At 35.2% G+C, this 70,059-nt stretch overlaps 2 pseudogenes; both read right to left on the reverse strand.

Moving 5' to 3' along the window:
- Window positions 1-28,009: 28,009 nt before the first annotated feature.
- On the reverse strand, window positions 28,010-56,916 carry LOC144236859 (vacuolar-sorting protein SNF8 pseudogene; annotated as a pseudogene).
- A 1,663-nt stretch (window positions 56,917-58,579) lies between these two features.
- Window positions 58,580-59,914, reverse strand: LOC144236860 (actin-related protein 2/3 complex subunit 1A pseudogene; annotated as a pseudogene).
- Window positions 59,915-70,059: the final 10,145 nt, after the last annotated feature.

Raw genomic sequence — 70,059 nt, forward strand, 5'->3', positions numbered from 1 at the left:
AACTGGAAAACATAAGTAAATGTCATTTAAGAATGAAATTAAAATATTTTTATTTAAAACACCCATTAAGAAGAGAATCTATTCTGAACTTGCATAAACAAAATGACATAGAAGCATAAGTGAGGATTTTTTGTAGGACATGTGAAAATGCTGTGTGCATTGCCTTACAAATGTACTGAGTCCAGAGTAAAGGAACCAAATAAGTGCTGAAGACACAATGTGTCATTTTTTACACAAAACTACTTACAGCAAATTATCATAGCTTAAAGAAACCATTTGGTTGTTACTATTTTTAACTTGTACTTGCAACTACAAAATTTTTATCACAGAATTTATTTTATTTTTTAAACCAGGACCGTCAGAGAAGAGTATTCAGTAATTAGCTCATGGTAGTTTCAGAGGCTGGATTGATTCCCAGGTCTTAGTCTTCTCTCATGTGGGAAATTTTGATCATAAAATTCAAAGGCTGACCTTGGTTCTGATTTTATAAGGAATATTATATTCAGCTCGACCTTCACAATCTAGATTGAAAGAAGATGAAAGGATTAGTTGAAATTGAACACTGTACTTACAGTCCAAGAAGAAGGAAAAAAAAGTTAAACTTTCAGAGTCATAAATTATACATGAAAAGATATATGCTAATAGTACAATCTTAAGTCACCAGAATTCCTGCATTATCTGAAAGTATAGGTGTTTGGTTAGTTGAATGATAATAATGGCTTTAGAAAGACACTGATTCACCTGGACAGAAAAAGTACTTTCTTAATTTTATAATTTCACATTGTATAAAATACTTTAAAATTAATTAATTTGTATGTAAGTGATACTTATAAGGGCATTTTAAATTCCCTTTAAATATTTGTTAATATGTGCAAGTACTATAAACACTGTATTGTCTTTATAACAAATTTTATGATTGTTGCAAAAGTATTTGCATGCATCTGTGTATTAAAAAATCATTCTGAAAAAATATTTACCAATTCTATTTTTAAAATATCCTTAGTAGCACTTGACTGTCTTTTGACTCACTAAAAAAAGTTACTTTAGGGTCACATAGGTGGTTCAGTCTGTTAAGCATCCAACTCTTGATTTTGGTTCATGTCAAGATCTCACAGTTATGAGTTCAAGCCCCGCATCAGGCTCCATGCTGACAATGCAGAGCCTGCTTTAGATTTTCTCTCCCTCTGCCCACTCCTGCTCGTGCTCTCTCCCTGCTCCCCACAAAATAAATATTTTTTAAAGTTACTTTATTTAGATTAAAAGATTGCCAAATGGTCTCTCTTTCAGTTATTAAGAATTTAAACTGTAGATTTTTAAAATATGCTACACTGGAATTTTATAAGAAGGATGAGTCAGAAAATAAAAGCATGGTAGAGTATACCATGCAGTTTTTGTGCACACATCGTTCCAATTTAAAGAGACTAAGATAATTTCTTACACTCTGAAGGAACAGATTTTTCTGTCATCTTTGGGCTTCAAGTCTAAGGCTGCTGTTGTCTTTCCTATCCCTTTTACCATTCACCAATGGTTTCATACCTTACTGTAGTCATTGTCAAAACTGATTCTTTTGAGAAGGGATGTAAGTGGGATATCTGTGTACTACGTCTTATCTCTGTTGTAGTTCTAGCTCTGTCCCACATTATGGCTATGCAATGCCAGCAGTTGAAGCTGAAACATGAAAATCTGCTTTACTTCATTAATTGTTCCCGATTGCACTATTTTTAGTGTTTTACATTTAAAACACATATTATTTTGGGATCTGTGAGTAGACACAACTAGATCATGGGAACAGAGCAGTGTGACCAGAGGATGACAGTGAGGCAAGAGTTACATATCCATTCTCCAATATTTGGATGTCAGTGGAGCCAGATTCATGAAAGCCAAGTGTCGGGAGTCCAAAAAAACAATGTCAAAGGCAATTTTGCCATGAATGACACAAGGGCTTTGATTTATTTGATGACATGCTCTTCAGCTTTTGAAAATATTCATCGTTGTGACAGGACAATTTAGTAAAATAAGCTGTGTTCTGTTTACTGGCTCTAGGTATTTTTTCCTTACACATTCCAAGAAGATAAAGATGCACATGTGTTGTCTTGTCTCAGCACCTGTGTTAGCTCACACCTGAAAGGAGAAACTGAAGATAATTTCCCCCAATCCCCACCCAGATTCCTCTATTGAAAGCATATGACCATTTATGAAATCAACAGATTTTAATAACGTCTCCTAAGTTCCCAAATCGATTTGGGGTGTTCAACCTGATTTAGAGCAGTGAATAGAACACCAGACAAATAAGTTACAAGATAAATGAAAAAAATAAAAATTTAGGTTTAAGAGAAATATTAAGAGAAAGTTTTCACATGTCATATACATCTCTTTTATTTCATATTAAAATCTAAGTGACAAATGATTATAATTGTTGTTAGTATGTATTGTTTTAACTATGTGTGATGCCCTGGATTATATAATTTACACCTATCATCTGTACAATGTTCATAATCATGTTATAATCATTTTAATTTTGCAGCTAAAATCAAAATGAAATTCTATGGGGCACCTGGGTGGCTCAGTTGGTTCAACATCAGACTTCTGCTCAGGTCAGATCTCACAGTTCATTGGTGTGAGCCTTGCAACAGGCCTTGTGCTGACAGCACAGAGCCTGGAGCCTGCTTTGGATTCTGTGCCTCCCTCACTCTCTGCCACTCCCCAGCTCATGCTCTGTCTCTCTCTCAAAAATAAACATTAAATTTTTAAAAAAGTGAAATTCTGAGAAGTTTTTTAAAAATAAATATTGGAACAAAATTTCCATTCAAAATCTGCCTGATCTCAGAAATAGTTAAAAGTTATCATTGAACTATGATATATGTATGTAATATAATCAAATAAAGCAAAGGAAAAAAATCAATGTTAGTACAAAAATACAGAACTTCCTTGAATTTTAATGAGCTTTTAGCATGTGTAAAGAAAGCATAGGATACTCTCAGAAGAGTGAGGTAAGGGAGATAAGAACTTAAAGTCAGAGGTCCAGAAGTGGTTTTAGGTGAGGTCAGTGTTTAGAGATTTTCTCAAGACTGAGAATGTCCATATGAGAACAGAGTGTAATTCACTTTCTTGCAGTGTCCCAAGGACATAGAGAGAATCAGGTTTTGTTTAATTAAGGAGTCTAGAGCATAGATGTTTGACAAAGTTTCTTTTTGACTTACATATCCAAGTTTGACCCAAAAGAAGAAGATCCACCTGACATTAAGGAGACCTGAACATTTAGAAAATGGGTATACCAGAGGCATCTGGTATAGACCTGTGACACAAGGGCTCTCCAGATATGTACTGGACATCATGGGACTCCTGAGAATATCACCTCACCCTAACAGCTGGGGAGGAGGTCCTCTTAAAAATGGACATTGAATTTTTCACCAGCTTAATGGAGTGATTTAAAAATTTTTAAGGAAAATATTACAAAAGTAGTGTTTCTTTGTTCTGGCACAGTGGGAACTTATGTAAAAGGAAGGGATGGAACTCTAATGGTATGTCTTTGGAAAGTTACCTTCAAATTTGGGGGTGCATGTATGGCTCAGTCGGTTAAGCATCCAACTCTTGATTTCGGCTCAGGTCATGATCTCACAGTTGCGAGAGCGAGCTCCACGTCAGGCTCTATGCTGACAGTGTAGATCCTGCTTGGGATTCTCTCTCTCTCTCTCTCTCTCTCTCTCACTCTCTCTCCTTCTTGCATGTGCTCTCTGTCAAAAATAAATCAACATTTAAAAAGAAAAAGATTGGGGCAACTGGGTGGCTCAGTTGGTTAAGCATCTGACTTCAGCTCAAGTTATGATCTCTTAGTCCATGAGTTGAGCCTTATGTCAGGCTCTGTGGTGACAATTTGGAGCCTGGAGCCTGCTTCAGATTCTGTGTCTCCCTCTCTCTCTGCCCCTCTTCCACTCATGCTCTGTCTCTCAAAAATGAGTAAGCATTAGAAAAAGTTTAAAAAAAAAGATTGCTTTCAAATTTGTAATCTGAATACAAGTACTCAAAACAGAAAAGTATTCAGCAACAGTGGCTGAATATCTAATAACTGAAAGACAAATCTTTTAAAGCACAGCAAATCTGAATTTCCTAAAGTTTTATCGGAGCTGAAGAAAATATGATTATGTTTAATATATAAAGACTGCAGAGGACAGTGGACCTGGGAGTTTTAGATGCAGTAATATTAATTCTACATAGAATGTGTATGTCTTAGGGTAATACTGAGCACCGCAATGCTCTTCAACCTCCACCTTATTAGAAAAGTATCTTCTGCTTTTTCCAGTTGCTGAAGATGGTGAAGGGGAAAAAAAGTAACTTTCTGAGTAAGGAAAGTCATGGCAGCTTCAGAGGCACCAGAAAACAGTTCATAGAGGACTAGTCACAGAAGCTAGAGATTGAAGGCATGTATAACCCCTCAGAAGCCAACTGCTTAGTTGAATAGATCTTGGTACCTTAACAAATGACTGAGACTCAAAGGTTTGATGCAATGAAACTGATTTTGATGAGAAGCTCTGACCCATAGTAATGTGAACATCTCAGAGTCAGCAGTTTGAAGTTTAGGGAAGTTTATATGCCCCTTTTGCTCCTAACTTTAAGGAAAATAGAAACTTTCTGGTAACTCACATCCATCAAGAAAGCCTACATTTAAGAAAGGGATAAATGTGGTTGGCAGTAGTGTCAAGGAGACACATTATGTTTAAGAAATGGAGAAAGCTTACTCTTAAGGGGTTAAGCTCGGTCAGACAGGTTTCTGTTGATGCCCCTGAGAGCAAGGACTCAGGAGGCTGGGAGAAAAATTGTATACTTTCTGCTAATCAAAAGCTCAGGCTAAACCCTGTAAATAGTCACCATCATGCTTTCTGCTTCTTAGTTCTGAACTAGGCATGATCCATGTACTTTATGTAAAATTCTGGATGGGAAAAAGAACCTCCAAAGTGACTGCCACTGAATTTCTACCAGTGGTTAGGATGGGATCTCAGGACAGACTCTATTTCACTTAGAAAAGTAAAATTAATGTGATATTATTCCTACCTGTGGTAGGTGTCAAAATTCACATGAGCTTCACCACTTAAATTGATTTGTATACTTATTACGTGTTTGAGTTATTCCATAACTATCCAGTATATACATGGCAATGAAAGATTTGTGTTGATAACAGCAATGTTAATTTATAAATATTTATAAATTTCTTATAAAAATAGCATCTAAAACGAAGACAATAAATTCACAAATAAAAATAGGACTAGAAAATGTTAACAATGCAAATTATTTTTAACATCTGACATAAGTTACTATTTCTACAGGACACCTGGGTGGCTCAGTTGGTTAAGTGTCCGACTTCAGCTCAGGTCATGATCTCCAGGTCCCTGGGTTCCAACCCCATGTCAGGCTCTGTGCTGACAGCTCAGAGCCTGCAGCCTGCGTCAGATTCTGTGTCTCCCTCTCTCTCTCTGCCCCTCCCCCACTCACGCTCTGTCTGTCTCTCTCAAAAATAAGTAAACATTAAACATTTTTTTAATTTACTATTTTTACAATAAGAATTTATGCCGAATGAATTTTTGATAAATTGAATACTTTCATACAAAACTACTGGCAGCTTTTTTGGCTATTGGCCAATATTTAAAGAGCCTTAAATATTGAATTCAGTAGATTAATTTTGGATAATCATGGAGAAAATATCTAAAAATCCAGATGAAAACAATTTCTAACGGCAATCTTAGGGCAAATAGCTAAATGTCCATAATGGAATTATTAAGTAAATTATTACTATTTGTTACAATATTACAGATTCAGTAATGGTATTTATGAAGACTTTTTCATGGCGTAAGAAACTTTTCACTATATATTAAATTAACAACTATATAAATGACATATATTTTATTTTTCTAACAGCATAAAAGCCATTAAATAAAAAAAAGTGCGGGGTGCCTGGGTGGCTCGATTGATTGAGTATCCAACTCTTGGTTTCAGCTCAGGTCACAATCCCAGGGCTGTGGTCTCCACTCTGAGCATGGAGCCTGCTTGAGATTTTCTCTCTCTGCCCCTCTGCCCCTCTCCCCTACTCTCTCTCTCTAAAATAAAATAAAATAAATAAAATACTTCAAACTCTTAATTGCTGTTTGGTTTGGATAGTTTTAATATGAATGATTTTCATCACCTGCTGCATGTTTTCCTCTTCTTCAATATTTCTACCTGTAAATATTTATTTCTTTTATATTTGAAAGTATATTTATTTAAAAACATAACCATTAGTCATTTCAGAGCACATTTGAGACAATTTGTTTGGAGTAGGATTTTGAAAGTAATTCAAGAATGCAAAAGGGCTTCACGGCCTTCTGATTTAATACTAACACAACACCGATAGTTTTGGTCATTACAGAGGCACACGATACACTAGGATTTATGGTGATTTCTTAATATTATAAAATATTATTTTAGCCAACAAAACTAGAAGTATTGAATGATTTATGTGCTTATACTTTTACTGAGTTCCTCTAGGAGCTAAACATGAAAAGGACAATGACAAATGCAAAATCAAATATTCATTTATTGGTACCTAGTTGAGGATAATTTCCAAAGCAGAGGCTCAGTATTGGTCAGAGACTAAATTTTGGTCTCAAACCCTCGCAGTGATCCCTGCTGACCAGGAGTCACTATCTAGGCATGTGAATACAAAGGTGCTGCTACACACACAAGAGGAAGCTTTAAGAGGAGAATTGCTTATTAGTGCACATGAATGTACAGTAGGGGGGAGAGGGAGCTCCATTTAAGCTACTACACAGACTTTTAAAATAGCCTTAATCAATGCCATCTTTTGAAATTAACATTCTGATGGGACAGAATAGTTAGGGATTAGTCTTTCTTCCCTCTGCAGAAAAACAAACAAAAAACAGTAAGACAACCAGGAGTGAGATATTTTTAGGTAGTTAACATGTATTTGGAATTTTTCTAGATGTTCTCAGCAATGTATTTTTAAGAACAACTGATGTCTTAAGACTCTGTGAATGTGGACTTCAGTCCATAACTAACAATAAGTCCTAGAAAATGTTCACTATTGAGCCAGATAGCAATACAGCAAGAAACTGCAAGAGTATCAGTGTAAATCAATTATTATTTCAATACGATATCAGAAGTCATGTCTTAATGAAATGTAAGAAGTTGTTTTAAACATTGTATATTTTATAAATAAATAAATAAGCATCATATATTTGATATTAGAAGGTCTTTTGTTAGGGGGAGCTCTTTAGCTCATTGATCAGAAAGAGAAAAGAAGCATAAATGAAGTATAGCTGAGTGACTTAGTCAGAGGTCCCAGAATTGTGAATGGACAAGATGATATTTTTTGAACTCTTAATTCATAAACAGCTAATACCAGTTATATTTTCATAATACATCTGTGCTTAAGAGTATGTTATTTCATTTACCATTCATCCACTATTGCTGGAGTGAGTACTCTTTACCTGGAGTGAGTACTCTTTACCAACACTGTTTTACGAATGCAGATACGCTATTCAACAGGACAGACAGAGTCTCTGCCCATTTAAACATTATGTTTTAGGAGACATTTACCCACTCTACCAATAAAAATGAGCCATGATATAGTTACCATAGAGGAATGAGATAGAGAAGGGTCGGGGTAAAATTCTGATATGATCATCAAATGTGTCCTCTCTGAGAAGGTGACATGTACATGTTGGACAAGCAACAATGACAGAGAATTCTGTTTAATTATTTTCATAGATTTTCCTATTTATCATGAGAACAAGTTAGGCTTTATTATTCCTATTTTTAGAGAAATAAATTCAGTTTACTTTCTCAGGTAACATGGTCCAATGTAACACAGGAAAAATACAGGAGACTGGAGCAGAAAGTCGAACCAGAAAACTGGTGTTAAAATAAGTAGACAAATTAAGATAATTTTTGAGAAAATTGGATTTCATATAGGAATTTCATGACTTTAGCAGTTGGGTGGCCGATACTACTATATTTTACAATGAGAAAAACAAAGAAAATAAAAGATTTGGGAGCAATGCAAGCTTTGGTTGACATAATATTAAAAAAAAATACTTTCAAAACAATCCAGTGGAAATGTCTAAAAGTAGCTGGATAAAGAATGCTGCAACTCAGAAGAGAGTAACAAAGTAGAAATATAGTCTTGTGAAACATCAGTATGAGTGATGTTATTTAGGAAGGATGAGAGAAACACTACACATGGGAGCGGCATCCTCAGTGTTCTGAAACAGGTCAACTTTGATCTTTTACTAATAGGGATGGCTTTTTAGCTATGGTGGGCTTTCTCTGGGACTGCAGAATCCCCCATGTCACGCCTCTTGCAGGATTTTTTCAAAAGTCCTATAGCTTTTCTATCCATCTTGTTGTTTCCTTTATAATTTTTCTTTCTTCTTCTTCTTCTTTTTAATGGAAGAGGGTGGATAACTTGAACAAAAATCCCAGTACTAGAATATCTGCTAATTAAGACCCACCATGACTTTTTACATGTAACTGGTTGCATTTGCAAGGAATTTGAACTGAACAGAAATGTATATGTGACCAAGATTTGTAATCTATTCTTGTATATTGATCACTATGGTGGTTAATTAAGAAGTAGATGTTCATCATATTGCCACCTGCTCAGGGTCTGACAGTGATACTCTGCTGGTACAAACTGAAGAGCCCAATGAGAAACTGATCAATTTTCCTCTAGAAACAATATCAGATCATGCCCCTGCCAAGATATCTATGACCAGCTACACAATCATTTCAGGAAAAGTGTACCTTTGAAAAACTTAATCAGAATCACTTAAAATTATAACCAGGATGCATGCTTGCACACCAAAGCCAGAGGCATTTTCCTGGCTGCTTCATCTTTATATTTGTCCAAAAAATTCAGTTAAAAGTTTAGAGTGAGTCTTTGCATTTCCAATCTGACCTTTTCAAGGATAGTTATTACGCAGCTCTTCACCTGTGTTAGCACTGATATTGAGGGAATTATCAGTTACAAATCTAGTCCCCGACTCCCTTTTGAGAGTTCCTCTGTGGAACCCAGAACTGTACTACAAATTGCGTGCTGGGAAAACATTCTTAGTAGAGCTAGTAAACATGCTAACTAACAGGTAAAAATGACCCTGTGTCATATGTTTTAGAATGACTAATTGTAGATTGAAGAAAGCCAATATTTAATTTTTGTATTAATAAATACACAGTAAAATGTAGCATAGCTTGTCACTGTTTCATGATAAAACTAAAATCCTGAGATGAATTCTCAAGTCTCTTGTTTTTTAAATACATTTTACCCTTCTTTGTGGACTTTATCCTTCGCTAGACTTGCTCTTGCATGAGGAATGTTTTTCAGTCTCGAAAGCTGCTGCAAAAAGCTTATCCTAGAGTACAGGGTATCTATTTCAGCAGGATTCTCAATAAAAGAAGAATGACATCCACATGGATCCGGAGCTCAGCCTGTTCCATCAGACTGATAATACCCTCCTAGCTTCTCAGTCTGAAATATGTCCTCCTGCTGGTCCTCATTATTATCACCTTCAGTGATGTCTTTTCAAGCTCGTTGTCATACAGCGTGCAGTATCTCAGTGCTGTCAGAAGCATCATTACCATCTCTGTCAATGAGTACACAAGCATCTGACCCCAGAACCTCTCAAAGCTCACTCCTTGCTAGGGATTTTGAGAGGAGAAAAAAAGTATGTCTGCATCTCTGCAAACAATTTTTACTGTCTTAAACTATATTCTCCCTCTCTCAAAATACTCAGAGATAAATAGATATATATTAATGTGTGTATATATATATTGTATGGAATGATGCAGATAAATATAAAATTTTTATGTTATCACTAAGATAATTGGAAATAACATTCTGAAAAAAATGCATATTCCCCTGACTTATCCTTTTTTATTATTTTCTTGACACCATACAATTTACAAAAAAAGAATAAAATAAAAAAAACTATCTTTAGAAATAGACACTAGCTACATTTTTTTTAATCTTTTGAAGATTTTAAGTAATACATAAAAGGAGAGAAATAGTAAAATATTATGTCTTTAAAAGGTGTAAAATTGTAAGTCTTTATAGAAACATCTGTGTACCAGACAGGACAAATGATGATTGTGTGTAATTAAATTTATAGACACACAAGTAACTGAAAATTGAAAAAGCAGACTGACATTCCAGTGATTATGACAACATATTCTTTTTTTAAAAAAAATTTTTAATGCTTATTTATTTTTGAGAGAGAGAGAAAGACAGAGTGTGAGTGGGAGAGGGACTGAAAGAGAGGGAGAGAGACACAGAATCCAAAGCAGGCTCCAGGGTCTGAGCTATCAGCACAGAGCCCAACGCAAGACTCGAACTCAAGGACTTTGAGATCATGACCTGAGCTAAAATCGAACACTTAACTGAGTAAACTGCCCAGGCACCCCAACAACATATTCTTTATGAGTATGTTGAGCACCCAATTCAGAGAAACCTTGTTTTGGACCCTAGATTAGAATGTGAACTGAAAATGATAATACAATTTTTGAGGGGGAAAAAAAGCTTGTGAAATTTAAAACCTAGAGTCTATAATTGAGTAGATACAAGATTTGTTTTTATAATAATAAAACATAAAGTGTCTATGTATTTATTGATCTCTAATAAGGTAATATTTAAATAAGTCTATTATCAGGTGAAGTAATATTAAATAAATGTGATTACTACCTATGAAAATATCTTTGAAATGTGGAAACATTTGAAACTCAGGGGAATAAAATCTCTGGAAGAAATCTTCATTTTTAAAAAAATATTTTACTTTTTGTATTATTTTGTACATATGTAGATATAAATTTATAGATATATGTTATAATTATGTTGCAAAGCTTAGAATCATGAATTTGTCATTGCATATTTCTCCTTTACAAAAAGACACATTTCTTGCTCTCTCTTTAGGAAGTAGTAGTCTATCATATTCCTCATAATCTAGGTGTAAATAAATAGTTTCAGTAAATAATGTGATACATTGCTATATACAAGGAATTATAAAATAATATAGAAATCTATTATTTGTTAAAAATATGTGTGTTTATTTTGTGAATTCAATTTCATAATATATATTAAAAATATTCATTTGTATAGTGTTATGTTAGCAGGGTTACCAACATCAAGAATGAAAGTAACTAGCTGGTTATGGGAAATTTTGATACTGATTAAGAACCATCTGCTCTTTAATTATACTTATTGCACTTTCTAATCTTTCTGAGAAAACAGGTGGCATTTGGGCATGTTAAGTCTTCAGTTATATGTAAAGAGTTAAGATAAAAATTTAGAGTAAATCATTTACCATTTTCTTTAAAAATTGTTTCTTGAACTGGACTTGGTCTAGACTAATCAAGCAAATGTCTTAATTGTGCTAGCTGGCAAATTCCCAGCATATGAGATAAAACCATATACAACATACAAATTAAGGTTAAAAACATATCCATGCTCTTAGCCGAATTCTCAATTAAATTTAGTTGTTAAACAAAGAACTATTACAAATGTTAAAAATAAAGTGATATTATAAGAGAAAATATATAGATAAATCACATTCTGTAATAATGAGAGCATATTCCCACACATATAATATACAAACATCATGCATCTAATATTTATGTGATTTAATGTAATTGCTGTTTGTCAAAACAGATACCAAACCTTCCAGAATACTGGAACATGCAACCTGTCTCGGTCTGGCAGGTATGCCCTCGAGCTGTCTCTTTCCCCTAAGGCAACCATTCACATTGGCTTGTTTTTTATCTGTCATGTTTTTGATTCTGCTGTCCATGTTTGGGGGTGATGTGCAGATAAAGAAGATATGCCAAACAAAAAAAAATGACTTGTTTTTCATTTTTTAATAGTTTAGCTGAAAACATTTTTTCCACATATTATCTCCTAACTTCTAAGAATGTGAAATTAAAACAGAAAAACTTTAAGTTTACACATATTTCATAAGTTTCTGTTGGACTGTATAAACTGTATAAAATAAAATTAAACACTATGTAAAACTATAAGAAGGAAGACTACATGTCCTACCTTTTCACTGGAGATAAATGTATGTTAATGAAATAGATCTGCAGTAACAAGTAATTAAAACTTTGGTTACCTGAAGAATGAAAAATGGTAGCAATAGAAAAATGACATCTTAAGGGAAATACAAAGTTTAGAACACTCCTGGAAAGAGACCTGGTAAATTTCCTAAACCGTGCAAGCAGAATAAGGGTGTGCCCATTCCTTAACAGATGCTTCGTGGAAAAGATATGACATTTAAACTTCAGTCCTATTGGAATGAATTTAATCAGCTGAAAGACTTAGTCACAAGAGGCTCTGGGGAAAGTGGTCTTTATTTAGGTAGTCATAAATGTGCCTGGAAAAGACACAGAGGCTTTATTAGGAAGTAAAGAAAAGAGAATTGGAAATGATGAAAATCTCCAAAACATTTTTCTAAGTTTTTATTTTTGTTGTTGTTAGCATTCTTTGCATTTGCATATTTAATCCAGCAGAAATTTATTTTTTAAATTGTATTAATTCCTTTGACATAACTAATCACTTGTGTTAATACCACTTACTGAATGTATCATATATTTCTTCACTAAATTAAAATGTCACCTGTACTATACATAAAATTTCTATATTATTTATCTACCAGAATCTATTTATGGGGTCATTATTTCTGTTTTTTGAAGTGAGTTTTGCCTACTGTTTCCTTTTTAAAAATTTTTTAACATTTATTTATTATTGAGAAACAGAAAGAGACAAAGCATGAGCAGGGGAGGGGCAGAGAGAAGGGGAGACACAGAATCCGAAGCAGACTCCAGGCTCTGAGCTGTCAGCACAGAGCCTGATCAGGGGCTTGTACCCACTAGTGATGAGATCATGACCTGAGCTGAAGTCAGACGCTCAACCTACTGAGCCACCCAGGCACCTCTTATTTTCTATATAAACACAAAAGTTTCATTAAAATTGCCTCGTTTTATTAAAAAATTTTAAATTTATTTTATAAGTTAATATAGAGTATGGGGCACCTGAATGGCTCAGTCAGTTAAGCATATAGCTTTGGCTCAAGTCATGATTTTGTTGTGTCTGTGGGTCATGTGATCTCATGACTCTCAGATCCATGGGTTTAAGCCCTGTGTTGGACTCTGTGCTGACAGCTCAGAGCCTGGAGCCTGCTTCAGAGTCTGTGTCTCCATCTCTGTCCCTCACCTGTGTGTACTCTCTCTTAAAAATTAACATTATAAATTAATATAGAGTGAATCTAATTTTTTCTATGAGTTTTAAAATATGTGTAGATTTATGTAACTCCAACGACTAGGATACAGCACAGTTCATCACCCAAAGTATTCCCTCATCCTTTCTTTTTTATTTTATTTTTTATAGTTTTATTTATTTTTGAGACAGAGAGAGACAGAGCATTAACAGGGGAGGGGCAGAGAGAGAGGGAGACACAGAAGCTGAAACAGGTTCCAGGCTCTGAGCTCCAGCACAGAGCCCGACGCGGAGCTCGAACCCACAAACCGTGAGATCATGACCTGAGCGGAAGTCAGATGCTTAACCGACTGAGCCACCCAGGCGCCCTCATCCTTTCTATGCATGGTCACAACCTACCCCTATTCAAAGACTTGGCAGCCACTGATGTGTTTTCTAACGTTTTAGTTTTATTTTTGAGCATATTATATAAATAGAATCACCAAGCAAGTAAACTTTGATATATAGAGAGAACTTATGACATATATACAACCCTGTTGTTATTATTGTGAGTAGTCGTACTTGTCAGGGTTCTCCAGAGAAACATAATTAATAGGAAAATCATATCAAATCATATTATAATCCCTGAGGGATTAAATGATACCAACTCATATTGGGGAAAGCAATATGCTTTACTAAGTCCATGCTAATCTCTCATCTGAAAAGGCTTTTGCAGAGATACTCATAAATAATCTTTAGCCAAATATCTGAGTACCTCATAATGCAGTCAAACGGACACATAAAATTAACCATCTTAGCAATATTCCTTTGGATAATATACTACAATTTGTTTACTCACTCACTGAACCACATTTGGGTTGTTTCAAGATGGGGATAATTATGAACAGAGCTCTTGTGAACATTTTCCTCTAGATTTACTTATTATATTTTTAATAATAAAAAGGCAGATTTTAAAAATGAATATAAGTTTTCATTTCTTTAGGGTGAAAACTTAGAATTTTAATATCTAAGTCATGCAGTAAGTGTCCATTTAATTTATCTGATACCACCAAAATGTTTTCCCCACCAAAATGTTTTCCAGATGGACTGTAACATTTTGCATTCAGTCAGCAATATTTGAGAAGTCCAGATGCTTTGCTATTAATACCAAGGTATTATCAGTATTTTTATCTGTCATACTAGTTGTAGTTTTGGACTGATTTGTCTTCTCTCAAAATTCATATGTTGACCAATGTGACTGTATTTGGAGATGGGGCCTTTAAGGAAGGATTCGGTTAAATAAGGTCATATATGTTGGGTCCTTGTCCAGATAGAATTGGTGCCCTTATAAGAAAAGAAAAGGACATCCAAAATGTCTTTCTCCATGAGCACACAGAAGAAAGGTCATATGAGGGTGCAGTGAGAATGCAGCATCCACAAGCCAGGCAGGAGCCCTCACCAGCACCCAAATCAGCCAGCACCTTGATCTTGGGCTTCTAGGCTCTAGAACTGTGAGGATGTAAATGTTATTTTGTTTAAGCCACCTACTCTGTAGTGTAGTTGCATATAATAAGACCTCACCATAATTTTAACTTGATTTCCCTAATGGCTAATGATGTGAATGTTTACTCATGTGATTATTTGTTTTCTATACAACTTGTTTTGTGTAGTGACTGCTTGGATTGTTCCCAGTGATGACACACAATGAGTGATTTACTAAGCTCTCTTCACTTGCTATAGTAATACCTAAGTCAATTTGCTGATATGAAGATATGGAAAGACTGATGATTTTGATATCCTGAACCTCCATGATTCTAGACAAGTGAAAAATCAAAGCACACATTGCATGAACATGAAATAAATATGAGATGGGTTAAGTCATAGAGCTAGTGGCACTATTTGTTTTTTAACCCCAGGATAACTTACACAATCCTGACACAGATACTGTTAGTTATCTTGTCAAAAATCCTAATAAATGATTTTCAGCCCATCTCATGGTATATGCTCCCACATTTCTTTCTTCTCCTTTGAGGTACAATGTCTCCAAAATATTTCTCTTACTTGCAGTTTATATTTAACCTACCTCTAATTCTGTGAATTCAGAAAAAAAAAATAAGACCCAACTGTATGTTTTATAAAACATTATGAAAACCATTTTAAATATACAAAAATAGAGAAAAAGGAAAGTGATGGGGAAAGATGTATTATGCTTAATTTAATTGAAAATGAGCTTTAGTAACTATTATTTCATAGGACACTTCTTAATAAAAAATGTACTTGATATAAAAACACCTGAAACTAATGTAACATAAACCAACTCTACTTGAATTTTAAAAAATTAATTAAAATAATAAGTAAACAAATAGATAAAAGAGACATAGTGACAAAGGGGTCATTCTATAAGACATAACAATCCTAAGTATGTATGAACCTAACAATGATATCAAAATAGTTGAGGCAAAACTGATAGACTTGCAAGAAGGGTAAACAAATCCAATATTATAGTAGGAGACTTTAGCACCCTTCCTTCTGATAGTTCAAGCAAGAATAAAATCAATTAGGATATAGTTGACCATAATAGAACTATCAATCAACTTGATCTAATTGGTATTTATAGAATTCTCTATCCTACATCCTACAACAGTGGACACACATGCTTTACAAGCTCAGATAAAAAATTCACCAAGATACACTATATTGTGGATCGTAAAATATACCTTAACCAACCTAAACTTACAAAATTCAGACAAAACTTGAATTAAAGTTGAAAGAAAATACATCACATAAAAGAGATCTATATAGGTGTCTAAGATAAAATTTTTCATACTTTTGTAATGGATTTTAACCATGATATACATCTCAGTTGAGGAGTTCCAAATTATAGGAAATCTGCTAGAAGAAAAGTATTCCCAATATTTCCTATAGCTAAGCTTACATACTGGTAAATCAGGAAAGAAAAATTGGGGTAGGAGTAGGGAAGGGGGGGGAAACAGGGAGAACCATAGCAATAAGAAACCTTCTGCCATCACATGAAAAAATGAAAATCAAATGAAAATTTCCCCTCATTTTCATGGTAATTAATCCATTTGAGTTTTGAACAATGCAGGAGCTTTATGCCAGCCTCCTTGCAAAGTCAAAAATTTAAGTATTGCTTTGGACTCCCCCAAAACTTTACTAATTGCCTACTGTTGTCAGAACCCTATTGGTACCCAAAACAGTTGATTAATGAATATTTTGAATGCTAAACGGATTATATACTTCATTCTTGAATTAAAGTAAGCCAGAGAAAAGAAAATGTTATTTAGAAAATAAAGAGAAAATACATTTAGAGTGCCATATTGTATTCATCAAAAGAAAATTGCCTATTAAATAGACACATGGAGTTCAAACTCATTTTGTTCAAGGGTCAGCTGTATAGGTAGAGGGATAATTCAAGTGAAAGTTCTCATAAAAATACATTTTAATTGAAAAAAGAGAAATCAATAACAGAAAAATTACAGAAAATTTTCAGAAAATCACCAAATATCTTGAGATTATACAACACACTTCTAAACACATGGCTTAGTGAAGCAATTTTAAAAGAAATTTGAAAATATTTTAAAATAAAAATGGAAATACAACTGACCAAAATTTGTGGGGCAAAGCAAAAGTAGTGCTTCGATGGAAATTTAGAACATTAAATACCTATATTGGAATACAATAATGGACACCTGTGTGGCTCAGTGGGTTCAATGTCCAACTTTGGCTCAGGTCATAATCTTGCGGTTCATGAGTTTGAGCCCTCTGGCAGGCTCTGTGCTAACAGAAGCCTGGAGCCTGTTTCAGATTCTGTGTTTCCCTCTCTCTCTGTCCCTCCCACATTCTCTCCTTCTCTCTCAAAAATAAATATAAAAATTAAAAAAATAAATAAAACACTATAGAATACAGTAAAACCTTGTTTTGTGAGCAAAATTCATTCCAGAAACATGCTTATAATCCAAAACCCCTGTATATCAAAGCAAATTCCCCATAAGAAATAATAGAAACTGAGATGATTGTTTCCACAACCAAAAATATTCAAATAAAATTATTACAATGCTGCAATATAATAGAAAATAATTTTTAAAATACAAAATATAAAGAAAAATAAATTAACTTGTACTTACCTTCAAAAACCTTCATGGCTGGTGTGAGGAAAGTAAGAGAGAGGAGAGTTATTTTGTAGGACAACTTTCACTATCACTAAGGGATCACTGCTATCTATTGGCTCAATGTGATCTTTTTCTGTTCCTGCAGCTTTAATAAGAAACCTAACCAACCAAAGACACTTGATTTTGCCACCTTTTGAGGAATTTGCGGAAATGTGACATTGCATTGTCCTTAAACAGATTCATTGCTCACACTGCTACAGCCTGATTCAAGTGGTGCTTTTCTACAAAATTTTGCACTATTTCCCACGTTTTACACATCTCCCTAATCTCATTTGAAGTGAGGGATTCCTCACTCCTCTGCAGATACAGATATAGATTTCTTATAGAATCTTGAAATTTTGGCCACTCCCATACCTCGTTCATACTTCTCGATGATTTTCTTCTCAACTTACACTAGTGTCGGGGCAGCAAGGAGAAGCCCGGAACAATAGCGAGCAGGGTTTTTATGGGGTAAGGGACGGGGGTGTTACAGTGCACACGTTGTACATATTGCATCATCACATAAGCACCAATCAAAATTGTACAGTACCCATGGTAACATTTTTGACCATTCAGTATCTGTGAGGCGTCCCTTACTTTTGGCAGGACGCAATCATGACCTTTGAGAATTTTTGAAAATGACCAATCATGAAGTGAGCTCAAAGGGCCTCCGTGGGGTTTAGGCAAGCGGTGAGTGATTGGCTAGTTTGTACAGAGTAACTACCTGCAGTTCCCAGCCCTGACTCAGACCACAGGAATGTTACACATTTCTTTTGATTGGCTGATCCGAGGGTGGTCCTGAGGGTGGCTTCAGCTGAAGCTTTTCCTGGAACTGGGGCTACGTGCAGCCCGAGGTTGCTCTTAATGGAGGAGTCAATTTCAGGCTTTTCACTCTATGCCTTGTTAACCCATTGCTGCAAGCTCAGGGTATTCCTAAACTTATTCCCCACAATCATTACTGATCCCATGGATATCAAAAGGATAATAAAGAAATACCTTAAGGAAATCTATGACTTCAAGTTAAATAACTTAGATTAAATGGACTAATATTTTGGAAGATTTTGAACTACAAAATCTCACATAAGGAAAACTAATTTATTGAATAGGCCTATACGTAAATTAAAAAAGAATCAATAATTGATAATCTTCCAACAAAGAAAGTGCCAGACCCAGACATTTTCCCTGGTGATTTGGATCAAATTTATGCTCACACAAAAATTTGCATAAAAATGTTTACAGTAACTTTATTCGTAATTACCCCAAAACAGAAGGAACAAAATATTCTTAAATAGTTGAATGGATGAAGAAACTGATACATCCATACAATGGAATATTATTTGATGATTTTACTTTATTTTTAAATTTATTTTTGAGAGAGAAAGAGAGCATGAACAGGTGAAGGGCAGAAAGAGAGGGAGTGAGAAAATCGTAAGTAGGCCCCAGTCTGTCAGCAAAGAGCCTGACATGGGGCTTGATCTCATGAACTCTGAGATCATAATCTGAGCTGAAATCGAATTGGACATTTAACCAACTCAACCACTCAATCACACATACTTAGTGATTTTAAAAAATGAGCTATAAAGCCACAGAAAGATGTAGGGGAAACTTAAATTCATATTGCTAACAACAACAAAAAAAGTCAGTCTGAAAGTCTACGTACTATGTAATTCCAATTACATGATATCTGGAAAAGGCAAAATTATATAAACAGAGAAAATGCTGGTGATTGCTGAGTTCAGAGGAGAGGAGCAGGAAAAGTAAGTGCAGCACAGGGGATTTTTAAGTCGGTGATATTCATCATGATAATGATGAATACATGAAGTTATGCACTTGTCCAAACCAATAGAACTTTAGAAACCTATCGTGAACTTTAATGTATGCAAACTAAAAAACACTTTTTTAGATGAACAGGGCATCCCAAGATAAAATGCAGACTGTGGCAAAATAATCTAACTGTATTACAACATATGAAACCACCTAAGTAAGGGGTGGAAGACAGGTGTAGACCTATGTCACCATAGAAATGAGTCTGTTTGACTAAAGGAAAAAGGAACTGCACATAAATCTGAGAATCAGTCATAGCTAAAAAGAGTCAATGGAGACATGACAGCCAAATATAACATTATATCCTGAATGAGATCCTGAAACAGTAAAAGGACCTCAGACATATTGAGACAGAGTGCTGTTATGGATGGATTTCCCATCCATGAGTGCAGGGAGTTAGTACTAAAACTGGTACAGACCATGTGCTTGCTATTCCTGAACTAAAACCTTTGAAACCTGGCCAGTTCTTTGTAGGTAAATGGTGGCTCTCCTTTACAAGAGAAAGGAAGGTTATATAATTTCTGCTTCCGATATTTAAAATGAATTTTCCAGCTTCTAATTAAGTATTCACATGTCACACATTTAGGAAACTTCAAATTGATGAATACAGTTTTTAACCAGTAAGGGAGTGGAAATACATTAATTTAAAGTATCAGGGTTTAACTACATTCTGTAAAGATGGCTTAGTGGCAGGCAAACATGTGCTTTTGAGTGTATTGGCCAGAACATTAACTGTGTTTCATTCATCATTAGTAGTAATTCTATTTGATTGCATTGGCAAGGAAAATGACCAAAACACCAGATGGAATATTTTTTTCTTTTTTCTTTTTCTTTCTTCATTTATCATTTTTATTATAGAGAAATATTCTATTTACATTATCAACAAATCTGGTAGTGTTACCACAATTTATTTTTCCTTTAGATCTAGTGTATGTCTGAAGTTGAAACAAGAGATTTTTAGATTCATTGGCTTTTTACTTTTATTGAAAGTATCTTTCTTATTGCTCTTTAAGTTTAGAGACAGTCTGTTTTACACTATACATTAATTTGCTCTCATCACCTCAATATTTCCATTGAAAACCTCAACTGTGATAGTATGAAAGCATCCATTTTTAAAATATTAATATGTCAACAAGTTTATATATGCTCTTGTCTCCCTTATTCCAGCTTACTCATTAATTTCATTTTATAAAATGAAATTCAGCTAGTTTTAATGCATGCAGCATGCTTTATTTTTTTCTATCATCAAGAAATTAAACCCCAAGCAAATAGCTTTTAAAAACATGGTTGCTTTTTTTTTTAAAGTTCCAAGAAGAGCATAGAAGAACATAGGAGTAATTGGGTAGAAGCCTGACAGTAATTCTGTAAGCTGTTTTAAATAACAACATGATGCAAAGGTGCAAAAAATAATTTCATTCTGAAGATGACACAGGTTGTGTGGAATTTTAATAAGTGTTTCATTGTCAAAGACGTATTAATGAAACTTTCTTCCTTTGGAAGTTTCATTTTATTGGTGAAATTAAAATGAATTCATTTAACACAAAATAAATATTTAACACACATTTTGGAGATAAGTTGAAATTGATTTCAAACTACTTTTGAGTGTATTTCACAAAAGGAATTTATTATGCAATTTCTCCCAAAAGCATAAAACTTGAACATAAACTTGAACATAAACTTATTAGCTATTTTAGCCTTACATTTTTAATTGAGGATTCTATTTTATACTTAATAGATGGAAATTATTAATTATTACTATATTGTAAATTATTGTAAAACTTCAGACTACAACGATGATTTCAAAATAAGTACCATATTCTTCAAAGCAGTTATTTTGAAAGGACATACACTTAGTTCACCAGTTACATTATAATTACCAAAATATTTTTCTTTAAATTTACCTTTTGAACTATGAGACAAATTGCACATTTAGAATCAATAGTTATAGCTTTAAAAACAAGCCAGATGCTTCAAAAAAAAAAAAACCCAAAATACTTCTAAAGAATAATGCTTTTCTATGGTAAAGATAACTAAATTCTATTTAAAATTGAGCTTAAAAAATGAATCACTAAAACTTTTGGACAGTTTTAAAGGCATCCTTGAGTGAGCTGCCAAATTCTTAAAGTAAGTACTTAATTAACACATGTTTGATTTAAATGTCTAGTCACTTTCATTTTTAATCATGTTTTGAGTTTCCTTTTGTTCTGACAATGAATTTTGTTTCTTTCCAAAAGAAATGATTAATGGTTATAACATATTGTCAATAAAAGGAATGGAATGTGAAATGCTCTCTCTATAGTCTGTTAGACAAATATGCCATTTATACAAGAACTGACAATATAGCCTCTGCTGAATGTCATTGTTTATAGGAAAACTGCTCAAAAGATTCAATCTCACCGTGGGCAGTAGAAGCAATGATTTCTGTTATAAAATTACAGCCAGCAGAAATATGCTTTGGTACTAATAAAACTTTCCCCACATCTTGAGCTGTGCAAGTGAAAATGATTGAATATTCAGTATATTCCCATAAATTAGTGAAGACATTTTCACTTACAGTGAATTGTCTTTCCTTATAGCAAGCATTAAAGCTAAGCGTCTTTTGTACTAGTGTCCATTCTTAAGGAGTTTTTTAAATTATTGGTTGCCCCAAACTTTATAACCTATTCTTTCTTTTAAAAACATTGAGTCAGTAAACAAGATATTGACCATCACTACATAAAGTGTAATATTTAAGTAACACATCAGCTATGAGACACATAGCATATTTATTTAAAATAAAGATGTTTTTACAAATGGCAATGCCTATCTTTGGTTACTCTTTCCCACTAGAGCTAATAAACCATTTAATACATTTATTGTTCACTCTACTTCACCAGTCCCTTAACTGCTGGCTGCTAACAGATCTGGATTTGGATCCTGGGTTCTTTTTACTGGCTTTGTAATCTCATGGACTATAAAAATAATTTCGAATGTGTCTAATGTGCAAGGAAGACCAAAAATTAAAACTTGTGCATCATTAGCACAATATCGAGTGCATTGTGGCTCTCAATGAATATTTGTTGCTGTTGCTTTCTCAGGAGGTGCTGTTGTGTATTAATATATGAATATGAATAGATATTAATATATTCCTTTTCAGTAGACATAGTGCACCAAGAGGGGAATATGCAGTGAGGTAGAAGTTTAAAGAGGATCAAAACACAGACACAAATTGAAATGACAACTTTTATTATCAACTATCAGTTGAACTTATAACAAAACCATGGAATGTAGTCAATTGTATGAAATCAGTATTATTATCATTGTTAAAATCATGACTTTGAGTTTAAATAAAATTATTTAAACTTTGTAAGAATAAATCCACAATCCCAATGTACTAAGAGTACAAGATTTGTGGTTTTAATTCTAGGGGAAAAAAAAACCCCTTGTGATTTCATTTTATCAACTTTATTTCCTGTTTAAAAAAAAAAACTATGTATTTTGCCAACAGAATTAAGCTAAATTGTCAAAACAAAACATCAAAAAATAAAATTGCTGAGATAAAACCAGAAGGATCTTTCTTCTCTCTAAGGGATATGGATCACATAAATAATTAAAGTCTAGTATAATTATATCTCTCTGTTTTTTTTAAATGTTTATTTTATTTTAGGGATAGAGAGAGAGTGGAGAAGGACATAGAGAGAGGGAGACAGAGGATCCAAAGCAGGCTCCAAGCTCCCTGCTGACAGCAGAGAGCCTTACATGGGGCTCAAACCCATGAACCACCAGATCATGACTGGAGCTGAATTCAGATGCTTAACCTACTAAGCCACCTGGGCACTCCTCTGTTTTTCCTTTTTAATCCATGCATGCAAGCTCCAAAGATTCTTACTGAGAATCACAGTCCCTAGACCTCTGTCTTTAATCATACTTAGTAACCTACAAAACTATGGTGGTAGGTTACTGGTGGGAGATGTGTTTGTTTGTTCTAATGTCTCAGCTTTATGCTTGTGGCTCTACTTGGATTGAGTTTACCACCTGCTGCCATTATAACCTCTCTAGGTCTTACCTCTTATTTGGCCTACCCTGATTCTAGATCCTCAACCAGATGATGTTTTGTTTTGTTTTGTTTTGTTTTTTACATATTGATAATCTGTTGCACTGTATACCTAGGTACTAGGTCAGGCCCCAAATTACAACTATCCAATCAGAATCTACGATCACATCACACTTCAGATTTATAATATCATTTTAAAATTACAGTCCTCCTAAAACTGGATATCATGGACTGAGACACTCAAGACATTCTACTTCTCGCAGTCAAACTGAAATGACCCTCTTAGATCCCTCTAGCCTCCCAACAAAGTTGTTCTGTCCTTAGTTATTCCATCATCTCTCCATTTTCATTGTAATAGTCTTACACTAATAGAATTTCCATATTACTTCTGTTACATAAAATAATTTTTCAGGTCAGTTACTAGCTTAATAGTTGGTAGCTTGGAAATTACAATTAGCAGGTGTGTAACTGCTTTCAAATCATACTTGTGCAAAGATTACTGTGACATTGAAAAAGGGCTAAACCAAGCCACCCCTGGTCCCCTTAGGATTGTTTTAAATAGCATCAAGTCTTATCACTAAGATAATTTCTGAAGTGCTAGAAACCAAGTTAAATTCTGGGGAAGTTTATGGGACACCTGGATGGCTTAGGCAGGTAAACGACCTACTTTGGCTTAGGTCATGATCTCAGGGTTGGTGGGTTTGAGCCCTGAATCAGGCTCTGTGCTGACAGCTCAGAACTTGGAGCCTGCTTCAGATTCTGTTTTTCCTTCTCACTCTGTCCCTTCCCCACACACGCTCTGCTTCTCTCAAAAAAATGAATAAACATTTAAAACTTTAAAAAAATTTCTGGGGAAGTTTATGTTGCTAAAAGCCTACATTCAAAGTTAAACTGATCTGTGTTCAAGTAATAATTCTATCCCTTGTGTAATTCATTCACCTATATTTCTGTACCCTGCACTTAATTGCAATAAAAGTATTTATTGCAATAGTGCTATAATAATTAAATTAAATATTGCTATAATAGTTGAATTGGGTGATTCTTTCAATAATTTAATTAGGTGATTAGGTGGCTGGCACATGGTAGTACTCAATAAATAGTGGTTGTCATTACAAACTTATTCTTAGTTGTTCAAGGATTGTCAGGTTGAGGGATATTATCAGCACTATTCCAGAAATCCTGGTTCTTCAGCATTAAATAATATGGCTTTCTACGAGAATTGGTAAATAGTTTTATATCACTGAACAGAAAAAAAGTCTTTGATATCTAAGGGATAAAATCAAATAAGGATACAGAAATGCACCGTCACTTTAAAACATATAACAGATGAGAGGTTTTGGTCTCCTTACATCATAGTCAGAGTTAGCCACATTTTGATGGCATTGCTCTGAGACTGGCCTCTGAAACAGTCAAAATTTGAGCATAATTTGAACAGATAATAGCAGGATAATAAGTTTTATAAATAGATAAAGCTAAAGTAAAGAAGGCCATGGAACAAGATTCAAACTTGAAAAAAAAGGAAAGGAAAAAAAAAGAAAAGAAAGAAATGAGGCAGAATCAGAATCAGATATAAAGTGATATTATTCAATAGATAATAACAAACGATTTTTCTTTCATTACTTGGAATGGAAGAAGAGAAAGTGGATTAAACTGCATCATGGAAGGTATAAGCTATATATAATGAAGGATTCCCTCACAGTTAAAAATATTAAGCATAAATGTGGGCTACCCAGGGCAGAAAGTCCTTTACAAGGAAAGACATTTTTATCATCTAAGGTAGATCAAATGTGGTCTTGCTGAAGGTCAGAATATGGACTCAACAGCCTCTCAGGGTAGCCCTGTGATTCTCTGAATAAATATTTGAGTAAACATTATTATATTTTTATAGTGGAAAGGTTTTGTGCTTTTGGGAAGGATTGCCAGCCATATTTTAGCATCATCTTCACAAATTCACATTTATGGTACTCCCGTGAAGATATATTTGCATCCTCTTGTGAGTGAGTTTCCTATAGAGACTCTAAACGCAAACTCTGTTCTGTATTGCCTTGATCTGGATTTGATGCTGAGCTCAGTGGGCATTAGAGTTTTTAAATGAATACATTTTAGAAGCATTGAGAAATAAACTTTAAATGGCTTATATTGCTCATAAAGCCTCTAGCCATTAGAGTAAAAATACCAATGCATTCCAAAGAAATACTGTTTACTGTTCCGTAAACCCTAAAAGTAAAATAGAACGTTTGAAAGTAAGGTTTTTATCGTAAAAGGAGGGAAATACAAACACGGAATTCAAGAGGAAGGAAGGAAGAACTCTGTGGCAATGGATTGGAATTGCAGGTATCAATGTGAAATTATGAGCATCTATGCCTACCAATGTCAGTATATTTTTATGTATTTATATATGTTCACACATATATATCTGCATGTATATGAAATTCATTGCTCTACCAAAGGAAACAGCCTAAAAGTAATGAGACACCAGTATCAGTAAGCAAACAATGGTCCTTATAAATGTTAATAATTCTAGTACTAGGACAGGAAAATACAAGAACACATGAAACACCTGGTATCAGAAGGTGGGGATGTTCTCAAAAACTAGTAGGATTTGAGAACTGCTAAGGTAACCCAATCAAAGGTGTAGGGGAGAGAGGAGTCTCAAAGAAGTGAGAACCATCAAGAGAGGCAAGCTAGTATTTTACCCCTACTTTCTCAAGGAAGACAGTTACTGGCCCAGACACAGAGAGTATGGGCAAAGACCCGAGGTAGAATCTCTTACTAAAAAGAAATGAAATCTCCTGAACTTTGGCAGTCTTGTGGGTCTGCAGAGACAAAAATTAGAAACTTCCCAGTTTTGGGTGGAAAGAATGGGATGAGCAATAAACCTGAACAGGTGCTAATGCCCTCTCAGGACATTTGCCAAGTGCTGGAATAGTACATTGCAGTCAAGACAGGAGCAGAGCAGAGAGGCTTTGAAGAGCAGATTCACATTTTTGGCAGTCTCACAGATCTAGGAAGACTAAAATCGGATTTTAAGATTTGCCTGGGGAAGTAGCCTAGGAGAATATCTTACCTTCTGCCAGTTTACACCTAATTAAAATGACTGCCCATGCCATAGTAAAAGTAAGAATGAACTCTTAGAGGAAAATGAAAATAACATCATCTAGACACTATACATTTTTTTCAGTAAAAATACACAGCATTTAATTATAAATAATCAAGCATGCAAAGAGGAAGGTCAATGTAATAAACAACAAAGACCAATACATATACACACACACAACCACACAAATACACACTAGAAACAGACATATAGATGATCCACGTACTGAAGTTAATAGATAATGATTTTACTGTAAGTATAATTAATGTTTTCAAGAAAATAAAGGGACATAAGAAACACAAAGGAAGATGTAGAGTTCTTCCACAGAATTAGAATGGAAAGATACAATAATTAGAATTAAAATCTCAATAGATGAATCTATTGGAAGCTTACATGGTACAGAAAAGAAGATTAGTTGAACTAAAAGGTGGTTAAATAAGAAATATAAAAACTCCCATTCTCAGGGCACCTGGGTGGCTCAGTCAGTTAGGTGACTTTGGCTCAGGCCATGATCTCTCAGTGCTGTGCATGGGTTCGAGCCCCATGTTGGGCTCTGTGCTGGCAGCTCAGAGCCTGGAGCCTGTTTCAGATTGTGTGTGTGTGTGTGTGTGTGTGTGTGTGTCTGCCCCTTCCCTGCTTGCACTCTGTCTCTCTTTCAAAAATAAATAAATATTAAAAATAATTTTTAAAAAGACCTCCCACTCTCAGAGAAAAACAAAGTATTTTTAGGAGATAAAAAAGCATAAGGGTTATGAGACACAGAAGTTCTAGTACATAATTGTGTTCTCACATGGAGGGCAGAAGGCACATTTCTCCATCTACCAGGATGCAGCTATGTTCTGTCCAGACTCTTACTGGTAACAAGATGTGAAACAGAAAACTGATTTTTTCTTTGTTTCTACATATGAGTAATCCTTGACTCACTCACACAGAACTCATCAATCTTGACAACCAGGATTTCCACGAACAGCTTCAGGGCTTTGGTAGAAGCAGTAGGAACTCTTTGGCTGGGGTTTGTGATCAAATGGAAAACAGCCAGATTGATCCAGGCCCAAATGTCTGTGTACTCTTATCTAAGTCTCTTTAACTCTCTGGGCATTGTTTTGTTGTGTATGGTTTTTGTTTTTGTTTTTGTTTTGTTCTGTTTTTGTATTATAGCTATTATATTACCTATTCCACATAGTCATTATGAGAATTGAATGTACATGCAAATAAATTAGCACATACTATGTTTAATAAATAGATTTACTCCTCCAACTACCCTCAAAAAAAAAAAACAATGACAAAAAAACCTGATGATACCCTATCAAAAGTTACTTCCACTGGCACATTTGAAATTACTTTTAGCATCAATCAGTCATGACCCAGTGAATAAAAAGAAACTATACTGAAAATCAAAAACAAATGTAGGTTGAATTTAAAGAATAAAAATTTTTATAAAATATTTTATAATGCCATCTAATAAAATCAGAAAGGAGAGAATCAGAAAATCACTTTACTCCTCTCTCTGTAATAATTGATTCAGGCAAAAATCACCAACAAATACTAAAATCATTTGGTGGAAGTATTGGGGGGGACAAAATATTCAAACACCCAAAGCGTCACCTGAATGATTACTTTTTATTTTATTTTCATTTTTTAAAATCAAAGTTGTTCAGGTTTTATTCACCAACATCTCCTCCCTCCTGCCCCCTCCTGCTGTTGCGCCCACCTAGCCTCAGGGGAGCACATCTCTGGCCTCGGGCTGTAATCTTCTGGGAGCAGAGGTCAGTGAAGAGGGCTGGCAGCCAGTAGTGAGCTTCCCGGGGCCTGCAGCTGCAGCCAGGGTGTTCAACACTTGCTGCGCTCGCTCTGCTCCCATTTAAGACTGGCTTTGAAATCGCTGACAGTCACGTGGCCATTTCTCTCCGCCAGCTGCAGCATCACAGCATGATCCATATTGGGCTCAGCTGAAACTGACCGAATGAGGTAGGCACCACCCACAGGGATGATGCGGAACCCAGGACCTTCAGTCTCTTGATGGCCCTGGTGAGGACGCCTTGGCCAACATCCTGTGCGAACTTGCTCCTTCCTTTAAATACCTGCTAATGCAGTTCCTCCAGAGTTATCAGACTTCCATTCCGGTGCTGCAAGGCCGGGCACACATCGATAATCTGGAAATCTCTAGACACAATCTCTAGCATCTCTAGCCAAAATCCTTTTCCAGAGGCCAGAGGATCCACGCCAATGGTGTACATGTGTACTGGACCTGCGCCAGGAACTTAGGATTCTCCCAGATCTCCTGTTGTGCTTGCTGGCAAATTCCTCCAGATTGGTCTTGAACACGGCCAACTGCTTTGACATCTGGGCCAGCTGATCCTCAGCCAAGACAGTTCCTCATTCCTTAAACTTGACCTCGCCAAGCTCTGTCTTGGCTATCGCTCCGGCTCCCACCCCCACCCTGCTGCCAGGACCCAGGTTCTGGCATCGGAGGACCCAGACTGGTTCTGAATGATTACTTCTTGACTATAAAGGTAGAAAAACATCTTTACACTTGTTGAAGAGAAACATTACAAACTTGCCACAATACAGGCTCTTGACGGAAAGAAACATGACAGTTGCAAGCGAAAGGCCATGAAGAAGCAGGAAAGGAAAAGTATGCAAGTAAAGACAGCCAGTTTATCATCTTAACTGATTAAATTTAACAACATAAAAACTGCCACTGATATAATGGTTGGATGACTGACTGAGCAGTTTGTGGTCTTAAATATACAAAGGCTGAAAAGTTGACCCAACTTAATTGTTTATGCATTCAATTCAGTCAGCCCTATTCACATGTACCTCTGTGTACTTTCTTCTCATCTGGTGAAAGCATCTCAGAGGTTGAAAGTAATCTGAGCCTCTTCAATTCCTCAGTATAATAAGTAAAAATTAATAAATTCCAAACAGGCACAAAATTATTTATGTTTAAATGCATAGCATAATTTAATCATGTTATTACAGTGGTCTTCAAAGTGACTTCTATAAACTTCTGGGCATCCCTAAGACCATTTCAGGAGATCAACAAAATAAAAAATATTTTTTGTAAGAACAGAAAAGCATTTTTCTGAGGTGAAATCTGCACTGATGTTGCAAGAGTAATTTTCAACTAAAAGTATGGCACCTTGGCATGAATTAAAGCAGAGGCACAAAGCTGCACTAGTATCCATTATATTTTTACCGCCATGAATTTACAGTAAAGGAATAAAGGCTTCACTTAACAATGCCCTTGATGAAGCAGTACAAATTATTGATTTGATTAATTTTTGACCCTAGAGTACATGTTTTTCAGTATTCTGTGTGAGAAATTGAAAATTATCCATAAAGCACTTCTGCTGCCTGTCTAAGTATAATGGTTGTTGCTAAGGAAAGCACTTGTGTGATGGGGGAGAGGGCTATTGTTTCAGGTGCAAGCTGAATTAGGTTTTGTTTTGTTTTTATGGAATCCACTTCCTAGAAAGAACTTTTGGCAGATAAACTAATGTAATTCAGATTTGCATACTTTATAGGCATTGTCTTGAAAAGTAAAGAAAAGGACTTGTCTCTTCAAGAAAAACAAACAATACTATTTGTTGAGAATAATAAAATTTGATTTTAACCAAATATTAGAATTTTTAAAAAATAGGGGTGACTGGGTGGCTCAGTCGGTTAAGCATCTAGGTTTTGATTTGGGCTCTAGATCATGATCTCACAAGTGGCAAGTTTGAGCCCTGCATCAGGCTTTGTGCTGACAGTGCAGAGCCTGTTTGGGATTCCCTCTCTCCCTCTCTCTCTGCCCCTACCCAACTCATATCCTCTCACTCTCTCTCTCTCTCCCTCTTTGTCTCTCTCTCAAAATGAATAAATAAACTTTATAAACAAGAATTTTGAAAAACTTAAATCTTTCATTGAAAACTTCACAACTTGCTAATAGAGTCTTTGTTAATAAATCTGGTGGTAATATTAACAAATGTATTATTTGATATTATATGAAGACATATATCAGTATTTGGTATTTTTCATACCCTGATGAACCATTTCCCTAATGACTTTAATGTTGTAACAACAACAATGGATATAGATGCAGTCAAAGGGGAAGAGAGATCAATGGATTATAATGTAAGGAAGTACAAAAATTAGTTGATATTGTTTCAGATTCTATAGGCAAGTAATCGTAGAGAAACTACTATTTGTTAAAATTTGGTGTGGTATAAAATATGTATATCCACTTATTTCTTGCGAGGTTAGATTTTCTTCATTCACTTCAACCAAAACAACATACCACAACTGACTGAATGTAGAAATAGATACGAGAATTCAGTTATCTTGTAGTAGACAAGTCTTTGAAAGATTCGCAAAAATGTAAAACAATAGAATTCTTCTCTAATTGCTTTGATTTATGGATAACATATGATGAGTTTATTTTTATCTTGAAATTAATTAATGAATATTTTTAAATTCCCCATTTTAACTTCTAATGTGACAAATACAAATAGACATAATATGCATAAAGAATAATCTCTGGGAATGTCAATACTTTTTTAATAATAAGAAAGATCCTGGGGTGCCTGGGTGGCTCAGTCGGTTAAGTGTTCGACTTTGGCTCCGGTCATGATCTCACCACTCGTGTGTCCAAGCCCCACATAGGGCTCTGTGCTAAAAGCTCAGAGCCTGGAGCCTGCTTTGGATTCTGTGTCTCCCTCTCTCTCTGCCCCTCTCCCACTCACACTCTATCTCTCCCCCTCAAAAATGAAAAAAAGTTAAAAAAAAAAGTAAAAAAATAATAAGAAGAAAGATCCTAAGAACTAAGTTTGAGTACTTCTATCTGTCAAAAGAAAATTACAGGATATACAATGATAGTATGCATGAATATATTTGATACATTATCTATACACTATCTGTTGTAGAGTTCATTTGTGGAGCGAGATTTTAATATAGTAGGATAATGATCTTTGAGTCCCATCTTTGACTGTGAGTATAATCTAATTTAGTGAAAAAATTATAAGAGACCTAGCCAGAAATATAACACTTGCTCTCAGAAATGTCATTACTGGTGTCTCAACATTATAGAGAGTCCCTTCCTCTTGGTTCAGTGTACCTTAATCACTGCCTACATTTCTCAGGCTCAAGTGTCATCATCTTTGAAAGGCAGCATGGTCTCACCCTGGACTTTTACCATAGCTTTGTGATTATCAATCTGCTTTCACTCTTACATCTCCCAATCCGCAGGAGCCACAGACAACTTAGTAGGACAATTATTTCTCCACTTCCTTTCTTAAAGTTTTCTCAAAAAAGTGTTTTTGTTTTCGTTTTTTATATGTTTGCTAATCTCAGTGTATGCAAACTGATCTCCCTTACAACATGGTTTACTTACTCCCATCTTGTCTGGCCCTTTCCAACCTCTCTGCCCTCACCTCCCTGGTCCAAACTTGCTCACTCTGTTCCAGCTACTCTGACTTCTTTTTGTTTCATGTAAAAGCTGAGATAATTCCTCACTTGGATGCTTGCCCTGAAACTATAGTCACCCAGATATTCACATGGCTGAATTTATCTTGTTTTAGCATATGTGAACCACTGTGATGGGACTCATGTATCAGTACCCATTACCATATATGTACTGTACATTGTATGTATGTATTTATGTGTGTGTGAATACTTATATACACACATGTATATGCCCACACACACACATACCTTCTATCCTACAGCTCTGCCACCTCAGCCTATAACTTCCGCCCATGTGGAAGAAGAGAGAGGCTGAAACCAAGACATCTCTTCTGTTCAAATTCTTGGTGTCAGGCATGCAGCCTGATACTTCTTGTTTATATTAATGATTAGTCAAAATGTAAAGTACCAAAAACATACTATTGGCCAAACGCAAATATAAACTATTGCATCATAATAACATTTAAGTTGTATATTTTGTAAAAAAAAAAACAAGGAGAAAATTGATGTAACAATTGAAATCATATAGTGAAAGAAAACTGAGATAAACTAACCCCATTCTAATGAACTAAAGAATATTAAATATGAAAGAATATTATTATTTGCCCTGAATTGCCATTTTCCTAACCATTTCAATATTTTCTATTCAAATATTGTGAATATAAAAATGAAACCAAAAAGAATATTGTGGCCTTAAAATGAAAATGCTAATAAGGGTAATTTTAATGGTGGCTGGTTTTCTGAAATAAAGTATTTCAAACTTTTAGCCCTCAACTGTTAAAGGGAAAATGAGGAATGATTGCAATTGCATATTTGGTTTGAATGAGAATGATAGGAATTGATAAAGCACAATATGAAACTGCTCGAATCTTCAAGAAATTCAAGCAAGCAAAACATTTATCATTTGTAAAATCCTTGCTTTTTTTAAAAAATCAAGCTCTACTCTGTAGTTCAGAGAATGCCCCTAATCTGCTCCATTTTATACACACTAAGAAAGTCTTGCTTTTAGAAAGCTTGGGCCAGCAGTCTCCCCCTAATTTGTAAAGTTGCTTAAGCATCTATTGGTCTTCAGGTTGCTCTTAAATTTTTAGAAATCTGATTCTTCAATTTATAAATGATAATATTGAGAAAGAAAAACTATAATTATAAACACAATGGAATTGTGGTTATTGCATGGATTCAATTACATCGTTTTATAGAGCCATTGACTTATTTAAAATTTACAAGAGTCATGTCTGTACTCTCTGTTTATGAAGAACATGTAAAATTACAAGTCATGATTCTATTTAAAAAGCCAGCTGCCTCCTATAAATATATTACAATGTTTTACTGGTTACGATAGACATTATGATATTATTTTATATTTAGTTTGATAATATGGATGAAATGAGACAAAAAATGTCCAAATGTCAAATGAAAACTAAAATAAAATGTTTACTGTAGTAAAAATGCCACTCCACTGACAATAAAATGGGATCCAACTTTATTTTTAGAAAATGAAATGACTACCATTTTAATTAAGAGATGATGAGCTGGTTATTAGTGCTGCCTAGGAAGTCTACAGATATGCTGGGGTTATCACTGAAATAACCTTAATTATCATCTTTGGAATCTGTACAAATTATCTATGCTTTAGCTCCTCTGATGACCAAATGGAAACATTTTTGTAGTGCCAAGTTGCAAATTCAGTGCAAAAAAAAAAAAAGCTACAAATCAGACATTTTAAAGCAATTTAATGAACTTCCTAAATATTTTGAGATTGCTGATCATCATCCCTGTATAGTGTGGAAGTTTTATTACAGACCTACAGTATGGACAGATACAAAGTCTGAGACCACAGGAGCTGCTAGCTGCTGTTGACGTGCAACTTCATAAGGAGGAAAAGGGAGTATGTGAATGGGCTACTCTGGCGGAGAAATTTCATCCATTGGAAGACAAGCTCTAAGCTGGGGTTATGTGAAATTTTCACTGATTTAAAGTAAAGGATAATCATTTTGTGAAAGGTGTAAGAGTTTTGTTGTCATTGTTTGTTCTGCCTTGCATTTGTATCTTATTTATTTATTTTCTGAGGTATAATTGAAATAAAACGTTATATGAATTTCACATGTACAACATAATAATTCAATACTTGTATAGATTGTGACATAATTATGTACAATAATCTAGCTAACATCTGTTACCAAGCAAAGTTACAATTTTTTTTTCCTTGTGAGGAGAACTGTTAGGATTTACTCTCTGGCAGTTTTCAAGAATGCACTACTGATATTATTGACTACAGTCACCATGCTGTACATTATATCCTCATGACTTATTAATTTTACAATTGGAAGTTGGTATTTCTTGACCCCTCCACCTATTTCATTCACTCTACAACCCCGCTCCCTTCTAGCAAAGGTCTTTCTGGTCTCTGTGTCTGAGTTTTGTTTTGTTTCTTTGTTTTGTTTTTCTAGATTTCACATGCAAGTAAAATCAAATGGTGTTTGTCTTTCTCCATCTGACTTATCATTTACCATAATATCCTCTAGTGCCCAAGTTGATTGAGTCTGCATAAGAGTCTAATTTCACTTTCCCACAGACCTTTGGGCCTCTGCTGTTTTTCAAAGCTAGGTATTTTGCAAGCTTGTCTCTTTGTTGCAGGTCCCAAAAGTTGAGGTGCCTGATGTACAGCATGAGCCCTTCACTTCTCAGGGAGGAACTCCTGCTTTATGAGATCCTTCCCTGCTAATTGAGGGTTGCCATGCTGTTGGGGGGGGGGAGGGGGTTTTTGGCGAGACTGGGAGACTGCATTTCTGCCTCTCCTACCCATCTTGATGTGGGCCTTTTATCTTTTGTTGTGGAAAAGATGATCAGCTAGTTTTTAGGTCTTTTTCTGAGGGAGTTATTCCATAGGTAGCTGTATATTTGGTGTGTCTGTGGAAAGAGGTGAGTTCAGGATTTCCTATACCATCATTTTGGACCACACCACCCCAAGAAACTTTTAATTGGGTTATTCATGAATAAGAAAACTGAAAAGTCAAATTATCAGCTGGTAACTTTTGTTAAACTTTCTATTATTGTTCTATTTTTCTTTTTTTATAGGCTCTCTAGGATTTGCCAAGATTATTTTCAGGTTTACTTCTAAAGTACACATAACTTTCAAAATACATTTTTAAAGAGATTTTATTGTTTATTAATATTTTAAAAATATGTGTTGTTTTTACTGACCTACATGAAAAAAATACCAAATATCCCCAAATTAATAATACTCTTTAAAACATTTTAAGCTGGGGATAAATGTTCTTTTAACATCTCTCCTATATTTTGGGGGCCTGGGTGGCTCAGTCGGTTGAACTTCCGACTTCGGCTCAGGTCACGATCTCATGGTTTGTGGGTTCGAGTCCTGCGTTGGGCTCCATGCTGACAGCTAGTTCAGAGAGTCTGTCTTCAGATTCTGTGACTCCCTCTTTCTCTCTCACGCACCCCTGCTCGTGCTGTCTCTATCTCCCTCTCAAAAAATAAATAAAACATTAAAAAATAAAATTAAATCTCTCCTATATTTTATGTTAACACAACCTGAAAAATTACAAGTCATAATTACAAATTAACATTAATACATTAACTATTAATCACAAATTAACAGTAATACATACATGGTGGTAATTTTACTGGTTAGTCAGGTTTTCTCTTTTCCTCCACAAATTGGAAATTCCAGACCATCTGTAGCATTGCATTTTATTTTGAATCCTAATTCAGAAGACACATTTAAGACAAAGGAAATATTTACGGTTAGGTTATAAGTGGAGTCAGTAACACTACTTAATCTTATCAATTCTAAAGTTTTAAAATTATTTTGATCCAACTGTGTAAATTTTTTTCTTCCAAATTGTCACTGAAGTGTTGCCTAAATGATTCAGTAATATAGTATATTCTCTATGAGAGTGTGATACACTGCATTTCATATTAAACACATTCATTTAAATTTTTTCAATATTTATTTATTTTTGAGAGAGAGAGCATAAGCAGGGGAGGTGCAGAGAAAGACACACACACACAGAGACTTCAAAAGCAGGCTCTAGGCTCTGAGCTATCACCACAAAGCCCAATGCAGGGATTGAATCCATGGACCCCGATATCATGACCTGAGCCAAAGTCAGATGTTTAACTGACTGAGCCCCTAAACATGTTCATTTAAATGTGCTACTGTTGCTGGCACCTGAGAGGCTCAGTCACTTAAGCAGTTAGGTGTGTGACTCTCAGTTTCTGCTCAGGTCATAATCTCAAGGTTAGTAGGTTCCAGCCCCGTATTGGGCTCCACACTGACAGAGTGGAGCCTGCTTGGGATTCTCTCCCTCCTTCTCTGTTCCACCCCTTCTCTCTCTCTCTCTTTCTCTCTCTCTTTCTCAAAATAAACAAACATTAAAAAAATAAATTTACTAAAGTTGTTTGGGCTGCTAGATATGGGAGGCTTGAGGGATAGGCTGAGGAAACTGAGATACAGAAACTAATAACTGTACCTAAACAAGGGATGGATAAGAGAAAAGGCAAAAAATACATACATGTCCTAAGAGAGGTAGATATCATTTCGGTGAAGACATTAGGAGATTTTTTTGTGTGTGATATATGATTTGATATATAAGTGACAGTGATATTATACAAGAATTAGGATCCCTTCTCTCTTCTTCTGAAGAACTGAAAGGAAAGATTTCTTACCAGCAAAATTGGAATGCCATGGGATAAGATGAGATTTAGGCTTATAGAAACAGGTAAGGGAGGAAATGTCAGAGGGATAGTCTGAAGGAAAGCATAGTAACAGGAAAGCATCCCTGGAGAAGAAATTTTTAGAAAAGTCATAATTTTCTAAGTTTCTTTATTTAATTATTTTGAGAGAGACAGAGAGCAAGAGCATGGGAGAGGCAGAGATAGAGGAAGAGAGAGAACCCCAAGCCGACTCCATGCTGTCAGCAGTTTGGGCTCCGACTCACAAACTGTGAGATCATGACCTGAGCCAAAATGAAGAGTTGGCCACTTAACGGACTGAACTACCCAGGAACCACCTGAAAGTAATGATTTTTATAAAATCATGAAGGTCAGTGAGAAATATTGCATTATATTCTTCTCAAGATAATATTTTGACATGTTGTTGTTTTGGTTTTTAAGTTTAAATCGATGTATTATATTTTCCCTTGATATTTTTTGTTAGTGGTTTTATTTTTGTGGAGCGGTATGGTAAGAGAATAGTTAGCACATTTTCTGAAACAAGATTTCCTGAGTTTTTAATTCCATATCTGGGATACATTTCTTTTTTTAATGTTTTTATTTATTTTAGAGAGAAAAAGAGAGACAGAGCACGAATGGTGGAGGGGCAGAGGGAGGGAGATACAGAGTCCGAACAGGATCCAGGCTCTGAGCTGTCAGCAGAAAGCCCAATGCAGAGCTCGAACTCATGAACCCTGAGATCATGACCTGTGGTAAGGTTAGACACTTAGCCAACTGAGCCACCCAGGCACCCCTGGGATACATTTCTTAAACTCTCTGCATTATGTATAAAGTTGTGAATGATAAAATGTCTACCTGACAGAATTGTGAGGGAGATTAAAATGGATTGATATATTAAAAGATCTTAGAAAAGAACCCTGCATATTATTAGCATAATATAAGTATTTACTCTAAATATTAAAATCAGTATTTGGTTAGATTGTGTAATGTAAGCTATTATGAAAGTCCCAGTACAAAATTGTTAAATTCTTTGGTGGAAGAAGTTAAGGTTCTGCAGAGGAATAAGTTAAAAATTCATTACCACAAGGTCTTAAGGAAGAACACCTCCAAATACAAACACAATATATATTATCTGCAAAAATTTCTTTTGTGAAGTGTTTAGACTTTCTGATTTTGTATAAGAAATTATAATTTTTAAATATCTTAGTTTTCCAATAAAGCAGAATTACTTTATAATATTCTGTTAGCATTTTTGAACAGTCTGATCTAAAATTAGAAAGACAACAAAACAAAATAAATCAATAAGTATACAATTATCACGTTGTTTATGAAACAAGCTCATGAGACATAGTTGAACTTCTGCTATTGCCCTTAAATTCAACTGGCTAGCACATGTTTTTAAAATGTGTAAGATTGTTACTATAATTATTCTTAAAATAGATATTAATTAGTAACTTGGTAAATAATATTTCTTACATTTTTCTGAGCAGGAAAATCATGCAATTTACATAAAAACTCTGACTTCAAGTGCCTAGGTGGCTCTGCGGGTTAAGTGTCTGACTTGATTTTGGCTCAGGTCATTATCTCACAGTTCATGAGATTGAGCCCCACTGTGGGCTCCGTGCTGACAGCATGGAGACTGCTTGGGATTCTTTCTCTCCTGTCTTTCTTCCCCTCCCCCATTCGTGGTCTCTCTTTCTCTCTCTCTCTCTCTCAAAGTAAGCATTAAAAATCAATAATAAAAACTCTGAATTCTATAATTTTTAAACAATACTCTATATTATATGATACTTTTAGTGGTTTAAATGATTGGAAAGAATTATAAATTGTTGAAGTCTTCAGAAATATACTCAATATATCAGTGTTTAAAATTCAGGAATCTCTATCTCCCTATAAAGTCAGTTATAACTATCAGTTACAGTTCCATGTTTGGCTTGAATGAGATTATAGCGAAGAAGATATTTAAGAGGTTGTTAAAAGATGTATGTTTAGAAAATATTTTAGAAGTTACAGGTTGTCCCATTGTGAAAAGTGTTGTAAAGGTAAGGTGATTGAGAAACAAAACATCTAGCAGGTAAAGAACTATTTGTGTTCAGCAAAATATTATTTAGCAACTTGAGTCTTTCAATAATAATGAGCAAAGACATCATTTCTGTTTGTTCTTTCCTTTTTTGAAGTCTGGTAATCAGAAAAGGGAATTCTCAAGTGTAACAATAGCTGCATAAAATACTTAGATGTTTCTTAAGAAAAGTCCACTGTATTAACATTTCTCATCTGATAAGGATTTATATGAATAACTGACCTAATCCTCACAGAGGATCGTGACAAATTCAAGAAAAAACAATAATGAGAAATTTTCTATGACATATTGTAAATGATACAAATGGTGCTACCTTGCCATTTATACAATTTCAAAATGAGTAATAAATATTGTAGCAGCCCAGGGAACATATTTTTAGTTCTGGTATGCAGTGTATACTTGTAACCATAGAAATGAACTTGTTTTAAATGATAAATATTATAAGATGGATTATAAATAACCATAATATCACTATAAAAAAGCAATGTCTTAATAAAGAAACTATTCACTTTAGTAAAATTATATTATATACTTAGAACTACATTGAGTTGCAGAAAAGACACTGGTAGAAAGGGTATAACTCTTACATTTCAGAAGCCAATGTGTTAATGGAGGTGTGGATTTGTTTTCAGAGGCTATCTTAACAAATTACCACAAAGCTGGTGGCTTAAAGTAACAGAAATGTATTTTCTCAGAGTTCTGGAGACTACAAATCAGAAATTAAGGTGTGGGCCAGGTCACACTCACTCCAAGGACTCCAGGGGAAAGTCCATCCCTTGCCTCTCCCAGTTTTTGGCAGATTCCCTGGCATTCTTGGGCTTGAGGCCACATCGTTTCAGTGTCTGCCTCAGTTCTGATTATATTGGCCATGAAATATTTTAGTCTGGCTGAACATAGCTGGAGAAGAGATGGAGGGTATTGAGAAAATGAGCTAAAAAAGGAGACATTCTTTCAAAATAAGACCTGACTCAGCAATTTATTCAGACAGTATTTTTCTACAACTCTAGGATTACAGACTTTCAAATAACACCACAATAGTGCAAATTGTGAGTTTTTGTGTGCATGTGTTTCTGTGTATATATACATATATAAGACTGGTATTAGGTGCTAACAAGAGATTCTTTTTGGTTATTATTTACTTAATTGTTTTTTAATTTAAGTTTCACTAAGATAGAGACAAAAAGTTTATATGGAATATTTCATGTTTTTTACCTCAAATTATAGCAGATTGACCTATGAATATCTGCTTAGTAGATGCAAATTTAGTGTGCATAACTTTTACTATTTTTCAGAGAAAAATAGTATAATATCTACTGTGTGGTAATTTAATAAACATTTTAGTGGCAGAGATTAAATAATTTATCACATAAAAATAGAGTAGAATTTTAGAAAGTTTTCAATCAAGAAACAGACTCCAAAATCAATAAAAATAGGGTTTTTTAAAATTGCTAACCTAAGAACATCAGTCCTGAGAGTTTTTGTGAAAGATATTCCTATAGTAAGCCTAAGAGTAAAGTTTGTGTGTTCTTACAATTTAGCAATCTTCATTGTCAGTGCTTTACATTAATGTTCACAATAGATTGTCATAATATGCTTAGGTAGTATATATTCTTAACACCCCCCAATTTAAAAATGAAAAAAAGCACAGATTTTTTTAAAAAATCAACTTTCCCAGAAGCACACAGCTGAAAATTACAGAGATGATTCCAGTACTGTAACAAATTAACCCTCTTGCAGAAAACACTATACCAATTCTTAGGGAAATACAAAAAAAAATCCTATTTAAAAGTCTTGAAGAGTGAGGAAAGGCAGGCAGACAAAAGAGAGAATTTGACTCTCTTGAACTAAAAGATTAACACCAGGGTGAGATCTTTCCCCCTCCCTCCAATGGCACTTCCCAGTTCCTACAGGGCAGATCACAAACAGAAAAGTAAGGTCTTATTGGCCTGAGAAATATGGGACATTAAGAGAAACTGGGAAATGAAAGACAAATATGGATGTGAGAGATCCAAATGTATATGCCAGAAAGTATTCATATAAACTCCCTTATATCTTTGACTTTAGAATTGCAGACAAGATTCCAAGGAGCAGAGTGAGAAAATCTGAGCAGTGATTTCAGCTGCTACCCAATGCAGTCTAGAGTTTTGCCATGACAATATAGAGTCTTGACAATTTCTCAAATACCTAGAACTTTCCATTGGTTTTCCAGGAGAGCTATACCCTCTGACTAAGATATTAGCCTTAGGACAAAGCAAAAAATCTAAATAGATTCACACTACAAAGTATCAAATCAAGTAGCCACAAATTCAAGATAATCTGGTTATTTCACTGCCCACTATCACAAAACTCAACTCTCTTCAGAGGTAGATTACAAAATCCAGGCTACCATATTATAAAATATCATCCTGCATACAATTTACAAGGCACCTGAATGGCTCAGTCAGTTTAACATCTGACTCTTGATTTTGGCTCAGGTCATGATCTCGGGGTACATGAGATTGAGCCCTCCACAGGGCTCTGTGCTGACAGCTTTGAGCCTGCTTAGGATTTTCTCTCTCGGTCTTTGCCTGCCCTTCCCCAGCTTGTGTGCACTGTCTTTCTTGCTCAAAATAAATAAATGAACATTAAAAAAATAAAAAATAAAAATTAGTAGAGATAAGAACAAAAAGAAAATGTAATCAAGAATCGAAAGACAAGATCAGCCCAAGAAAACATACCCAAAATTGAACACGTGTTGACAAATACTATAAACTAAGTTTAATAGTCTACAGGAAAAGCAGGAAATAATGGAAGAAGAAATGGCAAATTTCATGTAAAATTAGAAAAGTATAAAAGGTAATCAAATGGAAATCTTAGAACTGAAAATTAAAATGTCTGGGAAAAAATTCACTGGATGAGATTAAAAGCACATTGGACATCCCATAAGAAAGTATTAGAAAACTGCAAGTCAGGTTAATTAAATAATCGAAGCTGAGGGGGCACCTGGGTGTCTCAGTCAGTTAAGCATCCACCTTCAGCTCAGGTCATGATCTCGCAGTCTGTGGGTTCAAAGTCCCACGTCAGGTTCTGTGCTGACATCTCAGAGCCTGGAGCTTGCTTCCTATTCTGTGCCTCCTCTCTCTCTGCTCCTCCATTGTTCATGCTCTCTCTCTCTCTCAAAAAAAAATTTTTTTTAAATGATTTTAGAAAAAGAAATAAAGCTGAGTCACAGAGAGGAAAAAAGAAAGTCAAAGAGTTTTAATGATGAGTGGGGCAGTCTGACACACATATAATTTTATTCTCAAAAACAGAAAAGTGAGAAAATGGGATAAAAGAAATATTTGAAGAAATATGGCTGAGAAATTTCCAAATCTAATCAAAAAGAGCAACATACAGAAGTAATAATACCAATATATTTTAAAAGTAGTTGTTGAGTCTTCTGCAATTTTGTTTGCATTATAAACAGAAGTACTGCCTACCTTCATTCCATACTATTTCTTCAAAGATGTTTGCATATTGAACAGCCTTGGAAAAGAGGCAGAAGTGACTTTCTCCAGAGCAAAGGGCAGGTGTTGTTGTTGTTGTTTTTTCTTTTGTTTTTTTTTTCTTTTTTCATTGCCTACTATAATAAAGCTAATATCCTCCTGCAATACAAAGAACAGGCAGGTTTATTGCCTGTTATAAAAGATTCAGATTCCCTAAGCTCAGGCTTTCTCTTCTGGACTGGAACCCGCTGTGCATACAAGCATCTCCCATCCTCTGCAGGAGCTGGGATTCTGGAAACTGGTGCAAATGTTGGGACTCTGGCTATGGTGTTTTGCTCCGAGTCATAAAGTCCTTGTTTCTGATTGTGGCAGGCTACTGAGTTCGGTGTGAGTACAACAGAATCTTAAACACTTCACTGTTCTTTATAGAAGTCATAATTCCAGAATCTGTAATCAGTCAGAGAGAGAGAGAGAGAGACAGAGACAGAGAGAGAGAATGGGGAAGGAAGGAGGCAGGGAATAAAAACAAGGATGAAAAATCACAACAGGTAACATTAATGTTGAACCCAGGAAAAGCTCTGCATCACTTATCCAAGAAGCACTAGTTAGGTATCAGATACCTTGACTGAGATTAAGACAATGTTTATGAATTGCAAGTCAGAATACTTTGTTCAGGTGTTTTGATTTAGGGAAGGTATGAAAACCTGGTGGTACTTAAATGATGTAGCACATTAAAAGTGCTTCAGGGGTGTCTGGGTTGCTCAGTCGGTCAGGCTTCCCACTTTGACTCAGGTAACGATTTCACGGTTCATGTGTTTAAGCCCCTTGTTGGGCTCTCTGCTGACAGCTCAGAGCCTGGAGCTTGCTTCTAATTCTGTGTCTTCCTCTCTCTCTGTCCGTCCCCTGCTCATATTCTGTCTCTCTCTGTCTATCAAAAATGAATAAATGTTTAAAAAAAATTTTAATGCTTGAAAGCCTGGATGTGTGTATTTTGGAGAAAAGAAGAATGAGAAGAGATATAGGAAAGGTCTATAAATATTCAAGGATCATCCTGCAAATAGGAATGGTAATAGAACATATTCTGTCCCCCTAGATAAGAGTGGGATAAATAAGCTGAAACTAAAGACCTACTTGAGTTTACCATAGACCGTTTTGATGACTAGACTGCTCATTGATGGAATAAATGAGCATAAATGTCCTGGAACATTACAAGTCGCTTTACCAGCAGGATGGCCATTTATCAGTTCGAATTATACCTTGAAGTCTGAGGCTATGCTCATGAATGAATGGTTATACATATTATCACCAGGCCAGCATCTATAAACCAAATAAGTTTAAGAAAGTGATCTCTGATTCACTAGCATCTCCAAATCATTCTATGGATTTCTAGACACATAGAGAAACAAAGGTGATAATTAAAAATGGACAGGATGTCAATTTGCTGGGACAGTAAAATTAGAATGCAGACACTAGGCTTATATGTCAAACATAGGAATGGTGTCAAAAAGATGTTATCTTCTTTCTTTTTTTAATATGTTTATTAAACTGGTTTCACTCTTTTAAAATAGATAAAATAATTATTAACCCCTATGGTTTTCCATAATTTCTAACACTTTGAAGGTATTTTATGGTATAGCAATTATCTGAACTATGTTTCGGAAAGTAGTATGCAGGAATTCAGACATGACCATGGATGAAGGGGGGATGTGAACCAGATTAGACTGCTAAGTTTGCTTTCCACCGAAAGAATGATGGCATCAGAATATTAATTGTGACATGAGGCATTCCAGTGAATGGATTTCTGAATGAAGAGTTGGAAAGAAAATTGACCTTTCATCTTCTATTCCTCTAATCTCATGAAAGAAAACAGAATTAATGTGAAGCTGATTCATTGGCTTGATTTGTGTCATAGCTCTGCTGATGCAATATTCTATCACGAAAACCCTCTCACTGCAGCCAAGGAAGTATCTGTGCATTATGAGACAGAAGAGTAAAACATGATTATTCTAACCCTCCTTTGCATAATAATCTTAAAATATGAACTGCTAAAATAATGTTACTTGTATCGCACGAGACTTGACCATTGAAAAATGTTAATTCAGACAGTTTGGAGAGTTTTCTTATTATTTGACTTCATGACTTCTATTATTGTTATTTTAAATCTAACTTGCCATGTTAATTATATTCAGAGGAAGGCATTTGAATATTCTCAGCATGAGCTTATATTACTAAAAATAAATATCACTTTAAATTACAATGTTTGACATTCTATACCCATCAGCAGAATAAAGAGCAGAAAAAATGTCTCATAAACCCTCAGTTTTGTTACAAAGTTAAATGTACCCTGAATTTAAGAGCCTTAGAAATGGAAAATTAGAATTTTTTAAGCCAACAAAAATGTGACCTCGCTAATAGATAAATTGAGCAATAATGGATCCTTGTAAATAATTTCCTACAAAATGAACTATTACATTCTATCTCAAATGCTGGGGCATAGCCATCTGTGGCATTAGCCACACACACACACACACACACACACACAGATGTAAATGATATTTATTCATTAAAGACACTTCTGGGTTGCCTGGGTGGCTCAGTCAGTTGAGCATCAGACTTCGGCTCAGGTTATGATCTCGCGGTTTGTGGGTTCGAGCCTGGAGTCACGCTCTGTGCTGACAGCTCAGAGCCTGGAGCCTGCTTCAGATTCTGTGTCTCCCTCTCTCTCTCTGCCCCTCCCCCACTGACACTGCCCCTGTCTCTCTCAAAATAAATAAATAAACTTTAAAAAAGGGCACTTCTAAAATCCATAAATATAAAAGTTCAATAACTTTAAAAATAAGAAAGGAAAGCAAATAAAAGGAAGCCAAACAATCGGCAAAAATTAAATTGAAAGTTTATTAAACTTGTGAAATGTCAGCACATGTTGTCAAAGCTGGCTGTTTTAAGTAAAACTGGAGAGATTGTGCTATGAGATGGCAATGTGATACTTCTTCAGCTAGAGGATCAGAGCAAACAGCATATAATCCTAATAAATGGATTATTTCAACCATGGAAGAATCCTAAAACGATGACAGTCTGGCATATAGTCTTTTAACAAAAAAAAAGAATTATTAAATGCCTACCATATGCCAAGACTGTTCTCAATGTTGGGCATAAAATAAGGAACAAACAGACAAATTCTCTGATTTTACGTATCCTACATTCTAATGAGTTGGTCAAAAGCAAAAGCAAAACAAATAAATAAATAAGCATATTTACATAACAAAACATCACCTAGGTAAGTGCTATAAAGATGCTTTAAGCAAGATAAGAAGATAGAGCATGATATGGGACTCAAGGAATGCCTGTCTGAGAAAGTAACTTCTGAGCAGAGATCCAAAAGGAGTGAATGAGCAATCACATAGATACATATGGGAGGAGTGTTCCAGGCAATGAGAATGGTGGATGTAGAAAGATCATGGGATGGTAGGGGAGAGAGCACCCAGAGTTCCATGACCATGGGGAATGCGTTGGAAGATGAAATTGAAGAGAAAGCTATGAATAGTGGACAAAGCAGGACCTTGTATTCTCTGGTAAGCATTGGGAATGCTATTCTAAATGACTGGGAAACGACTGGAAGCTTAAGTGACTCTCTGTGAGGGGAAGGACCTGAATTAATTTACATTTCAAAATGAGCAGCATAATAAAGGGCAAGAAAAGATTCATTAAGAGGCTGTGGCACCAATTCACTTGAGGTATGGTGGAGGGTTGGTCTAAAATGGAAGTAATAAAAGTAGTCCAATTCTAGAATTAATTTTGAAATAGCTGACAGGGTTTGAAGGTATTTTATATATGGAGTGTGAAAGAAAAGAGTCCAGGATGGCTCCCAGTTTTTTAGACCGGAAGAAAGTGGTCATGGCAATGCTAATTATTAACACTAGAAGAAGCAAATTTGGATGAGGAACCCAGGATTTTGGTTTTGAACATATTAGGTGTGAGATAACTATAAGACATTCTAGAGGAGATAGAAAATAGTAACTTTGAAATATGAGGATGAATATAAGGGAAATGACATGGCTGAAGATATACACTTGAGAGTCTTCAGAATAGATATGGTATTTAAGGTAATTTAGCTGATTGAAATCTGCTACAGAGTGAATTAAAATAAGAAAGAGAAGAGATCAGAGAGCACTGATCCCTGGGCCATCTAGTGTTTGGGTGGTAAAGAAAATAAGAACAGTCTAGCAAAGGTCACTCAAAAGAAATGCCAGGTAAAGTAGGAAGAAAACCAGGGGATTATGATTTCGCCAGAAGCAAAAGTAGATAAGTCCTTGCAAAAGGGAAGGTGACTGAGCGGAATGATTCTGAAAGAATGAGGAGAAAATATTTAACCTGACAACAAAAACTCATTTGTGATACTCGTATGCATTGGTTTAGGAAAATCATAAGTGTGGAGGGTGGAAAGTGTGGAAATAGATAGGAATAGAAAGATAGGAAGAAGCCTACACTCTTCCTAAGAGAGCCCATTCTCATATCAACTCAAAATAGCCAGTGAATCATTGAAGCAGCCTCTGCTCAAATGACTATAGTCATTCTTCCTGAACTCTGTCCCATGCTAAATATTCTGATGTGCTCATATTCCTAGGTTCATTCAGCAGATATTCAGACTCAAATCATATCAAATGTTAAACACTTTTCCAGATGCGTTGTAAGGCCAATTCAGAAATACTGACTGGATAGAATAGAAATAGAATCACATGAAAAGCTCGAAGATTGCAGGTCTGCAGACTCCACCGACAGAGATTCGGCCTCACCTGGCCTGCAAAAAGATGAATGAATACACTTAGAGTGACACTTGTGAATCAAGAGTAAGAACAAAAACGTGAGGAAGGGATGAGAATGAGACTGATTAAATGCTGTGTGTCTGGCCTTGTGCTAGATGCTTTATATATTAATATTCAACTCGACAGATGAGAAAACCCAGGACATTTTTGAGAGTTTAAGCAACACCTCTCAAAACTGAGGGCCTCCGAAGCCCATAAAACTTCAAAATACCTGATGCTATAAACTCTACCTTGCATTTTAACCTTGGTTCACATCTTAACTTTCATTATTTCTGTTTGTACTAAACTTCACAGCAGTCTTCCTCCTCTTTTTCTTTTGGCCTGAAGCACAGATAAATCCTCTAGTCCATATGCCAGATACACATGTGGTGAAGGCTTTATGAGGAATATTGTACTAAATTAAAATAAACAAACAAAAAATACGACATTATATTTGTACCAAGCTGCTCTGACGTTGCTGCTGGCAGATTTTTTTTTTATGCCCAACTTGTAACATAAAAACAACTATTTGAAACCAACTATTCAATTAAACTCCTTTTCTTGAGAAATTTCAACACATTGTCTTTTAAAGCTCAGCTGGTTATGAACAAAAGATGGTTAAAATTAGACTAAAATCTTCTGCATTTTCTCTTCTCTCTGATTTTCACATCTTTGACTATAAGGCTGCTCATGCAATTCACAGCACACTGTTTAAGACTATTTGCAAAATATGTATTTCTATAATGAATAAATATTTTTAGGTGGAGTCATGGGGAGAAGGAAGCAAGGTGAAACAAGGAGACTATTGGAACATTAAATAGGTGCTATTAATTTCAATACGCTTGCTTGAAGAGTGTAACATGTTTAGCTCTAAGCTTTTCAGCAGCCAATGCAAATGGTAGAATGTGATCATGTTGTTTATTTATAGTGCACTTAACATAAAAGCAAGCCAGATGTTCCGTAGAACAATCATATACCTAGTCCTATGATGGGAGAGAAATTTGTCCCAAGGACTCTGGTAGCGAACACCCTGTAATATAGTAAACCATTTGAACTGAAAAGTTAAAGTAAGTTCAAAAATGCATTTATAGATTTATCTCTGGTAAAGTAGACTGATGGCAACAAGGAGAAGAAATTCAGTAAAATTGATTCTTAGGGCGACTAAAACAATAGAGAAAATAATCTATTTTTTTCTTAACTGAATTCCAAATATACTCCTCATATTATAGTAGTGTGAATGTCAGAATAACCATGATTAAATGCCATCTGTGCCTCAATTAAAACATGGAATTCCGAGGCTAGACTTCTAAATATGCACTCTGTGAACCAGTGAGAATAATTTCAGGAGTGCTGTTAAAAATAACTCAGACTATGTGTAATTGTATTTGGTTTTCAGAATCACTTCATTATTCCAACTAGCAAGGGAGAAAATATCCCTTGCCTGTCTGGGATAGTTCTTAGCTAGGGTCCTGTAACAAAGGACAGACAGATACAAGAGGAAGGCATTCAAGTTCACTTTACATTAAGTTTTACATGACATAGTAGCCCTCATAAGGAAATGAAGAAGGGGCTGAACCAAATTTATGCTACTCTGATGAAGAGTGGGAAGTCATTGAAAAATGTAAGACTGAAATATTTAGTATGCCAAGGTACCATATTTTGAGATAATATGTTCTGAGCCACATCACATGTATTAAATGTTTCAGTCCATTTAATTAAGATTGATTTTCCATATATGGCATAGTCATTTCATCTTTGTAACATTACTGCAGGTTTGTTTTTGTTTTCTTTTTGAACGGAAGCACTGAAGTCATTAGTTTAAAAGTTAAATCTTTAAATGTTTTCAAAGATATTAAAATCTCACAAACTTCCAAATGTTAGTTTATATATATATATACACATACATATATATGTATATATATGTTTTGTATAACATTTTCTATTGTGTGCTACATAGTAGGAAATTAATAGACAGAAAAAAGGTATAAAATAATAAGATAACCAAAATATATAATATAAAATATGCATTTTAAATTCTTTTAGAATTTCATAAATATTTTAAATGTTTATAATTTCACATATCTGTTATTCTATATTTTCTTTAGATTACTTTATGGGCTCCATGATACACCTGTGAGGTCTGATATATGAGGGTATCAGAGATATCATTCATAAATTGAAATTAAATACTCTGTTTTATTATTTACTCAATGTTATTTGGCTGAAATCTACATTATAAGAAATAAGTACTTGCACAAGATTTACAATATGAAAATAAAGTTATGAAATTCTCACCCAGAACAATTGTACAGTTGTTTGTATTATTTTGTCCTTTATTATACATTTCATGTGACAAAATCCCACTTCAAGTTACCAGTTATAGAATGCAGTTACTTTGAAGAGGAAGAAGCCAGAATGGACAGCTTGTCAATATCTTTCTCTAATATCTTACTTTCCTAAATTTTAAAATATGTAATAGTGGCGGGTTATGTTAGAAATACATTTAAGGGAGTGCTGGGTAGCTCAGTCAGTTAAGCATCTGGCTTTGGCTCAGGTCATGATCTCACAGTTTGTGGGTTCGAGCCCCATGTTGGTCTCTGTGCTGAAGCTCTGAGCCTGGAGCCTGCTTCAGATTCTGTCTCCTCTCTCTGCCCCTCCCCAGCTTGCACCCTCTCTCTCTGTCTCTCTCTCTCAAAAATAAACATTAAAAAATTTTTAAATGCATTTAAGCTGTTTACCACTTTTATTTTTCCTCAGGTAAGTTTTTAAATTAGAAAAGTTTTCCAAGTCCTTAATTGTGATTTAATAAAAGCAGCTTTAAACATTGTACATTTAGCCATATAGACTCTTTAAATATTCAATGACATTTATATTCAGATTTTCCTTATGTGCAAACATATTTTAAAAATAATAATAGTGACATCCAGTTGGCTTAGTGTGTTAAGCATCGGATTCTTCATTTTGGCTCAGGTCTGATTTCATGGTTTGTGAGTTCAAGCCCCACATCGGGCTCTGTGGTGACAGTGTGGAGCTTGCTTGGTTTTCTCTCTCTCCCTTTCTCTGTCCCTCCCCCACTTATGCTTGTTCTCTCTCTCTTACTCTCTCAAAAAAAATAAATAAGCTTTAAAAAATAAAAGAAAAATGTGTAAGTATAATGGATAGATTACAAGTCGTTTGAAAACTATGGACACAGGCTTAAATATAAGAACATATTTAGAAAGTAGCAAAGGTTTTAGGCAAATTACATTTACTTACTATCTATGTACTTATTAAACGAAAAAATTCAATAATAAATAATACAGAATAAAATTTAAAATTGATGATTTTGTGCCTTAAATTAAGGATTTCAAACACTGGAAAATTTATAGAGCACATTGGTAAAATATCTACATATATTTTATAAGATTTATACATAATTACATAAGATTTATCAAATGGGTAGAAAACTAAAAGCATAAATTATCTGGGCCATTTTCCCAGGATTTTCTAAATCTGAATTCTATGTGATTTATTTAATATCTTGTGATATCTGATATATAATTTCATTTGAATTTTATGTTAACTGAGAAGTAGGATTATAGGCATTGTCATTTAACAGAATAAGGAAAAAGAGTAGTGACATGAAATAGCCATGGTCATTAACATAGAAAGTGATTAATGCATTACTGGAAATGTCATATGGACCCAAACAGTAAGGAGTCACATAGATGTAGATAAAATCTTTTGGGCAAGTAATTTTTGAAGTCTTCCCAGATGAACACATGTTACTTCCAACAGCAGAGTGCCCTAAGGTCCTAGCTTCTCAGTATCTGAAACACTGTAGCTGAAAAAATGTCTTGTTGCTGATTATATGCCAAGCAGTCAGTCATTCTATAGCACCTGCCTTGTAGTAGAAATGACCTGCACTCTCAGGGAAATTGTCACTGAGATTAAATAAACTTCTCTGTAGCATGTGAAGTCATCTATTGGCAAATAATCTACTTTTTTTCCAACTTTCAATTTCCTAAATGATAATTGTCAAGTAGTCACTGGAAATACAGTTTATACTTTAAGGTAAGTTGGACCTTTACATTCAACTGTTTTTCTAAAAATAAGATTTAATTAATGTTTCACATTTAACATAATTATGTACACTGCCCTATGGTATAAAATGTTCTAACTAAAAAAGGAGCAGAAAATAGAACATTGTAATTGCAAATTTATTTTACCATGTATTTGCTGGTTTATCTAACAAAAAATTATTGCTGTGACTTGCATATCCTGAGAAATTATGCCTTGGACAAAATCTTTCTGCAAAGAAAATGTCAACCCAAACATTTCATACTTGGAAGATATAGTTAATAAGTTATCCCTGAGCAATCAAATTAGGAGTTTCATAATTTTACCAAGATCCACAAAATCCTCACCTTAGTAGCAAGAGGTGATACATGTTGAGGTGAGGAAAAGTGGAGGGATTAGTGTTTTTTCTTAATACTTATCTTCATATTAGGTTATTTATATAATCACCTAAAAAATTAACTTAAGTAGGGAGTGCATTCATTGTGATGAGCACTGGGTGTTGCATGGAAGCCGTGAATCACTATATTGTACACCTGAAGCTACTATTACACTGTATGTTAACTAACTGGAATTTAAATAAAAACTTTAAATAAAGTCACTTAAATAAAAAATAAATATGTATTAGAACTATAAATTAATTATCGTAAGTATGGTAGTTCACAGTGAGAAAAATAATGTGTTTTGTAATATATCAGTTTCTAATGGCAGTAGAATTATTGTTTATAAAACATAGTACATTCTGAAAACTCAATGTTACCATTTAAAAGCTAAGTAAATCTAAATTTTAGAATAATGAGTGAACCTAAAGGCTCTCTCTACTGGGCAATATCTTGTGTGTCATCTATATCAGAGTGAATATATTCTATTAAGAAAATAGGAGGAAATACTCATTATTACTATTATTGTTATTACTATTACTATTATTTTCAAGGGAATTGTTTCCTGATTTCCACATTCTTCTTCCTTCAGTATCCTACTTTGTCTCCTGATTTTTTCAATAACCACAAGCTAATCCACTTAATTGGAAACTGAAATTTCAAACACAGTGCTGAGTATGAAATCTGTGATTACAAACATGTTTGTAACAAATGTAAATAAGTGTTTAATCTAAATATTTTTGAAAAAATTTAAATTGTTTTAATTTTTAAAATTAATTTGTTTTTCAATTTTTGTTTTTGATTTGGGTGAATCATGTGTCAGTGAAGTCACTACCAAACACCATAAATAACAAGAGTTATAGTTTTTGGTTTTTTATAAGTATAGAGTCACTTTTTGATTTGACTCTGAGTCCCAGTTTCTTCTCTTTCTTTTTTTTTTTTTTAATTTATTTCTAGGAGAGAGAGAGAGACAGCGGGAGCAGGGGAGAGTCAGAGAGAGAGGGAGACACAGACTCCGAAATAGGCTCCAGGCTCTGAGCTGGCAGTCAGCACAGAGCCCGACGTGGGGCTCGAACCCACGAACCACGAGATCATGACCCAAGTGAAAGTCGGAAGCTTAACCGACTAAGCCACCCAGGCGCCCCAGAGTCCCAGCTTCATAACTGGAGTCATGAACTGTTCATGTAAATAAGTCCCAGTTCTAAGAGGTAGTGGTTCCATTATCTCAGTTTGACAACAGCAGAAAGTTGTCTTTGTTAGAAATTATTTCATTGAACTCCACCCTAGAGGGGAGGATTTTGCTGCTACTGCCAGTTATTTTTGATTCCAATTGCCTACTAACTTTTATAATAATGAGTAGTTCTAGAGTCTTTCTCTACTGCTGTGTCATCATTGGCTGAATTAATTTGGACCTACTTGTCTGTATTTTATTTTAACCCTAATGTATCTTTTCTAGATCTCTTCTAAACACACAATATCAGAATTTCTACCATAAACCTCAAATTTGAAAAGAATTTATATCTCCAGGTCCCCAAAACTCCCTTTGCAATCACTGAAGTAATGATAATGTCAAAATCAGCTATTTAAAAATTTAATAAAGGGGTGCCTGGGTGGCTCAGTCAGTTAAGTGTCTGACCTCAGCTCAGGTCATGATCTTGCTATTCGTGTACTCCAGCCCTGTGTCGGGCTCTGTGTTGACAGCTAGCTCAGAGCCTCGAGCCTGTTTCAGATTCTGTATCTCCCTCTCTCTCTGACCCTCCCCTGCTAGCTCTCTCTCTCTCTCTCAGAAATAAATAAAAACATTAAAAAAATTAATAAAGCTTTATTCATAAATTTTTATACATTAAATTATTCTGTTGCTATTTACACATCATTTTCAAAATGCATTTCTTAAAACTCTAGATATATTATGCCTATTTCTACATTACAGGGAGCATGCAAGATATAGAAGACACTTCAAGATATTTGTTTTAGAAACAGACTTATGAGGCAAAAAGATGAGACATTCAAGCCTCAAATTAGTAATGAATAATTTCACAGTGCTGGACACTCTTTAAGGTTTAAGATATTTCTTGAAGTTGCCAGAAGCTAATATATTTTAGCATGTTTTTTATAATTTAGAAGTTGTATGCTAGAGTAGCATAAAATGAGAAAATAATCTAATACACATACACAAGTATATTTACATAAAAATCAGGAAAAGATATCCATAACTTTTACATCATTATTTCTGCAATTTGTAACATGGTTGTAGCTAGTATTTATAACTTCCTTCTTCAATTACCTATTTCATATTCCATTTTTCTTTAGAAAGTAACTTGGCTAATCTTTGTTCTTTGCTTAGTAGGCTTACCCAAGTGTATTCCCCTAAAGTATCTGGTATCTTGCAGCCTTTCTTGTATTGAGGAGTATATGATTTTTATCACACAGCCTTGGTGTATAAAGCATTGCTCCATGGAATTTCTTGCATTCTTTATACCCTTCTCTTTAGTCCTATCATAAAGCAGCAATCAGAATCAATCAGCATAACTAGCACAGAAACCCTATTATTTGCCTAATGATTTGCTGGCTTGAAGATTTGTAAGTAGCCAGGTGACAGGCTCGACTTCTAGTTTAATGGAAAGATATCAATATCCTCTGTTGAACACACTCCTTTCTGGAGAGTTGAAGCCTCTAGACTGGAAAGCCTAAAATTGTGGTTATGGAAAGCATCAATATCAACAACAAAAAACTCATTCAGATTTCCAGGGGTAATATTAAGCAGAATCATTCCCATTTCTACCCTTAGATTCCCAGACCCATTAATTGAGACTTGCAAGAAATTGTATTTTCTATTCTTTTATTTTGGAGTCAAAACTTGGAAGGTATTACAGTAGTCTAGGAAGGTGTTGCCATCCTGCTGGTGCTAAAATTCAATCTTCCAAAGGCCGTTGCACTGTCATATCAGGCCATCTTCTGTAGTATGATAGTATGATGGTTAATTATATGTGTTGACTTGACTGGGCCATGGGGTACTCAGATATTTGGTTAAGTATTATTCAAGATCTGTCTGTGAAGGTTTTATGAATGAGAATAGCATTTGATTCTGTATGAGTAAAGCAGATTGCCCTCCACAGTGCGTTTGGGCTTCCTCCAATCTGTTGAAGGCCTAGGGAGAATAAACAGGCTGAGTAAGGAAGAATTCACTTTCTCTGCCTGTCTTCAAGTGGAACATCAGTCTTCTCATATCTTCATACACAGTTGAGGCCATGGACTCAGAATGGATCTTACACCACCTTGAATTCCCAAAGGATGAGCACTCTTCCATGTTTTATTTGTTCCAATGTGAATTACTTCTTCAGAAGTAAGCATAATGGCAAATAAGACATTCTGTACATCTGCAATGTTTGTTTCTGTAGAAGCATTGTAGTCAGGAAAGGAAAACCAATATATGGGCTAAGTAACCACTTCAATGACAGGTATTTTGAACTCCATCAAGTACTGTCATTGTCATTCCCCTGATGGAAATTATCTACCTGGTGCCCAATGTCTGACTGATTTGTGTAAAGAATGGTGTCATATACAGCAATAGTATTGATTTCTGCTGACTCAACAAGGGTTGTAGCCAGAGGGCTTTTGTGAATGAGTTTATTTAGCCCATGGATAACCTCCATCCTAACCACTATAACCACTTCATTTATAAATCCTGGACAAAGATGAGGTGGCTGGGGAAAGAAGCTAAGTAATAATCAAAGAATAGACATCTTTCCCTATCTTTTCTACCTGGTTATTAAATGTACTCTTTAATTAATAGATATTGTTGATAATCTCTTACTGCACCTAATATATAAATTTTACCATAGGTATGTACATATGAGAAAACACATAGTACACATAGGGTTGGTACTATTGCTGTGTCAGGAATCTACTGGAAATCTTGGAAAGGACCCTCCAACAGATAAAGGAGGCCTACTCTATATTACTTCCATTTGATGATGAAGCACTGCTGTGCATAACTGTCTTTACGATTTGGTGTGTCAGGTAACACATAGTCCATTTTTAGTAGTTCTAATTAAATAATAGCTTACCAGTCCATGGTCAATAATTCAGTCTTTACTGAGGCTCAGTGGCAAGCCAGAATCTGTTTCATAAAAGGAGAACATTTTTCTACAGAGAAGGTTATGCCTCCAGAATTCCGTAGGGACAGCTCTATGTTTCACCTATAGGGACAAAGAGAGGAAAAGTTTAATGCAATGTGATTTAGCAATCTGGCATTACCTGAAATTGTATATGATGGTAATGCTAAATTATGTACAGTGTAGTCAGTGTCCTATTGTGCAAGCAACAGAATACTTAGAAAGCAAAGTAATAGATACAAATCAGTGTTTTATTATTTCACTAAAGAGGTCAAGAGAATTGTGCTGCTAACTGCAACCTGAGTATATTTTAAAACATTAATTAATAAAAATGGACATATTTGTAAAAGCTAGAGATTCCTTTGGGATAAATAAAAAGACTGGTATTATTTGAACAACCTTTGTGATGTAAGTTTATGTTATGCAAACCTCAATAGTAATCCATCTAGTAAGTTATCATTAAGATTACAGAATAATATTTGCAGGTTAAAATAAGAAATGATACAATTTTAATGCATAAATTTCATTTTGGTACTGTAGGCAAAAGCAAAGTCGCCTGAAGGGTCTGTCATTCCCAAATGCTAATATTTGAGATACTCTAATAAATGCAAATATACCCTAATGTGGGTATTTTTGTGAATACACACTCCGTATATTTCTAGAACAGCACAGTATTCTTGGTTTCACATTATATTCTGATTTCTTGAAAACTTAACATTGCAGCTGAGAAAATGCATATGATGAAACATGTTTATTTTTTCTTTTTAAAATTTTTTAAAAAGATGGAGAGCAAGCATGAGATTGGGAGAAGGGTGGAGCAGGGAGGGAGAGAGATAGAGAGAGACAGACAGACAGACAGAGAGATTGAGAATCTTACGCAGGCCCCATGCTCAGAGCAGAGGCCAATGTGGGGCTCAATCCCACAACCATGGGATCATGACCTGAGCTGAAATCAACAATCAGATGCTCAACCAGCTGAACCACATGTTTAGATACAATTAAGCATTATCTTTCCTGGAAGAATTAAAGAGACACTTTAAAATGTATCTTTTTTGAAGTAAAGGAACTAGAAAGCCAACGACCATACACAACAACCATACAGGCCTATTCTATTGCAACTTAACCTGAAACGTGTGTCATGTAATGTGTGTGTGTGTGTGTGTGTGTGTGTGTACACATTTTTTAGATAAAAAGCGTTTTTTAAAAAAATTTATCAAATTGGTCTGTACAAAAGTTAGCGTTGCTTGGTCAGAAAGCAGCGGAACACAGAAGGTGACAGCGGAAGCCCAAACTCCACGCGCAACAACTGATTTTTCATAAAAGTGAGTTCGCTGTAGTTCCCTGCCCCCACCCCCAGAAAAAAATACGAAAAAAAATTTCTTTTTTCTTCTAGAAAAAGGTAGGAAAAAGTAGAAAATGTAAAAAGAAGCAACTTCTCAGATGTCTTTAAATGTATAAAGTTTTAAAGGCACACGTTTCCATGAAGTAGGCAGTTACCGTTGCTGGGCACACAGCAGAAGCGGCACGCGTACATCGGGTGTTATTCTTCTACAGCTAAGACTCGAAACACTTAGTGGAGAAGGTTTTAGTTTCACAGCTTGTAGGTGGCATCTGGGTCCTAAGAGCTGAGATTAACGGGCTTCTCCAGCCACCCCCTCCCGGGAAATCCCAGTAAGCCCCATTCACATTAAAATAAAGTGGTTATTGCAGATTATTTTTTCAATTTTTGCATCTAAAACTATTGCATTCAGAAGACAAATAATCAGACTTCTAAGCACACTGGAGGAAGATATTATTTAAAATAATATGTGTGCCTATCACATTTAACAAAGGTCTTAAATTACTGTATTTTAAAATTAGGATAAAGTTATCCTTTTTTGTCTAGGTCTTTTACTAAATTGTGTGTGTGTGTATGTGTACACATGCACATACCAAGCAAGAAATAATTATACTTATTAAGAAGCTTAATTTAATTCTAAAAGTAAAATATCCAGTTGTCATTGCCAGACAAGTATATTTGATATTTGATATTCCATTATATGTAATGATAATCTTTTCTTATTCTTTTTTATTTTTAGTACTCATACCATACTCCCATGTAACTAATATATGTTAATTAAAATTTGCCTTAGAGCAATCTTTTTTTTTAATGTTTTTTTTTTTTATTTATTTCTAGGAGAGAGAGAGACAGCGTGAGCAGGGGAGGGTCAGAGAGAGAGGGAGTCACAGACTGAAACAGGCTCCAGGCTCTGAGCTGGCTGTCAGCACAGAGACCGACGCGGGGCTCGAACCCACGAACCGCGAGATCATGACCTAAGCGAAAGTCGGACGCTTAACCGACTAAGCCACCCAGGCGCCCCGCCTTAAAGCAATCTTGTTTCCAGTCAGTAAAAGTTTTTGGAAGCCCATGTTAATATTCCTTTGGTGAAATATGCGTGGCTTCTACTGTTCTGGTTTTACACTTTAAGTTAGTGATGGAAATCACACATTGTTTTTGTGAATAATCCTGAGATCCAGGGGCAAAATTTGAGAATTATTCTTTCAGTTCTAAAAATTAGACCCCTGTCTTTTTGCCATGAGGAATAGTTTAACATTTTATGATCACTAAAAGTCAAATTACCTTAATCATTGGTATATAGAATGAACTGTATTTCTTTTTTTGTCACATTCAGTATGTTTGTTTAATTGCTTTGCAGAAAATTTACATATCTCTCCACCCTTTCCTTTAAGGTACTGTGACAATTTTCCATAATAACTACTTAAAGAGAAGTTTGGTCATTAAAGGTATGAAGTAGCAGAAACAAAACAAGAACAAAGAAACAAATCACTACTGCTTTAAAAAATCAATATTTTGGGGGCATTTGAATGGTTAAGCAGGGGACTCTTGATTTTGGCTCAGGTCATGAACTCAAGGTTCGTAAGATCCAGCCTTTTGTGGGGCTCTGTGGCTGAGAGGGAGGAGTCTGCTTTGGATTCTCTCTCTCCCTTTCTCTCTGCCCCTCTCCTATTCGCACTCTCTCTCAAAAACAAATAAATAAACAATAGGAATTTTAAAAAACAACACTTTCACCAATTATATTCAAACAAAAACACACAAACAGTATTTGCACAATATGTATCTTCAGTGTTTACTGGGGGCTGGCTCTCCCGCCCACCATGCAGATGGCTCTGCTACATCAGCACAGTTTGTCAGTTTGTTATGCTGGATCTGGGATGCTCACCCAGCTACACATTACCGAGAAGCCTGGGATGGAAGACTCTAAGGTCTTGAAATCTCAAATTATTATGGCTTCATGATGCAGGCAGTGCAAAATTTGTGACAATCATGCTTGTCCACCGCATAAATAGACACTTCGTGATGCTATTCTGCACACTGTTGTTTGGTCCTGAGTCGTGGCCCCCTTGTCCATGTAGAATCCTTCCATGGCAGCTGGATGTTCTGTTTGGAATGTCTAGTTTGGAGATGAAGGTCAAGCAGTCACAGTCATTTAAAGTCTATTGGACAACAATCATAGCCAGCAGCTACAAAGCTATTCTCTGAGACAAATGACACACTCAGGAGGGGCAGGAACTATGTTTTCAGAGTTGAGAACTGCACACTCTTTGAGGCACTAACAACAGATACGGTGCTCTCATGTCTGACCTAGGCAAGGTGGCTCCCACTCGCAGAGAAGCTGACCCAATCCACCCAGCCACCAGTACCACTGCCACCAAACTGACATCAGCTGACCAAAAGGCTTCTTGCTGCCCCAGGGCGTATTGGCTGGCTTTTCATCCACTTCTTTAACTTAGGCAGAAAACACTCTGTATTTGAAACCATATGATCCTGATGCCAGAAAAATATTGTTGGGATGCCAACCCAAACTGAGGACTGTGGAACCAATTGGCTTTTTAATGTGCTTGTTTACCCACCAGTCATTGTCAGACTCAAAGTAACAAACAGAAATGACTTGTGCTCCAATTCCCACAGCAAATTTATTCTCTAGCAGGGACCACTTGACAAAAGTTGCTGCACGATTAATTCTCAGGATTACCAGAGTTGGCTTCGAGACACCATCTTTCTGACTCCAGACACAGGCATTGTGGTATGTCCTACAAATGACAATGCAATCACTCTTGGGAGCCCAGTCGATACCCGGGATGTGTCTGTTGTGCTCCTTGAGTTCACGACCTTTCACTCATTGGCTCTTGTTTCTTCTTATAGATATGTACTTCGTGATTACTGGGGCTAAAAGCAATCTGGGTACAATCCCAATTCCAGACATGACAGGTGATTAGCTCTAGTAAAAGATGATGCAGGGAAATTATACCTAGTGTTTTTTGAAGGATAATTCAGAAAACTGATATGCGGCAGTGTAGACCTACTCAGAATGGAGAATTTGCCCACTCTGGTCAGTCCCTGGGAACAGCCTCCTGCAGGCACCGGTGGATGAACTATATTTCTGATGGCAGGGAAAGAGTGAAAGTTCAAAATAATGGTAGGTGCATTCTCTCTTTTCTAACCTTTCTGATATCAAAATGAATCGTCGCATGCTAACTTGTTAGCTTGCAAGTAGTGTGATATCTCTGAGTCTTCGAAGTCTAGACAAGATACAGCTGTAAGACATAAAATATCTAAAAGACAATATAGGATAAAATCTTTATAACCTGGGGTTAAGCAAACAAGTTTAGATAATATGTCAAAAAGCGCAATAAGTTGTGTGGTGGTTATTTCACAATGTATATATCAAAGCATTAAGTTGTACATCTTAAATAGATACAAATTTTATTTGTGATTATGTATCAGTAGAGCAGTTTTTAAAAAAAGTATAATCAGGGGCGCCTGGGTGGCTTAGTCGGTTAAGCGTCCAACTTTCGCTTAGGTCATGATCTCGCGGTTCGTGGGTTCGAGCCCCGCGTCGGTCTCTGTGCTGACAGCCAGCTCAGAGCCTGGAGCCTGTTTCAGTCTGTGACTCCCTCTCTCTCTGACCCTCCTCTACTCACGCTGTCTCTCTCTCTCTCTCCTAGAAATAAATAAAACATTAAAAAAAATTTTTAAAAAGTATAATCAATTTAAAAATCATACAATTTAAAATATATAAAAATTAAAAATTTTATTCTTGAAAATGCACCATTAGAAGAATGAAAAACCAAACCACATGCTAGGGGAAGCTATTTGTAAAGCATGTACTCATGTAAGGACTTGTGTCCACAATTTATTTTAAAAAAGTCTTTTTGAGACTAATAAAAATAATAAAAAAGAGAAATAAAAATCAGCATTACATTTGTATAGGCAACTCAACAAGAAAATTTGTATTTCAAATAGGCATATGAAATATGATATAATTCAGGAGGGCAGAGACAAAAATTAATGTTTTGCATATTTCTAAGGCATGCAAACTAAAACTATATGGACAAAAAGTTAAAATATTAAAGAGGAATGTCTATCTTACAAGCTAGGAGAATTGAAAAGAGAAAATAGCAAAATAAATAGAACATGAATCAAATAAATGCATAAAATGTGAAAAAAATGGTAAAAAGTAACAAAATAAAATAAGACTTTCAAAGAAAAATGTAATCCTATTATGCAAATAATTTTACATTATTCTTAAAAGAGACAACTAGATTTTATATTAGATCTAAAACATCAAGAAAATTCATCTTTATGCTGTTAACAACAGACACACAAAACTTTAATAATCAACATTCATAAAAAATAAGAAGAGTTAATATGTCCTAAGCAACTGTTAAACAAAGCCAGAAAACAATATAAATATAAAAATATATTTTTAGAAAAAGTATAAAAAATAAAGATGGTAATTATATAATAGTAAAAAGAAAAGCATAAATGTAAACAAGTCTGAACTGAGCACATGAAAGCACACAGTCTCAAGGTATAAAAAGTACACAAACACATATTATCATTGTGAGAGATTTTGAAGTAACTGTCTCTGAAATTGTTACATAAAGCAGACAAACCAATGGTACAAATATAGAAGATTTGAACAACACATACAAAATGCTTGAGCTAAGAGATATATAAATTGCCAACCCATACATAAAAATATGTTGTCATGGCATCGGTGTGACATTAAAAGCTGACCTCACACTATGTCTTAAGGCAGGTAATAAGAATATCAACAAATTGATACCAAATACTCTACCAGAATATAATACAGAAATAAATAGTAAACTTTTAAACATAATACATTGAGAAATCAAAAACAAATACAGAGAAATTTCTAAACAATCTGAGTCAAAGAGAAATGATAATGGATGTTATAAAATATTGACAGATAAATAAACATAAAGCAATATAAAGGCAACACTACTGAATGCCACCTAATAAATTTAGATAAAAATTTATTATCTTAAATGTATGGATTTAAAAAATATTTATTATTTTAAGTTATCTAAATCTCCTTTTAGAAATGAAGGAAGAGACTGTCTCTTTTCCTTTGGATATTCATTCCTTCTTTGTCATTTGTTGGCCTTATGGTTGTGGGTCCATTTCTGTTTTTTTTTTTTTTTCTTATTCTGTACCATTAATCTATGTGTCTGATTTTGTGCCAGTATCTGATAGCACAACACTACATTGATGATTGCAGCTTTGTAACACAGCTTGGAGTCTGGAATTGTGATGCCTCCAGTTTTGGTTTTCTTTTTCAACAATACTTTGGCTCGGGGTCTTTTCTGGTTCCATACACATTTTAGAATTGTTTGTTCTAAATTGGTGAAAAATGCTGGTGTTATTTTGATAGGGATTGTATTGAATGTGTAGATTGCTTTGGATAGTATAGACATTTTAACAATACTTTTTCCTTCCTTTTTTATTTAAAAAAATTATTTAACGCTTATTTATTTTTGAGAGAGAGAGAGTATGAGCAGGAGAGGGGCATAGAAAGAGGGAGGTACAGAATCTGAAGCAAGCTGCAGGCTGTGCTGATAGCATAGAACCTGATGCAGGCTCAAACTCACTAACCTTGAAATTATGACCTGAGCTGAAGTCAGATCCTTGCCCGACAAGCCACCCAGGCACTCCAACATTTATTCTTCCAATCCATGAGTACAGAACGTTTCTCCATTTCTTTGCATCTTCTTCAATTTCTTTCATAAATTTTCCATAGTTTTCAGCATAAAGATCTTTAACCTCTTTGGTTAGGTTTATTCTTAATTATCTTACAGTTTTTGGTGCAATTATAAATGGGATCAATTCTCTGATTTCTCTTTCTGCTGCTTCATTGTTTGTGTGTAGAAATGCAACCTATTTTTGTATGTTGATTTTATATACTGCAACTTTGCTGAATTCATCTATCATTTCTAGTAGGGTTTTTTTATTTTATTTTTTTGTTTGTTTTTGTTTTTTTGTTTTGTGTTGTTTTGTTTTTTTGGTGGAGTCTTTCAAAAAGACAGCCTCTTCAGCAAATGGTATGGTGCTGGGCAAACTGGATAGCGACATAAGAATGAAGCTGGACCACTTTCATACATCCCACACAAAAATAAATTCAAAATGGGTAAAAGACCTAAATGTGATGAAGGAAACCATCAAAACCCTAAAGGAGAACATAGGCAGTAACCTCTTTAACCTCAACTGCCACAACTTCTTACTATACTGTCTCCTGAGGCAAGGGAAACAAACAAAAAAAATGAACAATTGGGACCTCATCAAGATAAAAATGTTGTGCACAGTAAAGGCGAACTAAACTAAAAGGCAACTAACAGAATGTGAGATATTTACAAATGACATATAGGATAAAGAATTAGTATCCAAAGTCTATAAAGAAGTTACCAAACTCAACACCCAAAACACAAATAATCCAGTGAAGAAATGGGCAGAAGACATGAATAGACACTTTTCTTAAGAAGACATCCAGATGGTTAAAAAATACATGAAAAGATGCTCAACATTGCTCATCATCAGGGAACTACAAATCAAAATCACAATGAGATACCACCTCACTCCTGACAGAATGGCTAAAATTAACCTCCGGAAACAACAGATGTTAGCAAGGCTGTGGAGAAAGGGCAACACTTTTGCACTGTTGGTGAGAATGTAAACTGGTGCAGCCACTCTGGAAAATAGTATGAAGGTTTCTCAAAAAATTAAAAATAGAATTACTCTATGACCCAGCAAATGCACTACTAGGTATTTATCCAAAGGGTACAAAATGCTGATTCAAAGAGGCACATGTACTTTTATAGCAGCGCTATCAACAACAGCCAAATTATAGAAAGAGTCCAAATGTCCACTGACTGATGAATGGATAAAGAAGGTGTGGTATATATATACAATGGAATACTAATTGGTGATCAAAAAGAATGAAACTTGAGGCACCTGTGGGGCTCAGTCCACTAAGCATCTGACTCTTGATTTCAGCTCAGGTCATGATCTCTGTGCTAATAGTGTGGAGCCAGCTTGGGATTTTCTCTTTCCCTCTCTCTCTCTCTTTGCCCCTCCTCTGCTCACTCTTTATCTTTCTCTCTTTCAAAATAAATAAATAAATAAATATGAAAAAAAGAATGAAACCTTGCCATTTGAAACAATGTGGATGAAAATTAGTGTATTATGCTAAGCGAAACAAGTCAGTGAAAGACAAATATATGATTTCACTCTTATGTGGAATTTAAGAAATGCAATAGATGAATATAAAGGAAGGGAAGAAAAATATAAGATAAAAACAGAGAGTGATGCAGAGCATAAGAGATTCTTTAAATTTTTTAAATGTTTATTTTTGAGAGAGAGAGAGACAGAGTGTGAGCAGAGGAGGGGCAAAGAGAAAGGGAGACACAGAATCTGAAGCAGGCTCCAAGCTCTGTCTGAGCTGTTAGCACAGAGCCTGATGTGGGGCTCAAACTCACAAACTGTGAGATCATGACCTGAGCTTAAGTCAGATGCTTAACTGACTGAGCCACCCAAAGTATAAAAAATTCTTAACTACAGGGAATAAACCGAGTGTTGCTGAACAGGAGGTAGGTGGGGGATTGGCTTAATGGGTGATGGGCATGAAGGAGGGAACTTGTTGGTTTGAGCACTGGGTGTTATATGTAAGTGATGAATCACTGGGTTCTACTCCTAAAACCAATACTGCACTCTATGTTGAGTAACTTTAATTTAAATAAATCAATTTTTTAAAAAAGAAATGAAGGAAAACATCAAAGACTATATCCAAAAGTAGAAGAGAAAAGATAATCAGCATAACAGAATTTACTGCTCTAAAGAAAAAAAATTACAAAATTAACAAAATGCTGATAAATCATCCAAGGACAAAGGTGTATGTGCACTCAAACACACACACACACACACACACACCCCTCCACCCACAGTCACACATACCAATAATGGAAAGTGTTTCAAAGATACAGATAACATAGAAAATAAAAAGCATTGTGCCCATATATTTGGAAATAGACATGAAATGGTGAATTTATTGAAGAAATACAAATAACCAAAATCAGTCAATAAGAAATAAAAAACCTAAAGAGAAGAGTAACCATTAAAAATATTGTATCATTTGACCAGAATCTTCTCATGTGAACAGACATATTTTGAACATCAAAAAGATGTAAATAATCAAATGTTTATATAAACTATTAGATTTTAAAAAGAGAAAGACATTTCTCCAAATAATATTACAAAATTAAAGATAATTTTACATAAGAATAATAAATGAAACATTATGAACCAAATTCATGAAAGGATAAAAAAAATACATTATTACCCATTAGGACTTATATAAGAGATATACTAAGTTCTAACATTTTAAATATTTTATGTATTAAAGTAGAAAACAATAGCTTTCATCTTAATACATGTATAAGATATCACTGAAATTTAATGTTCATTTATAAAGTTTGTCTCTAGGGAGAAACATTCTTAACAGAGTACCTCGAACTCAAACCAAACAGCATTCTTAATCATGGTGATTTAAAAATATTTTACTGAAGTAAGAAGTAACAAAATAAGTTGCTGTCAATATTTTTCTCTGTATAAGATTGTGAAGGAAGAAAAAAGGTTTTTTTGTAGCTCATATATTTTTTTTTCATACAATATATAAGAGAATTTGCAGACAAACAGAAATAATGACAGAGTTTAGTAAGCTTGCTTAAATCTAACTAGCACATAAAGTCAGTTTTCTAGAACTGTGTTCCAGCAATAACCATAGGGAAAAAATAGTTATTATGAAATAATTATCCCTTTTGAACTGGCAACAAAATATATTAAGTTCTTTAGAATAAACCTAATAAAGCTTAGCAAAACCTTTTTAGGAAAAAAATATTTAAAAAACTACTGAAAGATATCAAACAACTGAATAAGTATAAAAATGTACAATATTCATAAAATATGTACAGTCCTCTAATTAATCTCTAAATACCATGCCATTATAATTATAATTCCAATATGACTTTTGTGGGAGTAGTCAAAGTATATCTAATAATTACTTGAAACAGCAAGGGGCCCTAAATAATTAAGGCAATTTTGAGGAACAGGAAGGGGAAAATTGCATCTACCAGGATTATTATAAAGTGATAATAATTAAAATACTGTAATGCTGGTATAACTAAGGGAGGACAAGATGACTGGACCACATCATGGAGTTCAGAAGCAGATCTTTGAATGTGTAGGAAAGTCAAAGTTGACATACAGCACTAAAAGGAGATAATGAATGTATGACATTTATTGAATCTTGCTTTTCCTTAAAATGTGTTTACTGTTTCTAATCATTCAGAATGTTAATTGGAAGGATGGTTAAAACAACTAATGTGTGAAGAATTTTTGCCAAATAGATTAGGCTTATTAATTGTGTTGGCTGATCAATGATTAGTTAAGTAAGTTGAAATCTCCATAATGGTGGAAGAATTGCCATTTTTTCCCTGTAGGCAACCTACATTTTGCTAAATTGTCATTGAGAAGTTTTTATTAAATTTATGTTTTTTTTTACCATCTTGAGAATTAAACCTTTTGTCATTGTGCAATATTTCTTTCTCCATACTGTTTTTTGAAAGTCTTTTTAAAAATTTATTTGATGAATATAGATAAATGCGTATTGTAGCTAGTATATGCCTGATACAACTTTTAATTTTCCTTTATGTTCAACATCCTGTGTTCCTTAAAAATTTTTTTAATGTTTATTCATTTTTGAGAGACAGAGCATGAGTGGGGAGGGAGCAGAGAGAGAGAATGATGCAGAACCTGAAGCAGGCTCTAGGTTCTGAGCTGTCAGCACAGAGCCTGATGTGAGATCATAACCTGAGCATCTGAGTCATAATCAGACGCTCAACCAACTGAGCCACACAGGCACCCCAACATCCCTATGTTCTTATGCTTTAAATTATTCTCTTGTAAACTGCATGTAGGTATTAAAAAATATGTATAGATAGGAATATACAGATACAATATTGAAAAAGCTGTGACTTTTAAAACATTCTTAACACAAAGTATCCATAATTTTATATCACCCTTACAAGACTAAAGCTTTCCATTTCTTTCAATGTAACACTTGAGAAAACTAAGGTAGAGAGAGATTAACTTGCTTAAAGATGCATGGTTTAGAAGTTGGTGAAGAAGGTATTTGACCCAGGGGTTTTGTAAATACTTCTCTCTCTCTCTCTCTCTCTCCCCTCTTTCTCTCTTCATACACGCACACACACACACACACACACACACATTTGTAAATGAGACAAAAGCTTTTGTCTTCTACCTACTGAGATTACTGAGTTTGAATATAATACTACACTAGTGTTTGCATTTTATGTAATGATATTAATATAGTAAAATATTTAAATGTATTTATATCTTTTATAATTTTTCATATTATTACAGTTAATTTATGGATAAAGTAACTTGTGATTGCAAGGTTTTATTGAAATTCCAGTAGTTAACATACAGTGTAATATTAGTTTCAGGTATACAATATAGTAATTAAACATTTTCATACAACACCTGGTATTCAGGTGTTCCTCACAAGTACCCTCATTAGTCCCCAGCACCTATTTCACTCGTCCCCTAACCCACCTCCCTCTGCTAACCATCAGTTTGTTCTCTACACTGAAGGGTCTGTTTCCTGGTTTGCCTCTCCTTCTCTCTTTATTTCCCCTTCTCTTGTTTGTTTTGTTTCCTAAACTGCACAGATGAGTGAAAGCATATGGTATTTGTCGCTCTCTATTTCATTCAGAATAATACTCTCTAACTCCATTGATATTGCAAATGGCAAGACTTCATTATTATTATTTCTTAGTTTTATCTAGGGGAGCCTGTGGCTCAGTTGGTTAAGCATCCAACTTCAGCTTAGGTCATGATCTCAGGGTTTGTGAGTTCAAGTCCCATTTTGTGCTCTGTGCTGACAGCTCGGACCCTAGAGCTGCTTCGGATTCTGTGTCTCCCTCTCTCTAACCCGCCCCTGCTTGTGCTCTCTCTCTCTCTTTCTAAAAAATAAATAAACATTAACTTTTTTTTTTACAAATAGTTTATTGTCAAGTTGGTTTCCATATAACACCCAATGCTCATCCCCANCTGATTGGCCCATTCATTCTTTAGTAGGGTGATCTTTCACCTCCATGTTTTTGGAAGTTTTCCAAACTTCTTCCTGTGATTGATTTCAAGTTTCAAAGCATTATGATCTGACAGTGTGCATGGTATAATCTCAATTCTTTTATATTTATTGAGGGCTGCTTTATGTCCAGGTATGTGATCTGTCTTGGAGAATGTGCCATGTGCACTTGAGAAGAAAGTATATTCCCTGGCCTCAGGATGTAGAATTCTAAATATGTCTGTTAGATCCATCTGGCCTAACGTGTCTTTCAAGTCCAGTATTTCTTTAGTGATTTTCTGTCTGGTTGACCTATCTATTGCTGTAAGCGAAGTATTAAAGTCCCCTGCAATTAGCACATTCTTATCTATAAGCTTGTTTCTGTTTGTGATTGTTTTAAATATTTAGGTGCTCCCATATTCAGTGCATAGACATTTATGATAATTAGTTCTTCCTGATGGATGGATCCTGTTATTATTATGTAGTGCCCTTCTTCATCTCTTGTTATTGTCTTTAATTTAAAGTCCATTTTGTCTGATATAAGTATAGCTACTCCGGCTTTCTTTTGATTGCCAGTAGCATGATATATTTTCCTCCATCCCCTTACTTTTAATCTAAAGGTATCTTCCAGTCTAAGATGAGGTTCTTGTAGCCAGCATATAGATGGATTTTGTTTTTTTATCCATTCTGCTACCCTATGTCTTTTGATTGGAGCATTCAGCCCATTTACATTCAGTGTTATTATTGACACATGTGGGTTTAGAGTCTTTGTGTCTTTTGTGAGGTTCATGTTTGTGGTGGTGTCTCTGGTATCTTTGTTCCTTGCAACCTTTCCTTCAGAGCATCCCCCTCAGGATTTCTTGTAGGGCTGGCTTCGTGGTGACAAATNAATGGACTAAATGTGACTGTTTAAGCAAGCCAGTGACCAAGGTTAATTAGGTCAGTGTTCTGGGAAAAAAAAGAAAAAGAAAAAAGAAAAAAAAGGGAAAACAACAACGACAACAACAAAGAAAAAGGGAGGAGGGCACCTCTCAGGCAGGGATGGGCGTGGCGGGATCCAATGCCTCAGGCGGGAGCTCTGCCTTGGCGGTTGTGGGGAGGAGAGTGACGGGGCTCCAGTCCCTTCTTGAACCAAGAGCTGCACCTCGGTTTTTTGGATGTGTAAACTCCCTGTGCTGGGGTCACAGTCAAAGTGGGTTGCGCTCTTTAACCCAGGCCAGGCCTAGTTTCCAAATCCCAATCTGCATGTCCCACTGAAATTGCCGTAGACACAACCTCGCAGGTGATCCCCTCAGGGCATTTCCAAGCCTCTTGCCTAGCCCTGGGGATGGAGCCAGAATCCCTATTCCCTTCTCCTCTGAGTCAGATTGGCGAGCATGGGCAGGGGCTCTGCCTCCTGGGCGCGCCTGGCCGCTGGAGAGAGGGAAACCAGGTCCCTCTGTGTCTCGTCATCCAAAACACGAACTCGCGGGCAAATCTCACCGTTTTTAAGCTCTTCGCCTTCCCTCTAGAGTTCCAGCCAGCCAGGAGCGTGGCGACCCGGTACGCGCGCGGCTCTCCCAGGAGTCCGGCCAGACAGGAGCACAATGGCGCGGTAGGTGCGCAGCTCTTCTAAGCGTCCAGCCAGCCAGGAGCAGAAAGAAGTGGTCTGTGCGCACAGCCCCTCCAGGATGAATTGGCGCGTGAGGACCCGGCGCGCAGGGATTTGGTGTGCACAGTCCTGTGCTGAGAGCGGAGGTTTTTCTGTTTCCCAGCGACAGTGACCATGTCTTGAGCCATTTCAGACTCTCTCTCTTACCTCTCTCACTCCCCACAGAGGGGGATCGCGCCTGTCCCTGGAGTCTCCGATCCTGGCCCGATTTTATCTTTCCCAGTTCGCACTCACCTTGTTAGACGGCTTTCTCAGTGGATTCTGTGTCCTTTTTCTCCTNGCACCTGGTTGGCTCATATGGTTAAGTGACCGACTCTTGATTTCTGCTCAGGCCATGATATCATAGTTTGTGAGTTCAAGCCCTGCATTGGCTTCACACTGACAGTGTGGAGCCTGCTTTACATTCTCTCTCTCTCTCTTTCTCTGCCACTCTCCCATTGGTACTCTCCCTCTCTCTTAAAAATAAATAAATATTTAAAAATGTTTTATAAAAAATTAAAAAATTCCAGTCTTCCTGTAT

The sequence above is a fragment of the Crocuta crocuta genome, unplaced genomic scaffold, assembly GCF_008692635.1.
Source record: "Crocuta crocuta isolate KB4526 unplaced genomic scaffold, BGI_CrCroc_1.0 scaffold226, whole genome shotgun sequence".
Lineage (NCBI taxonomy): Eukaryota > Metazoa > Chordata > Mammalia > Carnivora > Hyaenidae > Crocuta > Crocuta crocuta.